Source organism: Ictidomys tridecemlineatus, chromosome 8, assembly GCF_052094955.1.
Source record: "Ictidomys tridecemlineatus isolate mIctTri1 chromosome 8, mIctTri1.hap1, whole genome shotgun sequence".
NCBI lineage: Eukaryota > Metazoa > Chordata > Mammalia > Rodentia > Sciuridae > Ictidomys > Ictidomys tridecemlineatus.
Genome location: NC_135484.1, coordinates 36686523 through 36758611, shown reverse-complemented (window position 1 = coordinate 36758611; position 72089 = coordinate 36686523). Strand labels below are relative to the sequence as shown.

The 72089-nt window shown below is 33.6% G+C and overlaps 1 protein-coding gene across 1 annotated transcript; it reads left to right on the top strand.

Moving 5' to 3' along the window:
- The first annotated feature begins 21247 nt into the window (after positions 1-21247).
- Cenpw (centromere protein W) lies at positions 21248-30210 on the top strand. Its single transcript, XM_005335373.5, has 3 exons — positions 21248-21562; positions 28008-28121; positions 30062-30210. Exons 1-3 carry the CDS (start codon positions 21437-21439, stop codon positions 30086-30088), a joined length of 267 nt encoding a protein of 88 aa, XP_005335430.1. The 5' UTR covers positions 21248-21436; the 3' UTR covers positions 30089-30210.
- The last annotated feature ends 41879 nt before the right edge of the window (positions 30211-72089 follow it).

Below are 72089 nucleotides of genomic sequence, written 5' to 3'. Positions count from 1 at the left end.
TGAGAGTGAAAGCAAAAAAAAAGAACAAATATTATTTTCTAGTCTAGTATAAGTACACTAGTGGAATATGTAGAAATATACTTAAAGATGATTACTTTAACTGAAACAATTGAATATATGGTAAAACTTTATATACATAAATATATGTATATTTATAAACAGAGACACATAAGCATATGTACAATGAATGGAGAAAAAGGTTTTGGTAGCAAGAAATTAACATGCTTAATCTCCTTATGTATGTTTTAAAATTATTCTGCTACTTGACTCTGTCTCTTTATTATACATTCCAGAAGGATAAGCAATATTTCTAGCACTACATATTCAGAAGTGCACATCTGCATGTACTTTAAGAATCCATCAGGGTGCTAGCCTCCCTGTGGTATAATACTGTGAATATAACTTAGCCTGGAAATCTTTCAGGGATAGCATCATAACACATCCCATGATTTCATGTGCTGCATGGCTGGCATTGTTCCCAGTGGGGCAGGATAGATGCACATATACTAAAATGACTGTCACAACAGGTTAAGATGAGTCATCTGAAAATATTTTAAGATTGGGATTAGTGAGGACAGCTTACCAATTTTCATTTAAGTGTTTTGTTACATCACTTGATATTAGACTGCCTGTTCAGGAACATACCACCTGCAAATTCTATTTCTTTATTAAATCCAAAAATTTAACTTCGGAGTAGATGACAGCAAGCTGAAAAGTATGCAAGGAAAGCTAGAAACTTGTAAAGAGCACATTTTAAATGAGATGACTGAAATTATCCAGAGAATAATTTTTATCATCAGTAAATATACTTTTCACCCTTTTCTCTTGATTCACATAAATTTAATAAAGAGAGTTTAAAAAATGTGTGCTGGTCTGCATTTTATTATGTAATAGCGTTTGCATGGTACCGCTTTTCTGTTTCTCACTTCATCAGAACTGTTTTTCATTTGGTTCGACCTCCTCAGCTGTGACGGTGTTGGAAAAAAAGCATCTGTAGTTGTGCAATCATCTACTGAAAACTGCTGTTTCCATGTGACTATATGTCTCTTTGAGACCAAATGGGAGATGCTTAATGTTAATAAATAAGCAGTTTCTACATAAATAAAGACCAGGCCCTGAAATCTACAGACTTGATTAATTATTTTTTTCCATGCCAAGCCAAATGGACTCATAAAACAAGCGATAAAGCTGTGAATTGTACACTTAGTTACAAATGCATTCAGAATAAATATGGTTTCTATTTGTAAACACAGATATTACAGTGCTATGGGACTCAAACTTAATCCCTTATAATAGAGGAAAATACAAATATCTGACCCTTGTGCATAAAACACATTTGTACCAAAGTACTGCAGGAACAGATAATAAGTTTGCTTTTGTTTTAGATGCCAAGAAATGTGGTGCAAAGCCCTGGAGGGTGTATTTGACTCACCTTCTTTCTGGCCTTCTGATTGGTTCCTTGCTCCAAACCTTATTAAGCCTAATCAATTGGGTCCATTGCATTGTGACTTTCATATACACAGTGTGCATTTGCATGCATTTAAGAATAGACTTTTAAAAAGTATTAATTTAAAAACAAATATGCTTTAATTTTAATTTTAAAAACAAATATGCTTTATATTTCTGTGAATGCATACACCAAAAGCTTTAATAAAGAAGCAGCTATGTTAGCTGTTATTTTCTATTGCTATGAGATCAAATTTTACTGTTTAAATAATTTGGATAATATCCTTTTACTGCAAATTTTCTTATTTCTCTAAGAGAGCCAATAATTAACCACAAAAGGAATGACTGACTACAGAAATCAATGGTTGTCCTAGAATACATTTTGATATCACAAATTCACCATTTCAATTTTAGGATCAAAATGATGGACAATTTTGCTGGACACAATAGTGCAAACCTGTTTTCCCAGTGACTAGAGAGGCTGAAGCAGGAAGATTCCAAGTTTGAGGCCAGATCCAACAACTTAGCAAGATCCTCAGAAATTTATCGAGAATCTGCCTCAAACAATCAGTAAAAGGGATAGGGATGTAATTCCGTGGTAAAGTGCCTGAGGGTTCAGTCCCTATTCCAGTAGATGGATCAATCAATCAATCAATCAGGAGAGCTGAAGCCAGGAAGAAGCAAAGCTCTGTTTAAATATAGTAACTTTGTATAATAACTTTGGCAATTGCCTGGGATAGTAAAAAGAATGATAAAAAATCTTATGAAAAGCAATATTGGCATGTTTATTTGACAAAAAAGTTCAAAGTTACTTCTGTTCTGGATATTCTACCTTATAAAGAGTATATATGAATTACAATCAAAATCACTGTATTTGATTCATGGCCTTTACCCCCACTTAACCAGATGAGCTACTTTATAATAATAAGATTATGGCACACTATTTTCTTCTTTTTAAAAAATTCTAATTTAAAATGGATGTCTAAATAGAATACTTTTCCATTTCATCTGTATATTTGGAAAAATTGCTATTTCAAGAATTCTTATTAATAATTAACATTAAAATATTATTTTAAAAATAATGAAGTAAGAAATGTGAGATCCATTTTAAGAAGCCCCATATGTTTCTTGAAGCTCTGATGAATTTAAGTGGCTCAGCTGGCATTTACCTTCCATCCAGTCTGTAATACTTATTGCATTTGACTATCTCCTTCCAACTTGAATTCAGCATCAATGTCCTTCTAACTTGTGCAAATACAGATACATGAAAAAAAGTAGAATGGTGGCCAAAGGAACTTCTCTACCAGTGTCAATTTTTTACACCTAAATTGAAAACTGGATTATGTTATATCCTTGCCTAGAAGTCTTTAAATACACCCCAAAAGTAAGCTGTAGCATAAAAATTTGAACATGTTCTTCATGGTATGGTTCTTGCTTATCCATTTACCATTTGCCTTAGGACAAATTAAATTACCTGGTTACCAACTCCATCTTGCTTTTCCTCATTGCAAGCAAGATGGAGTTGGTAACCAGGTACCTGATATTTCCCATATCTAGAATGCCTTGCACTACTATGACTACTTGGAAATTCTAGCTCATTCTCTAATTCTCAAATCAAATGTTTCCTCTTCTGTAAAGTTTTCTTCCATTTCCTAATCCCATCACAAACCAGGTGAATTTAGGTCTTCCTTTTTTAATCTTATCATAACTTGGATAAATAGACATATTTTCATTAGAGCCATGATCACATTTTAATGCATGTTCTGAGTTTGCCTGATCATCTGCTTTACTTGATAATAACATTACCTAAAGACATAGAAAACATCTTCTTCCACTTGTTATGTCAAAAGCTTAATATGTGTTGAATACATGAGTGAGTAAATGAATTAAAAGTAGTGGGTTGAAATTTATTTCAAAACCCTGGATCTCAGTTAAGTTACTCATGCATAGACTCTATTTTCAATTCTGTATGAACCTGTTTCTATGCCCCTAATCTAAAATTTTCTCTAATATGTTTGAAGATAAGGAATATAATCAAGTCAGCTTGCTATTTAAGTCTGAAACTTTATTATGTTATATATCTTTCTAAATTCTAAGGATATTAAATGGATTTTATCTTTATGCTTTCTATGAAAAAATATCATATAGCAAATAATGATGGAAAAATTATTCATGAGGTGATCCTACAAGCATAATGTATCTTTTGTATTTTGGCAACATCTTGAATACAGGATTCAAATTGTTTGATATGGAATCCAAATGCTCTCTTGTTAGTTTAAGTCAATTTTGAAAGACAAGAGAAAAATCATACACACACAAACACACACACACACACATGAATATATATATATATATATATATATATATATATATATATATATATATATATATATATACTCATACATATATATGCTTGGATGTACGTAAAAATTTTATAATGTATTGATTTTCCTCCCACTTTAAGTAATTTATTCTTTTAGAATTCATTCTTTTTATGCTTTGCTTTATTTATTTATTTTTTGGTCCTAGGAATTGAAGGGCTTAACCACTTACTCACATTGCCAGCCATTTTTATGTTTTTTTAAAAATTTGTTTTAATTAGTTACACATGACAGTACAATGATCTTGACATACATTTGAATCAGATGGGATATAATTTCTCATTTTTCTGAGTGTACAGGTTGTAGAGTCAATTGGTCGTGCAGTCATGTATATACCCACAGCAATAATAATGTCTACTTTAATCTGCTATCCTTCCATTCCCCCCTTCTCCCCTCCCCTCCCATCACTTCTCTCTACCCAATCTAATGTGACCCACTTTTTCTTCCCTCACGTTGTCATACCTGTATTCTGTATAATGAAGGGGGTCTCTCCTTCCCTCTTCCATGCAATTCCCATTCTCCTTCCCTTTCCTTCCTACCGCTCTTCCTTATCTAGAGGTAATTTTCTTTGCATGCTCTTCCCCCCTACTCCATTTTGAGTTACATTCCTTATATCAGAGAAGACATTCAACATTTGTTTTTTTTGGGATTGGCTAACTTCACTTAGCATAATCTGCTCTAATGCCATTCATTTCCCTGCAAATGCCATGATTTTGTTATTTTTTAGTGCTGAGTAATATTCCATTGTGTATAAATGCCACTTCTTTTTTTTTTATCCATTCATCCATTGAAGGGCATCTAAGTTGGCTCCACAGTCTAGCTATTGTGAATTGTGCTACAATAAACATTGATGTGGCTGTGTCCCTGTTGTATACCACTTTTAGGTCTTTTGAGTACAGTCCAAGAAGAGGAATAGCTGAGTCAAATGGTGATTCCATTCCCAGTTTCCCAAGGAATCTCCATACTGCTTTCCATATTGGCTGCACCAACTTGCAGTCCCACCAGCAATGTTTGAGTGTACCTTTTTCCCCTGCATCCTCGCCAGCACTTGTTGTTTGACTTCATAATGGCTGCCATTCTTACTGGAGTGAGATGGTATCTTAGAGTAGTTTTAATTTGCATTTCTCTGATTGCTACCGATGGTGAGCATTTTTTTCGTGTATTTGTTGGTTTATTGTATATCCTCTTCTGAGAAATGTCTGTTCAGGTCCTTAGCCCATTTGTTGATTGGATTATTTGTTTTTTGTTGTTTAACTTTTTGAGTTCTTTGTATTCTCTAGAAATTAGAGCTCTATCTGATGTGTGAGGGATAAAAAATTTGTTCCCAGGATGTAGGCTCTCTCTTCACCTCACTGATTGTATCTTTTGCTGAGAAGAAACTTTTTAGTTTGAATCTATCCATTTATTGATTCTTGCATTCTTCCTTTTAATGAAACCTTTTTGTGTCCCCTTCTGTAACATTATAGAGGACATAAAACACAGATGATTTTCTCTGGGTATATGTGTAATGCTACTTTTGTTTAAAGGTGGAAATAAAAATTTTCTCTCCACAGCATTTCAATAATTACGCTGCCCAGGTATTATTATGAAAAAGCCTCCCAACTATTAAGGCCAGGTGTCAATGTGAAAATGTAATTGAAATATGAGTATGTAATGGGTTATGAAATTCTAAAATGAAATGCCAGGCCAAGATAAAAATTTTTTTCAAAGGAAATGTAATATGAATGGGTTTCTTGACTATAAAATCTCATTTGGAGTAGAAATAGTAAAAAAGAAGAAAGCGTGAAGGAAGATTTGAAAGAAGGTGATTTTTTCCCCCAAAAAACCCACAAAGTTATTATTTCCTCAGGATTTCAAGTTAAGATCAATGATTTCTACCAGGATCAATCAGAAAGGCCGAGATATGGCCCCACAGTTAGGGAGTATATAGAAGGTGAGATAATGGCTAATTGCAATGGGCATGAAATGAAGCTCCAGTATTGGGATTGTCCCGCTGGCCTGGTTGTTGCAGGGTCAAGGATGCCTGAGTGTGTCCTGGGCACCTCATGTGGTCAAAAGTGAGATTTGACATAGTTGTTTTATTAGGTACTGTGCAGGCAGGTCTACAGGACAGCAAACAAGCCTCAACAGGAGAGGTGAGAAGTGGATTACACGAATAGTATATTATGTTATATATTTATTATATGTATCATATTATATAACATATATAACATGACACTATGTATAAATATAAATAAATATCTATATGTGTGTGTATATATGTGTGTGTGTGTGTGTGTGTGTGCATATATACGTATATATCTCTGTGGCAGAGGAAGAAATAAGTTTATCATTGAAATACAGTACATTTAAGTGGACTGTAGGCTAGAGACCATCTGAGATGACAGGTGAGTAGGGTTTGACTTCCAAAAAAATAGAAATAAAACTTCTTCAGGAGACAGTGTTAACTTTCAGCATTTGCACACTTGTGAAAGACAGAAAGCAACTTAAAACAGTTAACCAAATAAAAACTTTCCTGCCCCAGCTAATCTGTTTTCCTTGTTCTCACATTGAAGGAAGATTCACAATCATGGTTGGGAAGATGGAAGGTTCAAGAGAAGCCTAGGAGGAAGAGAGAGAAAAAGAACAAGAGTTCCCTTCTCCCCTTTATTGGCTTCCTCGCTCTGTAGACCTAAGCAGCTCTAAATTTTAATGGAGTTGGATACATTGATTTACAAATCTTGAAATTCAAAACTTTGAAAACTAGAGTGATTATAGTGCTTTTTTGTTATCTCAAAGTGAGAAGAGCCTGCTATGGTGGCATACACCAGTCATTCCAGCCACTTGGAAGGCTGAGGTGGGGAGGTTCACAGATTTGAGGCCATCCTTGGTTAGTTAGCAAGAACTTGTCTAAAAAGAAAAAAAGAAAGAAAGAAAAGGTCTGGGGGTGTAGTTGAGTAGTAGAGCACCTCTAAGTTCGATCCCCAACACCATATACACACACACGCACACACACACACAGAGTAAATAAATAATAAATAAAATAAAGTGAGAATAATAATATGCACCTACCTGTACTTTATTCCAGGATCAAAGGGAAGAGCTCATACTGCTGAATAAAAGAAACAAAGATTATGTTCTTAGGGTATATCTAACTATTGATTCTTATGACGTGGTAGACAATTTGTCCTGCTTTATCCATCTCATACATAGAAATTTTGTGTGTTCTACTCTTCTTGTCTATGTGTATCACCGTGTGTATGTATACATACACACACAATATTCTTTATTGTTTAATTGATCTGGTGTCTCAGTATAATATCAATTATAGGAACAGCTTTTTGAACTTAAAAATTATTAGAGTCAGACTCATATTATAAAAGCAATAGAGAAAAGTCAACCACTAATTGGAACTTGCAAAATATATTTTTACAGATTAAAATGAAAAAACAAAATGTCATTTAAATGTTTTAATTGGTTTCAGTTTTACAACTGCAAACCAGATGGTTTCTTTTCAAGTAGTTTACAATGTCTTTGCTGAATAACTGAATTACCAAAGCAGCTGTGGTTATTAACATTTACCTAAACAAAAAAGCATGCCTGCTATTTGTTTGCTGGGAGTACCTGCTTTGCAGAAGTTTTGCAAACAAATCCTGACTTCAGTTATTCTAGATATCATGATATTTTATAAAATAGAGAGTTGGGATAAACAATAGATACACATATTAACCTATTGTTAAACTTTTAGTTATTTACTAAGGTTAGAATCAAGGAACTCTATCGATTCTTCCAAATTTTATTTGTTTACAATAATAAAATTTATTTACATTTTTGATATAAAGAAATTGCTTTTAGACTTACAACAATTGATTTCATTCTCTTTAACCACCGACTAAAAGGTCATATTTTGGAAGCAACTCGTTCTAGAAATTTGTTTCTGATATTAGCCAAGGTTTTTCTAACTCAATACTCTCAACAAAGTTACGTTTCTACATGCTAATGGTACTGGAGTATTGGATAGAAGTTTAATTCTTGTTGGAGCCAATTAAGGAAGGAAACATTTAGGGTAAAATAATGGTAAGAAAATACTGTTTTAGATATTTTACCCCAAAAATAAATTTTTTGAAAAATTTAGATAGGAAAATCACATTGTAAATAATCTATGACAGTTTTTTTTTTTAATCAGAATTCTTTCCTTGGTAAATTGTATTGTTTCTGTAAAAGGACTGAAACAAATAATTTTTGTCCCACAAGTATATGATTGGCCAAGCATTTTTGTTGATCTGGGTTTAGCTTGACTGATCTTAGCTGGACTCTCTAATATCTACTGTCAACTGGATACTAGAAGGGGGCTGATTGTTGTAGGATGGTCAAGATAGTGACAACTCAGCTGTCCTCCAGATGTTTCTGATATTCCTTAGTGAGCTAGCCCAGGCATGTCCTCTTAGTCATGGCAAAGGAGCAAGAGCAGCAAGAGACCAAGTCCCAATGCATAGGAACTTTTCAAGGCTCTGGCTGGGCATATTTGATAATATTCTTCTGGGCAAAGCAAGTCATATAGTCCAGCCCAAAGTCAAATTGTTGGGCAAAATGCCTTGTCTTTGATTGGAGGGATGCCGAAATGGAGCCCTTAAAGAAATAAAAGGGACAAATGTTCTTATATTAATCTTTTATAGCATTCATGGGTGTGTATTCACATCCTTGCTTATGGATATTCAAGTTGCTTCTAGCTTTTTGTAACTACAATCAATGCTGCAATAAAAATCTATAAGCATACAACTTTATGCAAGCCTTAATATATTTGATTATAAAACATTTTAAGCATGCAAATATATGTCTTTACTAGTGAGATTATATAGCAGCTTTTCATATTTTGTCATACTTGTTTCAATCTCTGTGAATATCTTGTTGGTTGGTTGTAGGAAACAGGAGCAGCTAGAGCCCTAGCATCTATTTTTCTCTCCCTTTACAGAGGCACTCACTACTCTGAAGTTGGTATGTGTGGTCCCTTTCTTTCCAGAGGTACTTTTTCTGAAGTTTGTGTTGCTAATGGGTGCTATATATGATTGTTATTATGTAAAACTATATTGCTACTTTATATTTCAACATTTCATATTTGAAATCAGTGTTACCATACTGCCCATAAGTTTCAAAAATTCCATTTTTTAGACATTATGTTTTTGTGATTTATCTGTATTAATGCATTTAGACTTATTTCAATCATTTCAGCAGCTACATGGCATTATTCCGTTGCATCAAGAAGACAGTTAATGGGAGGTGGTTTTATTTTTCCAAAGTATTGCTGTTGCAAAGAATGTTCAGATGACAACTTGTCTTTAGGAATGTACATGAAAGTTTATTAAGGGCAGAAATCTATGAGAATAATTTTTGTTTTGCTAAAGCACGTACATCTTGTACTACCTTCTTACAACCTCTCAAGAATTTCCAATTTATTTGCTTTTCCTCAAATTTGACAAAATTAGTTATTGTCCAAACTAATAATTTATGACAATAAATTTTGAATTGTACCTGATTTTTACTTAATTTGATATTATCATGATTTTAAGCATTTTTTATGCTTACTTTTCCCAATCCAGTTTGTATAATCCCTTGACTATAGCACACAAATTTTTGAATGTTTGTCAGCTTCCAAAAAAACCTTGTGGATTGAAATTACATTGATTTTAAGAAATAATTCTGGAAAAATTGTTATATTTATGTTATTTTTGATTATTATTCATAAACATGTTATAACACTATATTTAATACCTTTATGCTTTTGATAATATCTTGATATAAGTTTTATATAATATTAAATTCTCATGAAATTTATGGTTTTGTTACTATCATAGACCATATTTTGAATTAATTAATTAATTAATTAATTAATTGTAATTAGTATATGTGACATCAGAATGCATTTTGATTCATTATACACAATTGCCACACAATTTTTCATTTTTCTGGTTGTACATGATGTAGCATCACACTATCTGTGCAGTCATACATGTACCTAGATTAATGATGTTCATCTCATCCCACCATCTTTCCTGCTCCATGCCCCCTCCCCCTCCCTTTTTCCAAAGTTTCTCCATTTTTACCATTCCCCACCACCACCACCCCAATTATGGATCAGCATCTACTTATCAGAGAGAACATTCGGTCTTTGGTTTTTTGCGACTGGCTTGCTTCACTTAGCATGATATTCTCCAACTTCATCCATTTACCTGTAAATGCCATAATTTTATTCTCTTTTAATGCTGAATAATATTCCACTATGTATATATACTATATACCAAAGTTTCTTTATCTATTCATCTATTGAAGAGCTTCTATGTTGCTTCCATAGTTTAGCTATTGTGAATTGAGCTGTTATAAACATTGATGTAGCTGCATTACTATAGTATGCTGATTTTAAGACCTTTGGGTATAGATCAAGGAGTGAGATAGCTGGGTCAAATGGTGGTTTCATCCCAAGTTTTCTAAGGAATCTCCATACTGCTTTCCAGATTGGCTGCACCAATTTGCAGTCCCACCAGCAATGTATGAGTGTGCATTTTCCCCCACATCCTCATCAATATTTATCATTGTCTGTATTCTTGATAACTGCCATTCTGACTGGCATGAGATAAAATTTGAGTTAAAGTTAAAGTTTTGATTTGCATTTATCTAATTGAAGAAATGTTGAACGTGCCAAAAACATACATTGTAGAAAAGATAGCCTCTTCAACAAATGGTGCTGAGAGAACTCCATATGCAGCAAAATGAAACTTAATCCCCATCTCTCATCATGCACAAAATTCAACTCAAAGTGGATCAAGGACCTAGGAATTAGACCAGAGAAACTGTGCCTAATAGAGGGAAAAGTAGGCCCAAATCTTCATCACATCAAATTACTCCCTGACTTCCTTAACACTGTGGAAGCAAACCAGATACCCTTCAGTAGATGAATGGATAGGGAAACTTTGGTATATATACACAATGGAACATTACTAAGCATTAAAAGAGAATAAAATCATGGCATTTTCAGGTAAATGGATGGAATTAGAGAATATATTGCTAAGTGATGTAAGCCAATCCCAAAAACCAAAGGCCAAAAGTTTTCTTTGTTATGAGGATGCTGACTCTTAATGCTGTTGGGGTGGAGAGCCTGGGAGAAGTGGAGGAGACTTTAGATAGGGGAAAGAGGAGGGAGGGGAAGGAAGGGGGCAAGGTAATAGGAATAATGGAGGAATGAGTTAGACATCATTACCCTAACTACATGTATGAAGACACCAATCTGTGACTTAAAAATGTGCTCTATATGTATAATATGAAATGAATTGCATTCTGCTATCATGTATAACAAATTAGAATAAATAAATAATTTAATAAACAAAGACTCCTAAATTGCAAGAAATAAAATCAAGAATTAATAAAGGGATGGACTCAAACTAAACAGCTTCTTCTCAGCAAAAGAAACAATCAATGAGAAAAGAGAAAGTCTACATTTTTGAAGCAAATTTTTGCCACATGAATGACAGATAGAGCATTAATCTCCAGGATATATAAAAAACTAAAAAACTTAACATCAAAAAAATATACAACCCAATCAATAAATAGGCTAAGGAGCTGAACAGACACTTCTCGGAAAGAGATACATATTTGATCATCAAGTGGAGCATATCTTTTTTAAAATCACATTTTTCTGTTTGTTGTAAAGTATAGGACCACTCTCAATTTTGAGGTCCTATCAAACTTGGTAATCTTTTTTACCTACTGAAATTATTTATCTGTAGGGTCTCACAATAATTTTTTTCTACAAATAATAACTTTTTTCTTCATTTCCAAAATTTTCTTTCTCTTATTCCTAATCTTTAATAACTCCCCTTTGCCTTATATCACTGGAAAGGTCTTCCAACATAATGTTGACTAGCAGCACTGAATGTTTATACTCTTACGTTCTTCTGAATTATAAGGAACTGCTTATAATATTTCAAAATTGAGTTTGATGTCTACAGTGAATTTTGAGAAATAACCTTCACTTTGGAGTTCACTCTAATCTTACTTTGCCTGTTGTTCACTTAAAATACAAGTGTCTGATGAATTTTATGCAAATATTTTATTTCTATTGAAATATTCATATGATGTTTTTCTCTTTTAGTGTGGTATTGCGCTGAATTATATTAATAGCTAGTCCAGAGTTAATCATCCTTACATTACTGGGTAAAATTTATTTCTCAATATAGTGCTTTTTTTTTTGCTAAGATTTTTATTAGGGTTTTCTGTCTAATTGATATGATCCACGTATAATTTTTCTGTTTTAATTGCACCTGTATTTTTATGCTATATAGTTTTTAATGCTATATTATCTTCATAAAAGATTTAAGTAACACCTTTCATCTGGCTTCTCTTAATATATTTCCTACTTCTTGTGTTTTTCCCTATAATTAATTTCATTTATTCTGATTGCACTTTAAAATTCTGAGATTCTATATCTTCTGTCAACTCAGGAAGATTCTAAGCCATTTAAAAAAGAATTGCCTTTCATACATCCCTTCCCTCCATTTGAAACCCACCTTCAATTTATATTGTAAATTCTCATTTATTCTCAATGCCTCAATTTCTCTTTAGTAGTTTCCAAGGTTTTTACATGTTTGTTCTACTTTTAGATAATTTCCTTATATCTATTTTCCAGTTCAATAATTCTCTTTATTATATTTAATCATTTTCAAAATGCTGATCTTTAGATTTTTGTTCTATTATCTCATATTTTGTATATATAATGTTGCTAAATCTTCTGACTGGCTAATTCTGCTTTCCTCTTGATTTTTTAAAATGTGTATGAGTTATATCTTCTGTTCCTCTTTTTAAAAATCCCTTTAATATTTTAATATATACACTCAATAAAATGTAGTTATTCAATATTCTACCTCACTTTTCACAAAAGAAAGAACTTAAAAGACTATTTTAATTATGATTATCTTTTCTACGTTCTCATATGTCATTATTTTTCATGATTTAACACCCCCCAAATTCCTCCAAGTTGATTATTATTATTTTACAGAATAAAAGTTTGTTTAGATTTACTCACTATGTACAACTGTTTGTGTCCAGTTTCTTATTTCTGGTGTTAATTTCTTTCTTCATGGAAGACATCCTTTAGACATTCTTTCTGAGAAAGATATTGATGTTAATGCTTGGTCTTTGTTTATCTGAACATGTGTTTTATGTTACAATCACTTCTGAATGATAGTTTGATTATTAAAGTTTAAGTTGAGTATTATTAGATTTTTGGCAGTTTAATTTTTTAGTTCAGTGTCTTTTGGCTTCTTTTGCTTCCATAGAGAATTATGTTCTGTTTATTTTTTCTAGCTGCTTTTATAATCTTTCCTTTGTCAATAGCATTTGGCAATTTTTATAACATGTTTTGTAGATTTTGGATTTTTGGCCTATTCTGATTTTATTCTCTCATTCTACTTTTGTCCTCCTGAAAGTCTACTATTTCTATCCATATTTTAAAAAGTCTCTTCCATCTTGTACATCACTTTATAATTTCTTTAATTTACAATTCATTACTTCTCTATTCTGTGGGTTTAATGTCTTATTTAATTACATTCAAATACCTTATTGACAGTTCATTTGGATTTTAAAATATGGCTGGCTTCATTTTTTTTACACTAACAGTTTAAAGTTTCTTCTTTTTAAAAACTTAAAAATCTTTTGCATTCTATATTCAATCATGTCTTTATCTGATGTTCTTGTAAGCCTGTCTCAAATGTCTATTATTTCTCTTGTGCTTGCTGCAGATGTTTAGTTTCTTTATATTGTTTTCTACTTTTGCACTGTAAGTTTTTGGAGAGCAGCATAAGGCAGGTGGAGATTACTAGCAGCTAGAATTGGGGAGGATATTACAAGGATATTGTCATGATAATGACAATATGGTGATTTGCTGTGAGTCAAATATAAGATTTTCTTCTTTTAAAACATGTCTTCACATTTTGGTGTCTGATTATGATTACTGAATTAACCATAAACTTTTAATTGGAAAATATATCTTAAGAGAACATAATATCAAATCACAATGGTAGTACTTGACATAAGTAGACAATCATCTGTTTCATATACATCATGGTAGTTTTATAGTACTCAATGATGATTTGCTGCCATAATAGGAAAGAGGTTTGTATTCTGGACAGCTAATATATAGGGAAATATAACCTATACTTAGAGTGTTAGGTATTTCTCCCTTTTAAGATCATATAGTTATGTTTAGAGATTAAGGAATCACAGATAGTAAGTAATCGAAGTATATTCAGACTCCAACAAAAATCTCCACTCATGCTCACATCTGGTATGACTTCTATAATGCCTCCTGTGGCAGAGATTGCAAATTAGTACATATTCCTTGTTGTTTTTCCTAGGCACATGATAAGCCTAGAATATTAACACCGTTTTCTACTTTGATTTACATGTTGGTGTCCTCATGTTTCAGAGCTATGGCTGAAGGATCAGAAATGATGTACATGTAACTTCTATTTATTGACTTTACAGAAAGGAGGCCTTTGCTTCACCTCTACCTCCTTCTTTGTGTTTGTTGGACCCCAGAAATGCTTGCAGAAGATCAAGTGTTTTTTTTTAAGTAGTTCTCAGTAAGAAATAAGACAATTTTATTATTTAGATTACTAGTCTCTCAATATTACACATTTAGATGAAGTCAATTTTTAAATATAAGCAATTTAACTAGGTTTGATCAAAACATTCACAACTGGATTACCCCCCACCCCATTTTATTATAAACTTATTTTTCAAATGAGAAATAATATTGCTAAATTAAATTGATAGGAAATTAGAAAATTTCCCTTAAAATTAGTATTTTCATTTACATTTTGTAATTTTTCTTCCAGCCTTTTCTTCTAAACTTTATTGTTAATGCATTTTTATCATTTACAATACTAAGGTGTATATTTTATAAATTTCTATCTGAGTAGTAAAATCTTTATTATAAGTGAGTATTTGGCACTCTGTGAAACTTCATTGATTTAACTGAATTTCTTACGATGTCCTGATTTTGCGCTGTGATAAATCTCATGGTCACCATATACTAAATGTATGACTTTTAGGAAGTTACTTCTGTTTTTTTCCTTTCTTCTGTGTAAAAATTCTTGGAGTAATAGTACTTAACTGCTATAGTTATATGTGAGTATATGCACATATGCATATGTGTGTGTGTGCTGTGCATGGGTGCACACTCCTGGCCATGAGTTTAGTGTTTAGAGCAGTTCCTGGTACATGGTAAACACTCATAAATTATTCAGTTATTTATTGATAATTTTTATAATAGCCTGAGATTACTGAATAAAATAAACAATGCTTTGTAAGCACAAATTAGCTTTATTTTTCTCCTTTTCTTCTAAATCAGGTAAACTTTTTTTCATCTTAAATGATTGCTGAAAAAAGTCTAAAGTTTAAGCCAATATCTTTCATCAGTGCTGGGAAACAGATTTGTATCCCTTTAGTCACCCTATATTTACTATGAAAAGTGGAATAGTCAGGGAAGGAAAGGTGATAAGAAAAGCTACACTTGGCTGAGGTAAAGGATTTGAATTATGAATATTAACTAAGAGGCTGCACAAGTAAGGTGAAATTCTCCTACACTTTTGGAGTAATTTGTCTTAGAATGGACTACTGAAAAACGAAAACAGCACATTTTCCAAAATTTTGTAAATTCTGGGTCTCACAAATGATGAATGAAGCCATAACAGAGATATCATAAACTAATAAAAAATTTTGGCAACTATATTGCATCTGGAAGATTAAAACATTTATTAAAACCATTATTATAATCAACATGATTTTCAGCTCTAATAAAATGTGAAGCAAAAACTCTGGAAAATATGAATCAATCCAAACTGTATTAATTATTATTAACCATTTTTGTGATGTTTTGCTGATAAGTTTTAAAAAAGCAATTCAGAAATAATCTTCCAAGTCATTCATTTTACTTAAAATGATTAAAAATGTTAATTCACAGAACTACATTACCTGGTAACATATAACCTAGCACACATCCATATGTGATCATTATTAATACAACTTATGAAAAGCAAAATCAAATTATTTTTCAAGATTGTATCAAATACCAAAAAGTATTAATATTTTCAGCTCTTAATGTAAATAATTTTCTTAGAGAAATAGTGTAATTAAATATATTCAGTAAAGTTTTAAACTATAAACAACATCAAGTAGTCAAAATATGAAATATTATTTTGAAAGTATATTTATAGCAGAAGATATGAATACCTATGAAGATAATTTTTAATATTATGCATATTAACATTATCTCAAAAATGATTTTCACATTTTAATATATTTTCTCTGAGTTTTGTGCAATTGCATGCATGCATATATAGGTGTTATTGTCAATATTCTTAGGATCACATTTATTTGTATACAAGTATTTTTCTCTCATTTGACATTAATGCAGATTTCTTACTAGGCTATTAAGCATCATTTTAATTAGCTCATAATAATATTTAATATATGTACAAAATTATACATTAGACATCTTTTTTCAAGTATTCATTATTTTCAAATTTGTGCACAAAATATATTTTGCCTTTAGAATAATTTTTTAGGGTAGATTCTGAAAAACAAATGCAAAACTATAAAAAATATTTTAGCAAACGTTAAATACAATAACATATCTGATAGCTTAATGTACTTAAAATAGTTTCTCATGAACACCAACTTCTTGGAGTAGTGTGACAGGACAAAAAGAAATCTTTCAATAATTTTCCTTAAACAAATTTGGTTACATTTACACAGTAAGTAGCACAATCAAAGAGGCCATTCTTTAAAAATCAGGGCAAAATTTATATTAGAGGAAGGACTGGATTGGATAAAGAAAAGGAAGTATTTATGCCTCTTGTATAATTGCTGCTTCCATCCAGATCCTTCCTTACCTATCCGGATTCCTTTTACTTTCCCTGGCTTTGGAGTTAAGGAGTGTCAGGTCCTTAAGTCACTTTCAATTTTGGCTGAAAGGGATGGAGTTCCAATAGCTTCTTTGTGATTTTTGACCTTTTGAACCATAAAAACTTAAATTAGTGAAAAATGAGAACACTTTGAAAATTTAGATTGTGATGCAATTTTACAATGTTTTACTCTAACTCTTTAATAAATGAGGGTTGGAATCTATTAAAAATGTAGATATTAAAGAAAAGCAATTCAGTAGGATTTTGATGCTTCTCTTATACTTAAGGAAAGTATAAGATATTTGCAAACCACAACACCTGGTTTAATGCATTAAATTTTTCACTCTGACTACTTCATTTTGTGTAGAATAGAAATTAGTGCATTCATCCCAGCCCTACCAATTTCCTAGCCTTTTTTTAGGATAAAACTTAATAATGTATGTTTTAATTATAGGAATAAATAAAATCATTACTTTCATGCTCAACTTAAATATTCTTTTAAGTAAATAAAAATTTAAAACCCCACAAGTTTATTTTCATTGTAAAAGGTATGAAAAATACAGATAAATTGAAAATACTCTTTGAATTCTGTTCTCTGCTTCCTATCTGCCCCAAAACTTTTGGGGGAAAATTACTTGTTAGGATCACCTATTAGTTAATACTTGACCTAACTATATGGTCAAATATGGGAGCCAATATCTCTATGTGAGTATTTAATGTACATGTGAGTAAGCTATATTAAATAAAATTAATATTGTTAGTCACTCTAATCATATTTTAACAAATTTATTGAAGAGAAACCACATATTGCAACTATACTGGGCAGATATCCATCAATAAAGAAACTTTCATACACAACACTGCTCTAGAATTAAGTCCAGGAAGAGAGCATGTGGTAGAAAGAATAATGCTACTGCCATAATATCTATGTCCTAATACTACCTTACATTACAAAATGCTACCTTACATTACAAAAATGACTTTGCAGATGTTATTAAGCTATGGAGCTTGAGATGGGAAGATTATCTTAGATTATCTAAAGAGGCCCAATGCAATAAATAACATGGACTCCCTAGAAAGGAAGGCAAGATGTTCAGAGTCAAAAAAAGAAATTTAGTGATGGAAACAGAAATTAGAGTAAGCTCTTTGAAAATGGAGGAAGAGGCCATGAGCCAAAGAATGCAGGTGGCTTCTAGAGGTTGGGGGAAAAAAGCAAGAAAATGAATTCTCCCCTAGAGCCTCCAGAAGGAATGCAGCCTCCTGTTGCCATGACTTTAGGACTCATGACTTTCAGAATTATACAATACTAAGTTTGCTTTGGTTTAAGACCTTATGTTTTTAGTAATTTGTTACATTCGCAACAGAAAACTAATACACATGACAATTGGTATTCCTATTCCTCTCTTAATGAACATTACTTATCTCCAGTTCTTTTTGTAATAAATAAAATGGCAATAAGAGTTTTTAATCTGCAGAAGCATATACTAGATTATGAAAAATGAAACACAAGAGAAAGCCAGGGATTTCAGGCCAGCAGGGATATGTGCAGTTTATGTTGATGATTTGCTTTCAGTAAAACACAATGAAAATGCCTGATTTGTTGCATTTAAAAATGCTTATATCATGATTAATTTCTAGCTCACAATAAGGTTAGAGAGCTAATTATATGTTTGTGTGTGAACTTGAGGGGGTGAGTAGGCCTCGTGTGGAAATAAAAATTAAGATGGCTGCTGTGTGATCAAGAGAAAGAGAAAAACTTCTTTGTGAACCTCAGAAATCAAATGTGACAGGGAGCAGTTTTTTTCACAGACACAAGTCCCTCAGTTTTTAATCTTCATTTGAAGAGTGCAGTTGGGAAAGAATGTGCCTTCAAGACCCCAACAATTTTCAGTCCTGGCACTTCAGTGGAATTGCTGTCTGTTTCAAGAGAATTATTGCTTACTGATCATGGCCTGGCAAACAATCACTTATAGATTAATGCCTATACAGATCCTCAGCACCAATCTAAATTTGTTCAAAACAATTTGTGTAACTGCAATAGCCAATGCAAAATTTTTCAGAACAAATTATTTCTCTTTACCCCATTATTTTAATTTTTCCCTTTAAAAATCTCCTCCTTCCCCTTGACAGAAAGAAAACTCATTAGGATTCTAATTAAATCTGTGTCTCCTGATTTGAAAATCTGAATCAAAATGGTCTCTGCTTTTATTTTCACATCATTTATGATTTCTTGGTTCACACTGGTCATTGCAGGTACTTCATTTTTTTTTGAGATGAATGGAAAGTCACTGGAGAGGTCTGAGGGAAAGAGTGACATTATCTAAGCTAAATATGGCTCTTCTGTTGAAGATAAATAGGAACAGGCTGAGACACAGTTGGGAGGGTGTTGCAATAATCCAAGCATCCAAGTGAGAAACAATGGTGGCTTGGCCAAGGGTGGTAGTAGATATAGTGTGATGTGACCAGATAGGTTAAGTAGAGCTGACATGTTTGCTGAAAGATTGAATGTAGGAGTGAGAAGTAGGAAGCCCAAGCTGATTCCAAGATTTTTCTGACTTGAGAAATTTAAAGGACAGAAGTACCATAAGTTCTGATAGGAATGATGGTGGAAGGAACAGTTTTGGGGTTCAGGGGAAGATCAAAGGCTATTTTTGGTCATGTTACATTTAAGATGATATTTAGTTTCAGTCCAGTAAAGAACTGAGTATGCATGTCTGAAATTTAGGAAAGAAAATAATCAGGAGATGTAAATTTTGATCTTATACCCATTTTGGAGGAGATTGAAGATATAGCATGTGTGTATGTATGTTGATGGAAAAATTCATCAAAGAAGCACAATTCATGAAGCAGAAGTGATGAGAGAACTGCTAGGGAAACAAAGGGAAAAAAAGGGAGAAGGCTCGAATCTAGGGCACAAGGGGAGTGGGATGCATTACATATATGGGAACAAACAGAGGTTAGGTGAGTAGATGTAGTGAAAACATGCAGAAACTCCTTACAGTTGCTTGATTTTTTTTTTTTAGTGAAGCAATGCTATCAACTGAAAACGGTGGTGGAGTAGGAAGTGTAGGGAGGTTTGAGGAGAAAATGCATGACACTATTATTTAAGAGGATAGTTGAACAAAATACTTTAGAAATATCCAAGGATTTCAGCAATACTTAGAGCTCATGCCAGTGGACATAAATTTAATTTGAAACAGGACACAGGAGTATGTATGTGGTCTTCTTAATCCATTATTAGTCAGAAAGCCTGCTTAGGCAGGGTTGAGATTTGTCGGGGGAGTATGAAAAAATGAATGAATGACTAGAGAGTTGAGGAGAAATGAAAGGGAGCATAATGACACACAATCGACTGCCAGGGGGAAGAGAAGGCACAAGGTGGGACTGGGGCATCAGAGGGACAGAGGTATGGGAGCCACAGAACAGAGAGAGGGCAGTAATCTTAGTGGTATCTAAGAATTGTTGTAGTTGGGATTCTGAAGAAACAAAGTTCAAAAGCTGGAAATGAGGTTGAAGAATAAGATGTTTGCATTGAGAATATAGAAGAGTAAAATATTTTTAACAATAAGGATTAGTGTATGACCACAGGCATGAGTGGCTTATATAGAGGGTAAGAAAAGATCACTGACAGAGAGGTGGTCTTGGAAATGAGAGACAAGATAGTGGAAGGATCATCTGTGTGGATATTTGGAGCATAATAATTATTATACCAGTACTGTTAGAGGTCATTATAATCATGTTGGTTCTCAACATGATTCATTATAATTCATTATAATCATGTTGGTTCTCATACCAGCAGTATCAGCGCCTCCTGAATATTTGGTTAGAAATACAGATAATTGAGTTACACTCACATGTCGTGAATCAGAAAATCTGGACTTGGGGGACCATGCAATGTTTTAACAAGCCCTGAGTGGTTCTGACGCAGATATAACTTTGAGAACTACTTTTACGGTAGCGCAGAAGATGTAAACTCTAGATTCTTGAAGAAATAAATTAGTATTTAAACTATACCTGAAAATTATTGCAAAGCTCAATGGGAGGGTTCCTAAAATGAAAGGGAGAAACATTTGTAAAGAAAAACTAGAAACATGAAAAGAGATAAGGCAAGATCAAACAAAATTATGGAAAGGTGAAAACTGTTAACTGTTCGTTTTAGATGACCAGGCCTTGCTAGGAAGATACTGGTTCTTAAGGAATCCTGATAAAAACACCACTTTTTTTTTTCTCCATTCATCTACTTTTTAGTCCATTGGTACTAGGTTCAGTTTTAGAGGAAAAGGTTGAAGAACAAGTGTAGCTGCCCTGGCATATCAATTAATCTCTTCCTAATTTCTCATCTTTTTTAGGGAACCTACATGAAGCCGTTTGGATGCAGAAGCAATTCCAGCAAGCTCTGCACTTTATAGTCTTTAGGGAGCAGCCGGGACCCGCCCCCGTGGGCGTTTCCCACCTAACCGCCGGCGCTTCCGGCGGCGGAGCGCGCGTGCCTGACGTCATTGTGGAGCGCCGCGGGCTCTCAGTTGGCGGCGGATTCAAAAGGCCCAACGCAGTGTCCGGGACCCAGGCAGTCGTTAGAGCGCTGGAGTTCTCTTTACTTCCTCAGTATTGGTTAGCTTGAGCAGATCTCGAGAGGACCTCGGCAGCTGAGGCGGCCGGTGCCCGAGCGGGAGAATGGCGCTTTCGACCACGGTCTCCCAGAGGAAGCAGATCAAGCGGAAGGCTCCCCGAGGCTTTCTCAAGCGCGTCTTCAAACAACGGAAGCCTCACCTTCGTCTGGAGTCGCGTGGAGATTTACTGGTGAGAGAGTTCATCCTTTCTCGGCTGGGAATGGGGCCGGGGGAAGTAAGGGAAAATGGCCTCAGCCATCGTTGCTTGCTCCAGGCCGGTGTTTCAGGCATTTCCAGCATTAACGAGGCAGCTTTGCCGCTGCCGGCACGTCCATTCTTACTCCTGACCCCTGGCTATACTGGCATTCTCCGGAATATGGATATCTGGAACTTCTTAAAGGAACGCTGTCAGGAACATCAGCTCAAGGAGAAAACTATCCTTTGTCGATGTTTAGGAGTACCATTTGGCATTGTGATTTGCTTCCTTGAGAAGACTATGAGTGATATGCCCTTGAAATCGTTTGAAATTCAAAATGGGTCATATTTTTTTGTGTAATTATTGTGATAAGCATTTTTAAGCTGCTCCTTCTTCGCTCCCTCATTTTTAAATAAATGTTAATCAAACTCATTGTCCTATTTCCTCTATAGTAGGCTGCTTACTAAAGAACTCTGATCCCAAAGGGCACCTAACTGTGAGTTCATTTTTCTAGACAATTAATATAATGCTTGTTAGTTCAATTTTTACGCCAGCCCATTAAAGCCTGTTTAACTGACCTATATTACCTGAAGCATGATGTTTTCCTAATAAGTAGCCTCAAACAAATCACTGTATGATATTTCTGTCTTGAAGTAAATTCAGTTTCTGTGTTGAATACTTGGAATACATATTCCTCTAGCAGAGTGAACACTATTCCCCCAGGCTTAAACCATAGGAAGCACTTCCTGAGGCTTGTCATAAGGACTTTTTTTGAGTAAAGGAGCCATCATAAGTGGACATTTAATTTCCAGAAGATCAAGGTACAGAATTCTGGATAACAAAGTAGTCTTCAGCATGCACTATTCCACCTGTTTTTAAATTTAATTTTTTTCCAACCTCCCCTTTTCTCTCTAGGCTCTCAAAATTCTCCACTGATTTTCCATCTGTTGCCTTCTTTAAGGGAGTCTGTTTTTTTCTAAATTATTGTAACATTGTCTCCACTTTTCTCTAGTTTGGTCTTCAAAGCCTTTGGCAACCTTTCTTCCTGTTTTAGTCAGCTTTTTTTTTTTTTTTTCTGTTGTGAGTAAAAGACTTGACCAGAACAATTTTAGGGGAGGAAAAGTTGGCTCCATTCCTTGGGGATCTAGGTGAGGCTGAACATCATAGAAGTGTGTGGAGTAGGGAAGCAGCCCACATGATGATCATCAAGCAGAGAGAGACTCTAGTTTCCAGATGGAAAATATATACCCCATAGACACTTCCCTAATGGCCTGCTGCCTCTAGCCACACCCCACCCATCTTCAATCTCCAGTCTATCAGGAGATTTGGTTCAGACTTTGGTAACACAATCATTTCTTCTCCAAACCTTCTTGCATTGGCTCACGTGATCTTTTGGGGAACACCTGACATTCAAATCATAACACCCCGCTAGAAAAGTACTACTTCTAATATCTTGTGCCCTCATTTTTGTTCCTTTTTAATATTCTATAAGAAAAGGCAGTTCATGCTGTTGTGTTCTCCCTCTCCCCTTTGGTGGTAGTACAAATGGTACAAATGGGCTGAATTAAGATGAAATTGACTTTCAGTACAATTTTAGGTGGTTTATTCTGGATTTTTTTACAGGGACTTTGGAATGTGGGGGAAAAATGTACCTCTTCAAGGATATTCAGGAATCTACCAGCTGGTGCAGATGGTTTGGAAAAATTTCTCAAGTAGTCAGCTTCTTCTCAATGTCCACTTTTTTCTGCCCCAGAGTAACTGTGGACAGATGGGCTCCATGGTGGGGTGGAATATAGTGGCATTGAAGAGAAAGGGGACTGGATATTCCAAGCCTAGGCAGTGGTGGGGAAAAGAAGTCTTGTGGCCACTAGCTATTCTCAAGTGGTATGCATGTTTTCTGTGGTGTTCATTAAACAGTTCTCCTTCTCTGTATTGTGTATGGCATGCATTAGCCTGCTTTCTTCGTTTATGTGTCTCTGTTTACCATTGACACTTCATAATCTTACCCAGCAGGTGTCCCACATTAGCTATGAAATGTTATACAATTAAAACAGTCTGTTTTGATCTCTTTTCTGAATATGAGCATCAATTAAGAGTATATATTATACTGTGGCTCCTAGTGTAATATGCAGTTCTTGAGAGGAAAAAAAACATCTATCACCCTTTATTTTTAAAAAACAAAACTGTCTATTTTTGTGTGCTTATTAACATGATATTTATTTATTTTATTTTACACATACTTCTTCTGCCTGAAGATGTCTTCACCCTTCATTTGGCAAACTAATACTTTTAAACTCTAATTCAAATGCTACTTTTTTAGTGAAACCACCTTAATCTCCTTAAATGGAATCAAATTTAGCTTCATTTTTATTATTTGCTGTCATACATTTGACTGATTTTTTTCATGGTTTTATTTACCCACTAATCTGGAAACTTGAAATGAGAACTTTTTATATTCCTCAGTGTTTACAACAATGCCTTGAAAATTCCCAGTGCATTGATAATATTGGAAATACATGGTACCTATATTTGGATTGATATAGATTTTAGCAATTTCCTCAAAGTTTCTTTTTCTTAACAGTTTTTCTGCACTGGCTTTTTGTTATTTTGTACTTGATTGTATATCCCCAGGATCTGTGTAGATTTAACATCTGTTAAATTTAAATGAATCATTCAGTTTTCTAATGGTTCACTTAATTTTTATATTTATCATAGAATGCCCTGCAAATATTTGGGGCTTATGGTTTATATAACATTGAAAAGTGCTGGCTGGGTGTGGTGGTACACACCTGTAATCCCAGTGCCTCGGGAAGCTGAGGCACAAACTCAAACCCAGCCTCAGCAAAATCGAGGTGCTAAGCAACTCAGTGAGACCCTGCCTCTAAATAAAGTACAAAATAGGGCTGAGATGTGGCTCAGTGATCATTTGCCCCTGAGTTCAATCCCTGGTAGCCCCCCACCCCACCAAAAAAAAAAAAAAATATTGAAAAGTGCTACGATAAAGGGAGAAAGAAATCAGGCTGACCCAGGCTTTTGGTCAATTGAGACAGTAAAGAAATGGAAATATTTTCGTAAGTTGTCTTTTGATTTACCATTACAGCAAGCTAATTTTTTCAAAGTAAATTAATGATGTAAAAGTTTGTCTTTTTAAAATTTGGATACCTAACTAAATTCCTTGAAACTAGTTTTTGTTCTGACTATTTAAAAAATTAAGCTGTAGTTCATTTCAGTGACTCAGTTGAATTAACTGTTTGATTTTACGGATATAGGTTGCTTCAATTTTTTTTTTCTTTTTTTTTTTTTTTTGTGTGTGTGTGTGTGAGAGAGAGAGAGAGAGAGAGAGAGAGAGAGAGAGAGAGAGATCTAAAAAGGAATGCTGTATGTTTAGCTCATGGAAGTGAAGAGGAAAAGGAAAGTACATGCCATCAAGGATACTAGCATGATCTCTGTATGGTTTAGTTGGTTTTCTTTTTTCTCCTTAAAGTTTCTTTTCTTTTTCTCCTTATTTGGGGATATATGGAGGGATCTTTTGGTCGTGTAAGAATAATTTGCTACTTACCTTGTATTGGGAAGTGGACTGAAGGTCACTTGGGGAACAACATTGATAAGGATAGGAGTAGTTCTTGCACTTATAGTACATTGGAGAAGAAAGTTAAGTGTGAAATTAATGTATAATATAGTATGTGTGGTGATAGGAAGTAAGGATGAAATCATTGATCTGTATAATCTTCTGTATTACAGAAGTTGGGCTTTCAGGGCAGTCTACCTGCCAAAAGAATTTTTGGAGGTAACGTTCATTGGATTTCTAAAAGAACTTCAGAAGATTTAGTGTAAAACTGAGAGCTGAGACAAATCAGAGGTGAAACTGGAAAGGCCAATTCAAGTAGAGTGGAGTGTTAAGGGATATAGAATTTACCCTGAGGGCATCTGGAAGCTATTTATTTTTAAAAGTGGAAAATAAGATTAACAGATGAAATTGTGCTGTATTATGGAGGTGTTTTTTTTTTTTCCCTGAATATTGAACCCAGGGCTTTATACATACTATTTAAATGCTGTACCACGGAGCTATATCCCAAGCTCTGTGGAGTATTTTTGCTATAAAAGGAGATGGAATATCATTGAAAGTTTAAAACAAATTAAGTTTCTTGGTAAAATGTAAAGAGTTAGAATTGGAGTGTTTTGCCTCAGGGTACTTTGAAAATCCACGAAGACAATGTGTCAAGTACAAGAAAAATATTATCTTCATAGGTTCTTCATCTTATTAAATTTAAATTTCTAAACTCTTTTCTTCATATACCACTGGAATACTCTTAAACACCTAATAACAACTCAGAGGTGTAACATTATCTGATTAACATTTAGTGAGCTCTGAGGATGTATTTGTGCGCTGTACACAAGATGAACATTAAGTATTAATTGTTTTAACTGCAGAGATTGTGTATTATGTAAATAACAATAGAAGTTATATGTTAAATATACTATCTAGACTACAAATTAGTACAACCACTCTGGAAAGCAGCATGGAGATTCCTCACAAAACTGGGAATGGAACCATCATTTGACCCAGCTGTCCCACTCCTGGGTTTATACAGAAAGGACTTAAAAATAGCATACTATGGTGATGTAGCCACATCATTGTTTATAGCAGCACAATAACCAACCTAGATGCACTTCAACAGATGAATGGAAAAAGAAATTGTGGCATATATATTCAATGGAATATTACTCAGCCATAAAGAATAATGACTTTATGACATTTGCTGGTAAATGGATGGATCTGGAGTTTTTCATGCTAAGTGAAATAAGCTAATCCCCCCAAACCAAGGGTTAAATGTTTTTGCTGATATGTGGAAGCTAAGCCACAAGGGTTGGGGTTCGGAGGAGAATAGAAGTTCAGTGGTTTTGACAAGAGGAATGAAGGGAAGGTAAGGGGGATAGGAATAGGAAAGACAATGGGATAAATCTGCTACAAATTTTCTATGTACATATATGAGTTCACAAGACTGGGATTCTAATAGAATATAGTCCATGTTTGTATAAATATATCAAAATAAATTGTCATGTATAACTAAAAAGAAAAACAAAAAGGATACTAACTAGATCCAAGTTGCTAATGCCCTCAGGCACCTTGCAGAAGCAAAGAATGGGAAAGATGTGAACAGTAATATAAAGGAGCATTACATATGATCCTAGAGGGAGGATTGAGATAGGACTTCAGTGCTCACTTTATTCTCTCTTGCTTGAGCTATATATATTTTACCAGTTTTCAAGGTGTGTGCATACAGATTGAGTAGCACTTTTTTGGTTTTGGATCTCTATTTTGAGTAAAATTAGTAATGTTAAAGAGCATATTCAGATAGTGAGATTTTATATATATATATATTACATATATATTTATATATATACACACACACATATATTTTATATAAACAATTTCTAATGTAAGCATTTATATATATGTGTATATATGGGACATATATAAGAACATGACATAAATCTGATGATATATGTGTTTTGCTTATATGTAAATCTTGTTTCTGTAAGAATATATAAGAAACTGGCTATCATGGTTGGTTAAGGATGATGTGAAAGAGTGACTTATTTTTGACAGTCTATGCTCTTATATTTTATATTTTGTACTGTTATTTGGAAATAATTACATTCTCACAAGAAGGTGCAAAAATGGTACAGAGTTCCCATGTATCCTTTACCCAACTTTCTACAGTTTCTTTACACAATTAGAACCCTTTAAGCTTTTGAATGTTGTACTGTTTATATTATCAAATAGTTTTTAAAAAGGAGGTTTAAAGATTATTAATTATAGGTATGATTATTTTATGGAATTCAAGATAAGTAGGTTGACTTTGGCATGAAATTTTGTACTTCAACATTCTTTAGAAATTTTAGTTGTTATTTATTTTTAAATAAATTTTTGTAATTAAATATCTGGCTAAAATATCTTCTTAGATGTCTCATAGTGAATTAAGAGTTTTGATTTGATATTTTCTGGAAATTTAAATACATTACAAGTTTAAGTTTATTTGAAATCAGAAGTAGGACTCTAAGTTTTGTTATATAGTGATGCTTTTCAACCTTGTTTCTTGTATTACAAATGACTGCCTCTATGGATGAAATCTAAGATTGAGTTATATTAAACTGAATTCTATTTAGCTTTGTAGTTACTTGACTTAACTATTAGTAGCAAATAATATAATAAATTTTGACCAGAAACTTTATATAACCTTGAAATCTCTCAGAAATTTCTTTGCAGTGATTTCAATTTTCCCTATTTATTTTCCAGCTTTGTTTTGAGATTTGAATGACTTATGAATGAAACCTCTTACAGAAAAGATTGTATTTTTAAAAGTCATTTCGTACTATTATTTCAAACACATTAGTGTTTTAGCTTAAAAATTGGTTTGGATTTTCTCTTTTAAAGGTTCATTTGAACTGTTTACTCTTTGTTCATCGATTAGCAGAAGAGTCCAGGGCAAATGCTTGTGAGGATAAATGTGGAGTCATTAACAAGGATCATGTACTGGCTGCAGCAAAGGTAAAATCGAATTTCTTATTCTTGAGTTAGAGTTAACTTAAAAAATACCACCTGAGTCATTACCTCTGCCTGATTAAGGTACCCTTTTCAGCTTTGTTGTTTGAGTTGTTATTTGACTTTTCATATTGATGGATTTTTCATACTCACACACACGTACACATGTATATAATATGTATATTATGGATTTCTGATGGCAAGTTTAATGGCCACCATTTTATCACTAAATGGGAGAAAGTGAATGTTTGTTTGATTGGTAATCTGTGGGCAAAAAAACTTTATAACCTTGAAATTTGTCGAAACTTTTTTATTTTAAGTTTCCTGAATTATTTCCTAGCTTTGTTTTGAGATTTGATTGATTTACAAATTAAATCTCTTACAATCAGAGAAGATTGCATTTTATTGGTATAACTATATAATGTTAGAATATGATGCCTAGGACAGAATTTCCCAGATATGTTCCTGAGAATCTTCTTTCCAAAAGATGTTCATAGATGCCCCACCTCATAAGCTTCTATGTTCAGAAAAGTGAATATACCATACCTCCTTTATTAGTCACAGTGTTGTTTATATGTGGAGCTTTTCTATAAGAATCTGCAAGAAACTGGTCACTGTAATTGATGGGATGGTGTAGAAGAGAGAATTAGTTTTGACAGATTACCTTTTTGTTGACTTTCAAAAGATTTTTATTTTGAAATAGTTGTAGACTAACAATGTGCAAAAACAGTTTAGTGCTCCATGTACACTTTACCCATTTCCCACAAATGCCAACATCTTATATAACTATAGTTCTATAAAGTTATGAAAGTTTATGAGAAATGTACCAATATGAAACTTGCTGAACTCTGTTCAACTTGCATTTTATAAATTTATTTGAGTACATATAAATATTTAGCATTTTGTAAATTCATTTGAGTACATGACACTCTCTTTTCTGCTATCTGTATTAGTAGAATTGCTGGTCTAGATTATAGACCTGTTTGAGGGCCTCTGTGGAAGCCTTGGAGCATCTGTCAGTTTTAGGCTTTTTATGGGGCTGGGGATGTGGCTCAAGCAGTACTGCGCTCGCCTGGCATGCGCGGGGCACTGGATTTGATTCTCAGCACCACATAAAAATAAAATAAAGATATTGTGTCCACTGAAAACTAAAAAATAAATATTAAAAAAATATCTCTCTCAAAAAAAAAAGAGGCTTTTTATGTTCTCTTGCTGTTACAAACATTCTACTATTAAGAGTCACAATAAACTTTTCCCCTCTGAAAGGAAAGCAAGAACTCAGAGCTTAATGATGTGCGTGTTTAAACTTAGATTTGTCTTTATTAATAAACTATATAAGTGTACCTAGCCAAAACAGTATCCAAGTTCTTTTTCTTTCTTTTTTTTTTTTTTTTGTTTTAAGTTGGGAGACCAGTTAAGATCTTATTTTGTCTTATTTCTGTCACAGTGAAGTGTTTTGAAAATTGTCTACTTAATAGGCTGTTCAATAGAAGATGATCGGTCTTGATCTCCAACTGATATAATTCTAGCCCAAATGTGAGAAATTTTACATGTAGAGGATTTGTGCTACTTTATAGTTGTGAAATACCTGATTTGTAATAGCTTTTTGAGCATTCTCTATATCCTTCTGTCACCAATTTCTAAAAACTTCAAGTTTGAGAACATTAATCTGTATCCTTTTACAAGACAATTGAAGATATTAACAGCTAGAGGTAATTATTAAGACCAAGTTTTGAGGATGTAAACATGTTTTACATTCCATGAGAGAAGTAGACTATTTAGAGGAATTTAAGATCATTGTAAGGCAAAAATATTCCCTAATTACCTTCTGAACTGGCTTTTAAAAATGAGATAAAGACTTATATATTGCTCACAAAGGGCTATGAGGAATTATGTTTTGTTTTCTGTAGGTATAATATAAATTTTCATTTTTTTCCCTTCCACAGGTAATTCTAAAGAAGAGCAGAGGTTAAAAGTCAAGGAACGTGTTCTTGAAAATTATATGATATGCTGTTTTAGGTGGTAACAAGTCATTAACATGTTTTTTATTTTGGATTTTTTCTGTGGGTTATTAAAATATTGGCTAGATGAGGAATGTGTCTATTTTTTTGTTGGCATTGAAATATCTCAAACACAAAGGACTATTTTACATTTTAAAAAAATCTATTTTAAGAGAACTCTAGTTCTTTTTACTTGTTTTTTTCTTATAAATGTTTTAAATATCAAACATGAAGTCTGACTGTTTTAAATGGCTTGAAGAGATGTACTTTATACAATTAAGTTTATATATTTAGATTTAACCACAGCTGTGCAACAAATTTAATTTCTACAGAAGGACAATATGGAGTCAGATCAAGGTACATTTTAAATTTGTGTGCCCCCCCAGTGCTTTCACAAAGCAATACAATCTACTTTTTTGTTATATCAATAGTAACAATATAATTATCTGAACATCACTTGGGTTTTTTCAAAACACATCTTCTTCTCCAAACCAAAAAACAGGAATTTTGGTCAAATTCAGTTATTTTCTTCAAATTGTGTGGATTTAGTAGGTGGGATATTTTCTCCCCTTAAATCATTTAGAAGTTTATTGCATATATCCAATAGTGGTTGTTGTTGTTATTATTATTATTATTATTTAACTTTTTGAGCTCATTATAGATTCCAACTTGAAGCTACAAAGGTAGTACAAAGAGGACCCATGTATTCTATACTCAGTTTTCCCAATGGTTATGTCTTACATACTTACAGTATATCACAACCAGGAATTTTTTTTACAAGTAGTGTGTTTGTAGTTCTACACCATTTTATCATTTGTAGATTCATATAACTACTACCATAATCAATATATAGAACTATGTCATTACCACAAAATCTTCCTGATGCTGTTCTTTTATAGTTACACCTGGCCCACTATGTCTTCCACCCTGGCAAACATCCCTAACGCCTGGCAAGTACTAACTGTTCTCTGTCTCTGCAATTTTGTAGTTTTGAGAGTGTCATATAAATGAAATTACATAAGAGATGATCTTTGGAGAGTTGTTTTTTTTTTTTGTTGTTATTTTTTAACTCAGTATAGTGATTCATTCAAGTTGTCATGTTTTGGTAGTTCCTCTGTGTTCCCAAGTGATTTTTTTCATGGTGTGAGTTTATCACAATTTAACTGTTTACTTATTGATCGGTATTCTGTCCCCTTCCCCAGTTTTGGGCTATTAAAAATAAAATTGTTATGAACAATTGTATAGTTTTTATACATGTATCAATTTTCATGTCTCTGGGATAAATGCCTGGCAATTTGATTGCTGGGTCAAATGGTAAATATATGTTTAACTTTTAGAAAAGAAATCACCAAACTATTTAGAATGGCTGTATCATTTTATATTTCTATTAATAGTATATAGAAGATCACTGTCTTTACGTTCTCATAAACATTTACTGTTAATTTTTTTAATTTTAGTTATTCTTACAGTTTTAATTTGCAGTTTTGTAATGGCTTACACTCGTTTTAATTGCGCTGCTGAAACAAAGTAGTATAAAGTGAGCAGCTTATAAACAACAGATTTACTTCTCAGTTCTCATTGTTGGAAGTCTGAGATCAGTGTGTCACCATGCTTAAATTAACACTTGTGTTCTGGTTTTTTTTAGAGTTTTGAAATATTTTGAAAAGTTCTCAACATAAAGTTGCTTCTTCATTAGTTTTTATTATTGTTTAGATGAGATGCCCCCCCACTGGCCAAAGCTCCTGTTAATGCAGGAATATGCTGAGGTCAAATGTTTAAATTATGAGAGCCGTAAACTGATCAGTCCATCCTAGTTTCTATGAACTGTTAACTGGGTGGAAGAAGTGTGTGTGTGGATGCTTTGAAAGGGTTGTTCTTGCTGTGGCCCCTTCTTCCTCCACCACCTCTCTCTCTCTTTCCCCGCTTCCTGATCCTGCCATGCTCTGGGTAGTTTTCTCCCACACAACTCTTCCCCCATGATGTGCTATCTCTCCTTGGGCCCAGATCAGTGTAATCAGTTCTCTGTGGACTGAGATCTCTGAAACCATGAATCCCAAATAAACTTTTCCTACAAGTTTTTCTTGTTGAGTATTTTGTTCACAGTGACAAAAAAAAAAAAAAAAAAGTTGAATAAAACAGTTTTGTTTAATGATGGTATATATTAAGCAAAAAATTTCACTTTGACATTGGAACTAAGACATCCTGTTAGGAAGTTGCTACTCTTGGGATGTACTTATAAAATAATTTCCCAGAAAGTGACATTGGGATGATGGTGGACTAGGAGGTCTCAGTGCTCATGTGTTCCCCATAAAATAAAACATAACAAGAAATATTGTTGAAATTATCTTTGGAAAAACTTCATTGTATAATGAGGAACTTTCAGCAACTCCTAGCACAAAAAAGGAAGGCAAAAATAAATATTATAGAAGATCTTATGTATGTTCTAACATCCACTAACCCAGCATAACTTGTCACCAGAAGAATCTCTTCTACATGACCTCTCTCTGCAAGGCAAAACAATAGCAGGAAGATCTGGCAGCACTTGTCATTGCAGTGAACATCTGCCAGTTTTACCACCAAGGACTTTAAAGTCTGCCAATGATGATCTCAGCTATTGCACCTGCTCACAATACACACTGCTGTGCAACTTTGCCCTCAACCCCTTTAGGAAGAGCCGTTGATGTGCCTGCCACCCAAGGGCCTGACTTGCTGTGCTTCTGTCTCCATGCAGTTGTACGTATATTCTGGAGCTGAGGTTGCAACCTGCATACTTAGAACCCTAGCTCTGAGGCCATTTTGTGGAAGGCTGTATCTCTGATACTGATGCCACTGCTATAGAAAGCACACCTGTGTCCCAGTGTCCTAGTCAATGCATACACCCTTTGCAGTTTACTTAAAATACCTGATATAACCAACATTGTGTAAATAGCTATGCTGGATTGTTTAGGGAGTAAGGTTAAGAAAAAAATTCACATGTTCAGTACATGTGCAATTTTTTAAGAAAATATTTTCAATCTTTCAGGTTGAATTCACAGATGCAGAACCTGTGGATACATTGGGCTGACTATAATCATGTCAAATGTAAATGGATTAAATCCAGTCAATCAACATAGATTGAGGATTAAAAACAAAATAAATTGGTGATATATTGGCTACAAGATACTCTCTTTAAAGACACATAAGCTGAAAGGAAATGAATGGAAAATATACTTAAGTGATAACCAAAGGAAAGCAGAAATGTCTGTACATAGGCAAAATACTGTTTTAAGTCTAAAATTCTAGGCACCACAAAAGTTGATAGAGTATTATAAAAAGGCCAGTTCAACCGGAAGATATGATAGTGATATTTGTGAGCTTAACATTGGAGAACTTAAAGCTGATATTGACAGATGTGACATAATTAACAGTAATAAAATAGTAGTTTGGGACTTCAGTATTTTCTTCAAGCAAGAGATAACATCTAGACAAAAATTATTAAATGAACAAAACTGTAGGCCAAATGGTCCTAACAGACATATATAAAAATTTCCACTTAACAGTAGAATACAAATTCTCAAATGCTAATGGAACAGTTTCCAGGATGGACCACATATCACAGAATAAGTCTTAACAAATCTAAGGAGATTTAAATCATTCCAAGAATCTTCTGACCACATTGGAATGAAATTGAAAACATCAGTAATACTGGGAAATTAACAAATATTTGGAAACTTAACCGCACTCTTGAAAACTATTTTTTAAAAAACTTTTTGAAAAAAGATCAACAAACAGGCTAAGGGAATAAAGTAATTAGAATGGAAGAGGAGACATTACAACTGATGCCTCAGAAGTAAGAAGAAGAATTGTCAAGGACTATTTTGAACAATTATGTTCCAATTACTGGATAACTAGAAAAGTGGATAAATTCCTAGAAACAACTTATCAAGAGTGAATCACAAAGTGGAAAATCTGAACACACCAATAACAAATAAGAAAAATTAGTAATCAGAAATCTAATAAGAAAAACTCAGTACCAGATAACTTCAAGGGTGAATTCTACCAGAATTTCAAAATCTTTGTTTAACTTTCAAAAAATAGAAGAGGGAACTCGTTCTATAAGACTAACGTACTTTAATACCAAAACCAGACACAAACATACTGTCCTGATGTACATAGATATAAAATGCTAGCAAACAACACAGTAACGGATCCTAAGCCAACACCAAGTTGGGTTTGAGTTTGGGATGTAAAGATGGTCAACATATGCAAATAACACATCACATTAATGAATGAAAACCACCTGATCATGTTAGATGCAGAAAAGGCATATGATAAAGTTTAACATCTATTTAATTAAAACTTCACCAAACAGGTTTGGAAGGAATGTACTTCAATACAATGAAGACCGTATATGAATGCTCCTAGCTAACATTAATGGGAAAAACTGTAGAGCATTGCTTCTAATATCTGGAGAAAGCAGTCTACACTTATCACTTCAGCGTAGCCTTAGAGATCTTCTGGAGCAATTGGATAAGAAAAAGAAAAGATACTCAAGTCTGAAAGTAAGCAATAAAAATCTTTGTTTTCAATTCACTTGATCATATTGCAGGATATTTTATATATTCAAAACCTGAATTGTTTAAGGCTTAATGATCATACGAAATTCAGTCATGTTTCTGTATACAATGAAACAACCCAAGATGAAATTAAGAAAACAATACCATTCACAATAGCAAGTAACAACAAAAACCATAAAGCAAATAAATCTGAACAAAGAAGTGAAAAACTCATACATGATTATAACATTGATGAAGGAAATTAACAAAAGGATAAATGGAAAGAAATGTTCATGCATTAGAATAGTGTTAGGATGCAATGTTACTCAAAACAATCTACAGATTTAGTGATAATCAAAACCATGGCTCAGTGGTAGAGCCCATGCATGAGGCACTGGGTTCTATCCCCAACACCACATAAAAAAAAAGAAACAAAGGTATTTTAAAAAAATTCTAATGGCATTCCTTTAAGAGGGGAGGAAAAAAAAAAACCTGAAGTTTATATGGATGCCAATAAGACTTCAAATAGTCAAATTTGAGTAAGAAGAACAAAGCTGTGGGTATCCTGTGCTGCTACCAAAATATAATGCAAAGCTACAGTAATAAAAGAAATGTTTACATAATAGTGTACATACAGACAAATAGAACAGAGTACCCAGAAATAAGAGGATGTGTTGAATGAAAATTGGTCTTCCACAAGTGTGCCAAGGCAGTAGAGAAAAGGTATTCTCTTCAATAAATTGTGCTGGGAAAATTAGCCAAATACAGAAAAATGAAGTTGGACACCTATTTCATTCTGTAATCAACTCAAAATGGATTAAAGACTTAAATGAAAGACCTGAAATTATAAAATTGCTGGAGAAAAATAGGAATAAAGCTCTTGACCTTGACCTTTGTCTGGATATGACACCAAAAGCATAAACAACAGAAGTGAAAATACACAAAATTTCATCAAAAATTTCTACACAACAAAGGAAATAGTGAAGAAGCATCCTATGAAATGGGAAAAAAATGCTTGCAAAACATATCAAGTTAGTATCTAAAAAAAATAAATTTACAAGCCCAATAGCAAAAATAAAATAACTCCATTTAAAAAATGGGTAAAGATGTTATTAGTTCTCCAAGAGGATGCATAAGTGACAAACAGGTATATGAAAATGTGTCCAACCTCACAGGGATATTCATTTCAGAAATAATGAAAATGCCATATTACATGTATTAGAATAATTATCAGAAAGTTGGAAGTATGGTCAGGGTGTGAAGAAAAGGGAACTTTTATTCATTGTTGATGGGAATGCATGTATCTCACACCTGGGTTATTTTAGTATCCTATGCAATCTCTGTTTTCTTGCCCTACCTTTACATAGCCCATAGTCCCCACAACTCTTGAGTCATCTTTCTAAAATGTAAACATAATCATCTCATAGAACTATTGAAAAACCTTCAGTGGCTTACTTATGTCTTGGCTAAAATGGAAGCTATGTATAACATTAATTATGATCTGGTACAGTGTTGTGTGGCAAGTTTTCCAGCTAGGTGAGTATGTTAATGAACAGAGAAATTTCAGCATCTCTGAATGAATTCAGCCACCTTCAAGGCAGGGGTATTGCTCCTCTGAGCACTCTGATTGATATTTCACTGATTAGAGAGAGCTCAGTTTTTTGCTGACACCTTGTGCTGAAAGAATTCTCTCTCCCACAGAATTTATTGGTTCAAACAGATGTAGGTACAAATGCAGCTGCCCAAGGGTAGAGGAGATATCAGTGTGTCCAAATAGCCTTGAGGTGCCAGCTGCCTAGAGGAGGAAGAAATACTGTGGCAAGTTGATAATCTCCCAATTAGGCTATATCCCCCCGCAGCCTTTTATTTATCTTGTAAAAGTTTACAATAAATTTATCTGATGTGTTTGCATATAAAATAAAACACACAAGCCCTCATTCTTTGTTAGAGGTCAGACCCATCTGGCTGACCAACCCACCAAGCCCCACTTTTAACCTATTTTCCTGCCCTTTGTCTTTCCTTTATAACTTTTAATTTTCTCAATCCTTCTCACAGTCTGTGTCTAGTGAACTGTTCATTCGCTGTGCAGGATGTAGCAAGGGAGAATCAGGTATTACCCCCAGGGAGCTACAGAAATCAAATTATGAAAGAATATCATGGGGTAGCCATATCCATCTTGGCAGCCTAATTTTTCTGTGTAACATAAAAAAATATTTTTGGAAGAATGCCTCCTTGCTACGCCTCTTTTTCTTTACCTTGGGCATCTATATCTATCTAATAAACATGCATAATGTAGTTATTTGTGGCTACTTCTTCCCAATGAGGGTCTTTTAAATAATCTGCACTTTGTATATTCTGTTAATAGAGTTCTGTGGGCTATTTTTCTATCACACTCCAACCCTTAATTGTGAAAGCTTCTAGAGAGTATGTTTGTAGGTGTCTATAATTGATGCGTAAAATAGGATTCTGACTGGGTGATTGGTGAGGCTTCAAGATTTTGCCTCTATAGAGACCCACACTCTTGATGCCTAAGAAGGAAGTTGTATGTATGTTCAAAAGATAGATAAGTATGTGTATGTGTGGTGAGTGCAGAATAGTTTGAGATGAGGCAAGAAAGTAGATGCAGAGTCAGTAGAGGTAAGTGATTGATATCTACCGAAAAACCCTCAAGTAATCCAATTAATAAATGGGCTAACGAACTGAACAGGCATTTCACGGAAGAAATATGAATGATCAACAAATATATGAAAAATATTCAACAACATTAACAATTAGAGAAATGAAAATCAAAACTACACTGAGATTCCATGTCACTCTAGTCAGAATGGCAAAAATTATGTAGAATATAAGTAAAACAGTAAATATTGGGGAGGTTGTGAGGGAAAAGGTGGGAGTGCAGATTGGTGCAGCCACTATGGAAAAAAAGTATGGCGATTCCTCAGAGTACTTGGAATGGAAAAATGGTAATTTGACCCAGTTATCCCAATTCTTGGTTTATACCCCAAAGACTTAAAATCAGTATACTATAGTGATGTTGCCACTTTAATGTTTATAGAAGCTCAATTCATAACAGCCAAGCTATGTACCCTTCAACAGATGAATGGATAAAGAAAATATGGTATATATACACAATGGAATATTACTTAGCCATAAAGAAGAATGAAATTACAGCATGAACTGGAAATATTGTGCTAAGTGATAATAAGTCAGTCTGCACAAACCAAAGGCAGAATGTTCTTTGATGTGGATGCTAATGCACAGCAAGGGAGGGGAAGGTTAGAAGTTCATTGGACTTGACAAAGGGGAGTGAAGGAAAGAGAGGAGGGATAGAAATAGGAAAGACAGTAGAATGAATCATACAATGGTCATATATTCATATATGTGAATATATGACCATTGTACTCCATAACATGTACAACCACAATAATGGAATCTCTTCTGCAAGAAGTTGTACTTACTCCATGTATGTACAATAGGTCAAAATACACTCTATTGTTGTCATGCATATCTAGAAAGTACAAATAAAAGACACAAAAAACAAACCATTCCTTTTATTTGGTGCATGTAGTAAATCTTATTTTCCAACTATTATTTCAAAATATTATCAATGAGATTTAAAGAACCCATTAATGTTGTTCAGCTACTTATATTGTTTCTTATTTATGCCTCATTGAACTGTGATACTTAGTAAAATTGGTATACTATAACTTTTCCTTTGTGATCTTGAGATATGTCATTTCTGACTATGTTCTCTGCAATTTTCTTTTTAAAGATGTCTACTTTAATGAGTCTTGTACTTTGCTGTGTCTAACATGCTTTAAGAGTTTTTTTGGTTTGTACTTGCATTATGTATATTTTATATTGATGTTTCAAAACATACTGTATCCTTTAAAGTACATTATTGTAATCAGCATATATTGATATTTTAATCTTTAGTCTGGTAGTTTTAGTCATTGGAGTTTTTACTCCATTTACATTTAATGTAATAGTGTTACATTTAGGTTTATAGTTATTATTTTACCATTTGTTTATTATGTGACACAGCTGTTCTAAGTATCTTTTTGCTTTTGTTTTCTTTTGGAGTAAGTTGTATATTATGATTCATTTTATTTTCTATTAGTTATACTAATTATCTGTCATGTATGTCATTGTGATATCAATCAAAGCTATTCTGTAAAAATTAAGTTTATTGGGTACAGTATGGCATTGCAGTGGGAATGCATAGCTACAGTAAACTATGGGCATAGTCAAAAGATTTTGTTAAGGAGACTTTTTAAAGTTAAATTGGGAGGGGGAGGGAGATTACCTAAAATATTTTGTGACAATAATCTTGCTACAAGAATCAGTCCAATATTAAACAATCAATTCTATCTTTTCCATGAGTTCTTTTTGTCAGTTGGCGGCAGTATGTGGATTCATATGATAAGTGATAATTCACAGAATTAGCATTATTTTACCTTCTGTCTTTATAGAGGTATATTTGGTGTTTTATGAGACGTTCTGACAAGAAAAAAATTGTTGGACAGACATTTTTGCAGAAGTATTTTTTATGTAAGATTGTGGTGGCCTTTGTTCAAAGGAGGTTGTGGTTCTGGTAGACTTTTGTGAATAGTTTTTATTATGAACCATGCATATACAGAATTTCCTTTATCAAGTCCTGAAGATGGAAAAAACTTTTTTTAGGGGGTGGTTAGGGATTGACAGAAGTTACTCCATTCAAACCACTTTCACATTTCCCACTTGTGATCCAGATCTTTCACCAAAAGCCTCATTGATTAATAGTCCTGTAATTAGCTCTCTACCACCTTCCCCCCATCCCTTATTTGGCAATTGAACCCATGGGCACTCTACCACTGAGCTATACCTTCAGAACTTTTTTATTTTTGATTCTGAGATAGGGACTTACTGAGGCTAGTCTTGAACTTGCAAATCCTCCTAACTCAGCCTCTTGAGTAGCTGGGATTACAGGTGTGTGCCACGGTGCCCTACTTGTTATTAGATTTTGATGATCTCTCTGTGCTGAGATAGATAGGCCTTTCTCAGTTGTTGGTCTAGTCTGGTGTGGTACCCTGGCAGGGGAAGTATTGGTAACTGGGAGAAATCAAGTAGGGAGAAAAGTAAATATTACCATTTCGTTTGCAAAAGGAAATTTTACCAAATTGTTGTAAACTATACATAAAGAAGTTTCATTAATTTCAGAAAACATAAATATTTAAGTAAATATCCAAAAATGTTTTTTAAAAAGGAAATTTTTTCTCTGTAGTTGTAGTGATTTTTTTTACCAAACATAATCAAAGAAAGCCCAATTTATTTGCAAAATAAGTTCAGTGGTATCACATTTGACTTGATTATTCACCTAGGTACAGCAAGAAATGCGATTTATAGTAATCACAAATTTAGAAAGCTCTGAGTTTTATTATTTTATGCAGTCTCATATAATTACTTCTCTTTTGTTCGATCTTCATTAGCAGTTTGATGACCCTATCAGTTTCTTCCTTTAAGTTTTAAAACGTTTTATTTATTCCATTGGTCTTGAAATTTTCAGAAACTGTATTAAAACAATTATTTTGAATCTGCTTTCAAATGCTTTTAGAGAAGAATCAGAGCTGTGGATGACAAAAGATTTAGCATAGCTATTATTCAGCAATTGACAAGGAAGTTCGGTTATTTTCATTAAGACTTTAAATGATTCAGGTTCATAAATGTTTGTCTCATTTACATTTATGTAATTTATTTATTTTTAGCAATTATACCTAGATTATTTATGGAAACTGAGTAGATAAGCTTCCTCATCATTTCAAGTTATTTTTCAAAGATAAGCCCTAAAATTAATTGTTTTGTTTGATACACAAGAAGCAATGGATACTGTGTTGTATTTTTATCTACATGCTTGTTCTTAGATTGAACTGGTGCTTTTTCTCATCTTAAATATCTGACAGATAAATATAACTTTGCCTGGCCTGCAATCTCAACCCAAAATGTATTCAAACAAGTGTGAAGACATTTTCATTTTTATTTTGCCAACAATTTTTTAAATCAGCTGATTTAAAAAAATATTTAAATCTTAAAGGAAGAAACTGATAGGGTCATCAAACTGCTAATGAAGATCAAACAAAGAGAATTGATTACATATTTTAAAAATATTTAAAATATAACTTAAATATTTACATGACTTAAATATTTATTTAAGTCATGTAAGCTTAAAAGGTATTTGGGTTAATTAATCTTAATTTATGTGATCACTCATTTATCTGTAAACTAGTTTCATCATAATTTCTTAAAAGGAAGATAGACACAACAGACACCATGTACACATTTGTAACATGCAAATATACATACACAAAGATCTTGTAGCTTTTATTTTAGGATTTTAGTCATAAGACAGTAAAAAATATGAAACTTAGTTTATAAAAATATGATTGATTGCAAGTTACATTTCTGATAAAAGGGGAATAAGTTAAGGTCACCTGTTTATGTAGCTAAATTTTAAGAATTTAATTTTTGCTGAGAGGTAGTCTTTTCTGAAGTTTATGGATCAGATTTCAGGTAAAGTAGTTCACATAGAAACTTGTTTTTAAAAAGCCTCCCCTCACAATAAGGGTGGGAAATACTTTCAGAAATCATTTTTAAAATGTTATTTACACTTTTCCTTTGCCATGTGACAGACAAAGCAATTTTTATGCCAGACACAGAGATCTTTTTTTTTTATTGCTCTAAGTTAAAGATTTTGACTAATGTAATTAAGAAAGATTAAGGTAGTTAACAAAAGAAAGAAAAACTATTTCATCACCCTAAGCTACTGTTTGTCAGGCACACCTAAATTTTTATTTCCAAAATGAGATCAGCTAGGAGGCTACTATAACTTGTAAGCTCTTTAATTTGAAAGCTTTTTCCTATATTGGCTGAAATATCCTAAGGAAATAATTAATTTTTGCCATTTTCATTATCTTATGTAAACAAAAAAGCAGATTCAAAATAGGTCAAGAAAAATAAGAGCTAAAAGCCTTTACATGTTAGCTTTATAATTGCAGTTTAGAATTATCCTTTTCTATTGATTAGAAAGAAAGCTTACATAACAATGGACCATATATACAGCCATGTGGAGTTCATGAAGAGAGGGATACTTTGCATGTTGATGATTTGGATATTCCATTTTGTTTCCTATTCCCTTGAGAGTAGTGAAAACCCTGTGAGAAAATTTTAAGGGCTTTGGAAAAAATGTTTTGCTTTCACAAGTGTACCTGGCACAGGATTCTTTTACATACCCTTTGCCCAGGTTTGATCTGAGCAAGGTTTCCCTAATTGCACCATAATTGTTTTGTGCCTGGAAGCTGCCCTAATGGTACTATCCATGATCAGGTAATCATCATGAGAGATTTTATCTTTGGGAATCAGAATCCCTCATAGATAGTGGGCACTGCCTGGTAACTTTTAATTGGCCTTCTCATGCTCATTACTGAATTTTTATTTTTGCCCTTAAATAAAGTTTAGAAACAAGAAATGATAAACAAAATAAATAAAAGTCAAATCATTTATAGGTGCATATAACTAAAGCAAAATGAAACCAAAATCAAGATGCTTATAACAATTTTAAGTTAGTCTTGCACACCAAATAAAATAGTAAACTAGGCTCATGAAATCATATGAAGTTCTCACAGAATGTAAATTCTGTGGAAATCTGAGTACCAAGACTAAAAGGACAGTGTTTTTATACTGTAAAGGGTTTGTCAGAAAAGACGAGACTTTTTGAGTCTCCAAAAGTTATTCAACATCCTTTATTTGGACCAGATCCAAATAAAGGCAGCAGGAATCCTCTACAAAGAAGTGAGCTTGACTTGAGAGAAGACTCACTAGAGCAGAAAAAGTTGAGCCATGGAAACAAAGTGGAGAAAGCTCAATGTTGATATACTTGGTTCTAGGTATGTTCTATTTCCTCTGAACTTCTCTTTGCTTCAGGTCTCTCTCTGGAAACTAGATATGTCACCTAAATAACAGAGAAATTTTCTAAATATTAAGTTTACTTGGGAATAGCACAGCTAGCATTGCAATGGGGAAAAAAAACATGCCATATTATTGGTTAATCAAAGAGGTAGAGATCAAGAAATATTTAAAGGTTAAATGAGACTTATATAAGATATTTGAAACATAATCTTTGTCTACAAGGATCAATAACAAGGTTGGCATCCATCCAAGATTAAATAGTGGTTGGGTAGACATTCTTTCAGAAGCATTTTTTTTTTTTGTATAAGATTGTAGTGGTCTTTTTGCAGGATTATGGTCCTGGCATGGTCTTTTATATATAGTTCTTGTCATTAGGTTATATGCTTGAGATCTCCCACATTGTCACTTCCTGGTTGTTTATCTGTTTTTGGTTAGGGTTTTAACAAAAGTGACTCCATTTTCATTCTGAAAGCTTTCACATGTGATAGCACTTGTGCTGTCTTTTATTTTATTTGAATTTTATATTCCTTATTTTACTTCTAAGGAAAGAGCCGCTAATTCTTTAATTCCTCAAAGCCCATATACATATTTTTATTTAATTTCCAAAACAACTACTAGAGTTTGAACTGACAGACCTTGATGAAGGGGAAGCATCAATTCATCCAGCTCTACATTGTCCAGATCCATCCATGGGCTGGTGTGGATTACATTGCACACTACAGACTAATGAATAAGAGAATCTGATGTCTGGGAACTTCCAGTGGATATTTCCTCTGCTTGACTGCCCAGACAAATTGTGAACCCTTATCAAAGCTCTGCCAAAGGTCCCACACAGCGCTAGAGATGGAATGACCTGCTATAGCTGCACGGCCCCTCTGAGAACCCTGTGACCTGCCAAGAAGCCAACAACCTGCAACTGCAAGACATCCTGAAGCAAGACTCCACCCCTGAAATCTTATCCCTGCCTTTGATATACCCCTTAAATAAACCATGGGAGCCATTTTCTAATTGTCTGGCTTCAGCTTCTGTGCAACTGCACCTATCAAGGCTCCATCTTTTGAAATTATCTTTCCAACTTTGTCTTTTGTTCTTCACTAAATTATTCCAGACTTTAATTTCTTAGGTGGCTTACATGCTTCTTGGCAGGAAGAAGAACCCCCTAAGGAGGCACTGGCTGCCTCCCAATAACACACGCCAGTAGTGAGAAACTGATGTGACTCCATTTTTGAGAACTAGCCTCTACTTTGGAGCAAAGCCTGTCCAAGGAAGGGGGTATGACCTTTGTCCTTGGAAAAACACACAGAGCACTCCAAGGCACATACCCACCCTGCTGAGTTATTAATCTGCAAATAACAGGAGAGATCTGCTGTCAGGTGTCCCTGACTCAGGCTAGGTGAGGACCCATAGCAACCCCCAATCAGCATGAGACAAGGAAAATATCTGGGATGCTAGATGACCCCCTATAGTTTATGGTGGTTGATGACATGTTAGGAAACCATGTAGTTTAGCACATATACCCCTCATGGCTTAAACCAATCAGTACAAATGAATCCCCCTCTTGTACTAACCAACCACCCCTATCCAACTTGTTGTGTGAAATTATTTGCCGTGTGATGTTGTGACGCATAGATTATCCCCCCAAGACCTATAAAATCTCACTGAACAAAGAACCGGGACTCACTCCTCAGGACTACTGCATTGGAAATGGTTGTGAGTCCAAGCTCAAGCTTACAATAAAGACTCTTGTGTGACTGCATCAGATTCGGTTCCTGGAAGTCTATTGGGGTCCCACAAATTTGGCATTACAGTAATAATGTACATATATGTGTATTCATGGCCTTCTAGAAATAAGAAAAATAATCCAAAGGAAAGTACGTTGCTGCAGGAAATCTGGATGAATGTTTTGATTCTGCCACAAATTACACTTAAGCAAAAAGTGGTTTCATTTACTTCCTATATAAATTAAGCATTTGAAGGAAATTGTTTCTAGCCTTCTAACTCTTAAAAAAATAAAGACAATGGATTTTGAGAAAGCTAATATAAAGCATGTTCTATTATTTGAGTTAGAACCCTAACTCATTGTTTCAAGTTCATGAACTACATTGATTATAACACTTCAGCACCCCTAATACTTTAAAATTCATTTGTATTGGAGCATTGGAGGAGAGAAGCCATTTTATGATCAACATTTTTAAAAATCTGTTACACTTAATTCTTCTTCCTATGTCCTCCTCTCTTCTAAATTTTCCCCATGATCTGTAACTTTCTATAAAAATCATTTGTACTGAAAGGAGATTTTTCAGTGAAGATTCAAATTGCTGGAAGGTAGAAGTTCTTCCAAAGATATTTCTTGTGTGGACTTTGTGAAACAGTTTTGGCTTGTATACTTAAATTCTATCTTGAAAATATATTTCTAGTTATCATAGAAAAATAGTTTGAGAGAAAGATGGCCTAGGTCTGTTAAGTCTCAGTTTGAGGATTCTTTGTGTACTCACAACCACCAAGATCTCTGTTTTAGTGAACAGCAGCACTGCCTAGAAAGAAACAGTATACTGCCAAGTGAAGAAAATCTGTGATTTTTATATTGAGTTCTGGACAGCAAGTAGATAAGCTTAGAAAGTGTTTTCTGTTTAGATTTGTGAAAGGATTTCATCAGCTGGCTATCTGTCATGGAATGGACCATAAACTGGCCTGAAGATAAATTTTACTTAGCCTACATAAAGTTTTTATTTTTTAATTAGTTTATAACATTTAAAATTAACTTTAATATGCCAATTTAATTTCTGGCTTCAATAATACATCCACAATGAGTTGAATCTAAGTAGAAGATATGTCCTCCCTTTAGATGAGGACATATTCTTTAAGTCACTCTACTTTGGCCTGCTTTACTTATGTTAAATACAGCATTTTCTAGGTACATGAGTCTATTTGAAGACTTAAAATCTGGTGTTTCTTTCTTTTTTTAAAATTTCTTGTAGTTGTAGATGGACAGAAGGCCTTTATTTTATTTGTTTATTTTTATGTAGTGCTGAGGATCGAACCTGGTGCCTCATGCATGCTAGGCAAGCACTCCACCACTGAGCCCCAGCCCCCCAAATCTGGTATTTTTCTTGAGAGTTTTGGACAATTTTAGTGACATGCCCTAGCCACGACTCAGTTATGTTCTCTTTCTCAGTATGATATTTTCCAAAATTTTCTCATATTATTGTTTGTAATTAGCATGTACCTTTGGTTCTGAACTCATCAAGTACAATTCCAGTTGCAGCACATAGGTCTTTATGAAATCTCATCTCATGTAGTAGAATAGATGAAAGTGAACTCATTCAAGGATGTCTCCCATCAACCTCTCCATCCAAAAGGAACTCAAATTTGTTAAATTTCCTGTATCTGTGCATGTTAGATTAAAACTGATGTCCAGGTAGGTATCTCCTTATCATGGGGATTTCATTTCTTTAGTATCTATACTAATTTCTGTTTCCCACAAACAGTTTTTCTTTGCGAGATCTTTGTATTCTTGCCAGCAATTATTTTTTGTCTTTTTTGGTAATAGCCATTCTAACTGGAGTGAGGAGGTACACTGTTGTGGTTGTGATATTTGTTTCTTGATGGTTATTGATGTTGAACATTTTTTTATGTTTGTAAGCTATATGTCTTCTTTTGAGATGTGTCTATTTATGTCTAGCACATTTTAAAATCAGACTATTTGTTAATACTGAGTTATTTGAATTCCTTATAGATTTTAACTATCAACCCCTTGTTAGATTTAGAGTTTGATTAGCATCTCATTTTTTAGTTTTTCTTTTGGCTCTATTGATTATTTTACTGTGAGGAAGTTTTTTAGTTTGTTATTATCCTATTTGTCAATTTTTGCTTTTGTTTTGTGTGTGTGTGTGTGTGTGTGTATGTGTGTGTGTGTGTGTGTATGTGTGTGTGTAAACTATTGGTTCAAGTCAATGTCTTGAACTATTTTACCTGTTTTCTTTGAGTAGTTTCAGATTTTCAGGCCTTATTATTACTAATATCTATAACCCATTTTGAGACATTGTAAGTATTGAGTGATGGGGTCTAGTTACATTCTCTGCATATGGATATCCAGTTTTCTTGGCATTACAAATTTTAAAAACTAGTCTTTCTGCATTGTGGGCTTTTGGTCCCTTTCTCAAAAATTAGTTGGCTGGGCAGGCATGGTGGCACAAGCCTGTTGTTCCAGTGATTTGGGAGGCTGAGTCAGGAGGATCACACTTTCAAGGCAAGTCTCAGCAACTTAGCAAGTCCCTAATACAAAGGGTTGGGGGTGTGGCTCAGTGGTTAAGTGTCCCTGGGTTTAATTCTCAATACCAGATAGATATGTAGGTAGGTAGGTAGGTAGGTAGGTAGATAGATAGATAGATAGATAGATAGATAGATAGGCTATAAACAAAACCTGATGTCCAATTTGTAACTTTCTTAGAGAGTTTCTTGGACTTTCTGATTTTAGAATACAGGTATTAATGTTACATAGAATTTGTTTTTTTTTTGTTGTTTTGTTTTGTTTTTTGTATCTCAGCACCAAAATGAACCATTTCAAATTCTGCTTAGCAATGTGTTTTTTTTTTTTTTCTTTAGGGTGCTGTTCCAGGAACAATGTAGCACACAGTTGTTTTATTCTCACTCCATTGCTTCTTAACTCCAAGAGTTTAACAATCATGTTGAAAATACACTCTAGATTTAGTGCTAGCATGGACATTTGGGGGACATTCAAGACCCAAACAAAATCCAAACTAAATCTAGGGTGATAGCACTCTATGAGGCATCTGGTACTAGACCTGAGGTCTGGAATTCTGGATGATGCCCTGTCAAATGTACTAGGTGCTTTCATTAATAAAACAGTCAGTTAAATAATAGGTGATTCTTAATTTTCAGACTCTTGTCCTCTAAGAATCAGGAAGTCAAGGTTTTTAGTACTCTCAGAATATCCACTTTCACCACATTCTCTTGGTCAAAGCAGCCACAAGATCAACCCTGATTCAAGGAGGGTGGGGTGGGCAATAAGCTCCACATCTGATGTGGAGAACAACAGATGGCAGTGGAAGCATTTTTGAAGGCTTTCTTTGGGCAATACCTACCACACTAAGCTCCTAATAAGGCCTCAGTTGCTTTGAGAGTTCTAAGAATAGAGAATTCTCTGAATTTGGGTGACAGAAGTAGTCTCCCAAAATCATCAAGGGTTATTTTCTGATTCATAATGACTGAATATAGATAGCAGGATTGGGGGGTGGGTAGAGAATTATCAGATTCTCTGTAATAAGAGTAGTATATGCAAAAATGTATAGGTGGGAGAATAATATCATTGGTGTAATAATTATAATAATGAAACTTTGACTAATAGTTATAAGAGCTTGTGCTGCTACTTTCAAATAATGTAGAAAGAAGAAAAGAAAATACATAGAAAGTAGATGTTTCTGAAGGCTGATGCAATGCTAAACCAGCAACATGATCTTTAACAATAGTGAAGTCAGTAGATTTTTAAAATTGTACCATAATGAATTTAGAAATAAGATTATAAAATTGATTTGGGAGAATTTTCTATTGGCTCTAATCAGATTTGAGATTTTTTTCTCATAGTTGAACATTGCTAGATCAATGCAGCTTATTTCTATATCAGAAAAATAAGATAGACATAGATATGATTTGACTTGCTTCCTAGATAATTAAGCTTGGTAGAATGCAGGTTCATGGCAACTGAGATCATGTACACCAGCACTGAGGTGACACCTGACAGCTTAGAGAGTTACAATAATTATTTTTTTGTGAACAAGTCTTGACCTTTTGATGGATAAGTGTAGTATAAAATAAAAAATAAAATCTAGAATCAGATCTGAATAGAGCAAACCATTACAACTTCCTCTACTTTCAAATTTAACAACTACAGATATACAATAATACATAATTTCATTTATTCTGTTTGTACCTTTCTTGATTATTTGCTATATGAATAACTTGATATAAGGAAATCCATTGAAATATAACTGCTATAGTATTGAAAGTTCTTTATTAGGCTGGAAGTTTCTGTTAAATCTAGCCTTGGCATTTTTGTGCTCTAGATAAATAAAATTTCTTTTTTAGAAGACATTCCTAGTTATCTGTAGAAGTGAGTATTCCCACTCACTTCCCAAGTTGTCTTTACTCCACAAATTCTTCAGCTATTAATTCTATTAATTTTATTCCAAAGCTTTTTATAACATTCATTCAACTAAGATTTACTGGGTTCCATCAATGAGTCAGTTTTTATTTGGCTGAGTTTAGGGTTCAGAGTAAATGAGTAAATTAATGAATGAATGAAAATACAATTGTGGTACTAGAGAGAAAGGATTTTCACAATCTGTTAGTCTTCATCCCTGGTGCATAGCTGAAAAAATATGCTTTCCTACTACCTTTCATAACTCAGATTAAAGCTTGGGACCTAGATGAAAAAAATGTGCAAGATAGCTTATTGTCTTCCTGGATTGGAATGGGCATCTTAAGATAAACATGTTTCTGGCTTGTTATTCCTGCTCTCTCTAGTGTTGTACTGTTTAAGGGGACACACCTAGTAAAAAAATTACATTGTGGCATTAGTTACAGTAGCCTTTCTTGTCATTCTAGTCATTAATATTTAGAGGTAGCAACTCAGGGATAGGGCTGACAGTGCAGGAGCTAGGGGTAGCCAGGAAAAGAGAATCAGAGCAAATGCTGCAGCTGAAGTCCTGGAACCGGAACTGGGCATTTCTTAGAAATACACATTTGTCAGAATTTCTGTGGCTAAGTTTGTCACACAAATAACTTTTTAAAGCTGTATTATTATAATACTTGAATTTTCCCTAGGGACAAACCAAAGGTCACATAATACTTTTCCTTAATCACTGGATTTGGCAACAGAATAGTGTTCTGTGTGGTAAATAACGTGCCTTTGGTTGATAAAAGAGATGAGCATGTAGAAGTGTCTTGTACTGTTGGTGGCAGTACAGTACTCCAGCATGGGGAGTGGTAGGTGCTTTGTTTCACACTTGACATCCAGCATGTAATAAATTTATCCTATGTACACAGTTCAGCCTATGTATATACATATTTAGGTAAGGATGATGTTCTGTTTTTGTAGGTGAACAACTCATAGCATATTGATTAAATCATTAATTAAATTTTAATTTATTTTTAGATTCTGGGACTTAGTAATAGAGCTAGAATAAAATAATGCAGTGTTTTTTCCCCTAGTGGTGTAGGGAGACTTGGGGGGGGATGCATATTGGGGAGAAGAGCCCTTTGACACAGCCCCCTATTTTCAAAGGGCATCAAATTTATTATACTGCTGTTTTCCAACTGCAGTTGTATAGATGGCTACAGAAATACAACTAAAGGAAAAGTGTGGATTTTTTAAATGAAAATGTGTATCCTCTAATATATTTAGCAGCTTACCTACTCCCCAACATCCCATTATAAAAGAAAAAGTTGAGTTAGTCACTATAGAATTGAGTTGGATTTGTGTTTCTGCTGTTTGAAAACTTAATGCTATATCTTGGAAACATGTAGTAGCAGGTAGGTGGTATCACTAATTAATTTTCCAGATGTGGTTCTGAAATAAGCTATACTTTTGTACTTCATATGTGTGGAAAGAGAAGAAGCTGTTTTTGCAGCATTGCTAAACGCAGATTACAAAAGGCCATAGTTAAGTACCTTGCTAGATGTTTTAGCTAGAGTGAGTCTGTTGTACCACATTGGGCTTTTAAGGGCTTTTCTCAAAAACACTCAAAACTCTTAAGAAATGTACTTTCAAACCATGTTTTGGCTTGTTTTGCATAAGTAAACCACATGCTAATACACCACTTACTTTGAGAACACTGTCCAAACATCACAAAGTCTGTTCCAAAGTCCAGACAATTTCCAGTCCCTCTTGTCAAAGAGCAAATAACAACAAAAGACTTATTCCAAATACAAGTCAACCAGAACGTTGGAGAACCTTCAGAGTAACTTGCTTTGCACAACAACTAGAGGGAAATTTTGTGAATAACTCACAGTGGGGAGCACATAACCCCATAATACTCAGAACATATTTCCCAAGTTACACATGATGACAAGGTAAACATTTGCTTAAGAACTCCTTCAAAAGGGGAACTGGTATAAAATTACCAGAGGATGTTCTCCCATCTTTAAAAATCCAAATTAGCTACAGCTTGACTCTACCCAGTGCCCTTGGGGTCTGAGTGCTACAAATTATCTTATCCTTTGGTTTTAAGAAAACAAGCTTAGCTTTTCAACCAACACATCTAATTTTTGACCTGGTACAATGAAGGTAGGAGTGAGTTTGCATAGATGATAATTGAGATTTCTGATTATTTTGTGCTTTTTGCAACTCAAGCATCTTTGAATTGGCTCCCAGTGACTCCCTGCACTGATGCAATCATGTACATTCATTTGCTAATTTTCTGCTGAAGAGTATGATGGATCACTTGTGGAGTTTTCCAGTATGGATGCAATTCCCAGATAAATATTGTATAGTACCATAAAACCATGGCACAGCACCTCCATTTTAGTAATTTTACACTTGGCTATAACCCCAAATATAATAGCTATTAAAGTTAAAATGTCCCTAGAGTTTCTTTCTAGTATTACCTTTATTTCAGCCATTGTAGATAGCAACAAATCAAAACACAACGTACTGCCCTTTAACACTTCATCCCTGAATAAGGTAAAGGTATGATGGTGAGATATTTTATCATACTGCTTCAGGACTCATTCTTGCTGTGATATATTGCCCAGAGCACATTGGGTACATAAAACAGGGAATGTAATTAATCTTGTATCGTGGGTATGAATCTAAAGTCCAGAGGAGGAGGATAAAGGCGGTGTGCATAGAATATTTATATGACAGTCTGAAAATATTCCTGATAACCATAGCAGCACTCTTTAGAAAAAGAAAATTTTACTTTATATTCTTTATGGAGAAAGGTCATGTATAAATAAGTCTGAATAAAGAAGAAGCATTTCACTGTAAATGAAAATGCATTGTATGAATATAGAAATTCAAAGAATTTAACCTTCTATTACGTGTAGAAGAAATAAACTTTTAATTTTTCTACATTATATGGTTATGTCTTAGTCAACATTTTTATTTTTCTTTATTGCTTGCTTTTTTTTGCATATAAACAATTGACACATCAGTATCTGGTGTTCTTATACCAGTTACAAAACTGTTAATTCTTATTTATTGAGATTTAAAAAGTTTTTAAAAGTTAATGTTTAAAAACAAATCAGTTATGTTAACAAATCCACTCAACAGCAGAGGTGCAACATAAATCTTGTACTACATCCTTTCTGTGAGGTACCTATACTATACAGGTAAGAGTTTCTGTTGCCAAGGAACCCAAGTGCATGAAACTTATAATGGAAATTTCCATAATCTCAGGAAATAATTTTTTCTTTTATTGAAAAATTATATGATTAAATTTTAAATTATGAGGTGGAGCTATCTTTTTCTTCTTAAAAGGTGTTCCTTCATGAAAAATGATTAAATTTCTTAGAAGAACACTAGAGGAATTCTTACTATTCTTGAGCATGAAGCTAACATTTTATATGCTTTGAGAATAAAGGAAAGATTTTGACTTCCAGTGCTGTTAGACTGGCCTGTTAGATGAATGTAATGTCTTAATTTTCATTATATTACTAACTAACCCTCTCCTTCTCCAGAAGCCTACACTGGTTTATTCTAACCAATGTATTTGAATTCCATCCAATATTTTACTAATATTTATTAGTACCAAGCTTAGTATTGTTGTATACGTCAAATTTGTTGCAAATAGTTTCCAGTTGTACAAATACAATATTTATGTATAATTGGTAAACTCAATGCTGTCATTTAATGAGATGACATGCTCATATAATTACCTAGGCTCTCAGTTCTGGAGAAAGAAAAATTTTATAAAAGTATAATTCAATGAAAATTCAATGAAAACTATAATCTTTGACAGTTATAAAGGGCATTTTTCTAAAACTGTTTCACTTTGTTGTAATAATTTATGTTCATTTCTTTTTATAAAGTCCCTATAAATTGTCCAAAATTTTTAGATATTTAAATATTTCAATCAAGGCTTAGCAGCTGATGAACTGAACCTAGTTTCATTATCAGTTCAAAATGACCCACTGTCCAGATTGAGTTCATGAATTGTGCCACCAACCCCTAAAGATTGTAATTGAAATGACTCATTGCCAGAAGAAATGCTTGGGTACAACTCTAATTTAAAACAGAGATCAGAAGGTGATTTAAGCTCAGGTTAAAGAGAGAAGGAGCAAAAGTCCAACCTGAAGCTGGAATAAGGCTGTCATAGAACTGAAGTACTTTCTTCCAGATTAACTGATCTATCCTGATATTATGAATTTAGCTGACAGTATTGAGACCTTTTATTCTGTGTTCTTAAAACAAAGCAACACTGTGAATATGAAGAATTCCGAATTGTGTTGTTGTTCTTTAGAAATGATATTGTTTCAAGGTATAGGAAACATTCCAGTGGAAGAACTATTTAGGTAGTAAAATTAATTTGTTAAATATTTCTTAGCATGAATGCAGTAAAATTCTTGTTAACAGTTTCGTTTGTCAAATTGCCTAACATTTTTAAACTTCTATTCTAATTTCTGATTCTGAAAGTAATCATAAATTAACACAGTATTTATAATATGTACATGGAGTACCTGAAGAAGATTTTGGAATATTTAGAATTTATTTCACTTCAGTTTTTACATGTGTAGGTATGAATGAACTATACCTAAAACATGATATTAGTTGATAATTAGATGGACAGTGAATGTTAGAGTTACTAATTACTTTATTTTTGTTAAATAGTTAATATATTCATCAAATTTTCAAAAAATATAAAAACTAAGCATTATTTAAATTATATTTAAAATTATATATAAATTACAATTTGTTTATTACCCTTAATTTCCAATAATAAATTTTGAATATATTATAAGAAAATGTTTTTGAAGCCTGGCATGGTGGTGCATGCCTACAATCCCAGAAACTAAGGAGCTGAGGAAGAAGGATTGCAAATTCAAGGCCAGCCTCTGCAATTTACTGAGACCCTATCTTAAAAAACAAAAGGCCTGGGGATGTAGCTTGGTGGTATAGGGCCTTGGGTATAATAACCAGTACCATATAAAAAAAGTGCTTTTAAAAATATATTCATAGTTTATATGTATTTATGATTATTTTTTATTTTAAATTCTTAAATTATTGTTTTTTTATAACAGACTGAAAATCTTAATAGCAATGTAATAAGTGATTTTGCTAAAATGATGATAAAAATGATAATGTTTAAAAATAATTTATGGATATATAGGTCTTTAATCTTTAGTCCATCAATAGAGCATTTATACCAGTATATTAACTTATTAAAGTTAGTTGTTTCTAATATTTTGCTTTCAGTCAAATATGGAAAAGCACAGCTCTACACATTTTATCTTTCTGTTGTGAAATTATATTTCTCAAACTAGGAAAAGAGAATATATTTCACTTGAAAGTTGTCTCTATTTGTAGCATTTAAATATATAGAATATGTTGACCTTCATCTGTATTCTTGCTCTAGGATTCACAAATATTAGGGTTCACCGGGATGGATGGTTAGTAGATAATAAGCTTTACAATATTTCCGACATTTATTTTACTCAAATTATTACTAAGTTGAAATGATTAAAGCAAAATTATTTCAAAAGCTGACTTGAGTTTTTTGATGGCTACCTTGCAGACTACCATCTCTGTAGGCTTCTTGTTTGGCAAAAACTGTTAGAGTTGTCAAAGGGTTATTATTGGTGCAAAAACTGCATCCATCTTTGCCCCCCCATCCCCCTACTTCTAATCTTTTCTTTTGACTGTCCTTCCAAAGCCCTATTGAGTGCTTAGCTCTAGGGTCTTTTCATTTGATTTGCCCTTTTTATTGGTGATGTCTGAGTAGTTGCCTAATTTTATATTGGGTGCTTTATCAAACTGCTGCATTTGATACAATCTAGTACATGCTCCTCCACCTTCCTGTTCCATCCTCTCTAGTCTCCAGGAATCACTGTACCCACGACCTGGCTTTCTGCTTATTTCTTGACCCCACTCAGAATATTCATGCAAGTGCCCACCCTTAAAATAGATTAGAACTTCTGTGGTTCTCTATCCTGCTCAGGGATCTTCCTTATCTAAAAAGAGAATCTGATTATTTGACATTTAGTTGTCTAAGGATTTAGATAAAGATTTAAAATTAGTAGTAGTATCAATATAATTATCATTCTATATTCATTCTAGATTTTCTACAACTAACATGATTGATTTTACAGGTTTTAAAGATTTGTTTCTGACCGAAAGCATAATACATATTAATTACAGATTATTTAGAAAATCAAAATAGCACTTAATATTTCTAGGTGCATTCCACATCCCTTCTATATATTCATTGTTTTAATTGATTTTCCCAACAGTCTTTAAAATAAATGTTATTAATACCACCATTTCACAAATAAGACACAGAGATATTGAATAACAGGTGAACTGAGACTTGATCTCAGGAGGCATGACTTCAAAGTATGTGATTTTTTTAAATGTACTTTTTTCTTTACAAATAAAATTCAACCCCTATAATATATACATTATAGGTAATTTACAATTTATAGGTAATAATGTTAGTGTGTATATTTTCAAGTATTTTTATTTTTATACAAATTTTCAAGTAGAATGTATCATTTTATATGTACTTTTGTTTATTCAGACCAATGTTTGTGGATATTTGTTATTTCTTTATGTATTTTTTTTAGTACTGGGAATTAAATGTAGGAGTCATTAACCACTGAGCTATGTCCCCAGCCCTTCTTTTAAAATATTTTGAGATGGGGTCTTGCCAAGTTGCTTAGGGTCTTGTTATGTTGCTGAGACTATCTGAACTTGCCTGTCTCCTGCCCCAGCCTGCTGAGCTGCTAGAATTAGAGATATGTGCCACTGCACCTTATTTTTTAACTATCTTTTATATAAATTCCACTGTGATTAGAAATATAGCAGGGAAAAAAGTGAAATAATGTATTGAATCTTGCATTTGGAAAATTATAGTGTGAAGTAGAGATAATAGTGTAAGTAAAGACAGTTGCAAGTACCATGAAAAATAGAAATGATGCACAAGAAAGGAAATATAAATCATATTATATTATTGCTTCTGTAGTGAATAATATTCACATATAATATAATAAAATTATTTTTTTTCAACTTTTAGAATCATGTTACAGGCAAGGCAAGATATATTTAAACTTAAAAAGAGTTTCTAACCTTGACAAGTTTATTTGACAGATTTCTGAGGTAGAGGAAGAAGAGAGGTGAGCAGTAGTTTAGGGGAGATAATTTGTTATAATGTCAGAATGTAAGACATACTATCTTTTGGTTGATGAAACAAGAAATAAATGAAGAAGTATATTACCTAAAGTTTACTTAAGAACTAAATATTGCTAATTCAGTTTGTCAAAGAGAAGAGATTAGAGTTCTGTAAGTAAGCTAAATACTTTTATAACCAGTTGATTATGCCTAAAATTCATAAATAGCAGTATAAATGCATTCTTCTGAAATATAAAATTTTGTTAAAGGTAAAAGTGACTGCTTCTGGAAGTGAGATTCAGGATTAGAAGCAATTATTTATCATTTTAAACTGGTACAATTTTTTTTAAATATGCACATGATCTACATTAAGTCCAATCATTTTTGTTTAGCCTTGTATCATTCAAGAACTCAAATTCAATTGATATGGTCAGATGGAAAACAAAGGTCATCTTCTTCTTTAATCAGTCTGTTTCATTGTCTCTTAGTTATAAAACAAACTCCCCATGATTATCAATGGAAAGAAAATCTTTGTGATGGGATTGTTGTTAATATGCTGCTATGTCCCATTCTTTCCCCAAACTAACAGTGTCTGAGCTGTCAGCAAAATGCCCTGTTAAACATGTGAGAACTATTTGATTATACCAGGATCATGAGTTCCATTAGTCAGTTTCAACTGCTCTTTGGATTCATTATTAGCATTTTTCTGTATATTGTGTCTTCTCCATTCATATGGGTTTATGTTATACGAATAGGGACATATTAGGGTTTATTTCTTTAAAGAGATGAAACTGTTAGTGTACACTAGAGAAATAATTTCCAAATTGACTCACATTTCCTTTTGATTTTGAATAGTTATTCTTCACTTAACACTCTTTTTTTCTTTTCTTTTTCTAGTCACTTTCTTCCAGGTAGGTACTAGGAGCACAAAGATGAATAAAACATGGCCTTGATACTAGGAGAATTCATAGTATGGTTATAGTAATTGTAGTCCATCTTGATAAGTACTATGGTTGGTTATAAACAAAATAGCATAGGAATGTAAAGGTGGGAAGCAACATAATTAAAATGACATATTAAATGCACTTTAATAAAGCAGGCTTTTTGGAATTTCATCTATGCAGTAATACCATTAAACCTGATCATTAATCTTACACGATTACTAATAATTTGCTACATGTAAATTACATTTTTAAATGATTTTTATTTATTTAGAGATGAGCTACGGTAAGGAACTTAGTGTTTAGTGAAAATAAATCTAGAGTATAAATCTTTCATATTGGCTACATGTTAACTAAATTAATGAGATGAATATTTTAGGTTTTTTTCTTTATAAATAGATTTCAATCCTTTCTACTTTTTACTGAAAAATTTTTATGATCTCCATTTTTTTTGGTTATATTTTCTCCCAGTTATCTTTATCATAGTCTGTTTGGCTGTTTTGTTGAATATAAAATCCTTGAATCCAGTCCAAGTCAGATTCTGGCTACTTATCCCCACCTCCCCCACCCCGCCCCCACTCCCACCCCCAAATAAATCACAGGGAAAATGGAAAAATTTAAACTCTGGAGTATGAAAAAGTAGTTTGATGATCAAATAAATATAAATTTTGTGTTTTATATCTGGAATACCTTGATTTTGAAAATTCTATGGAAATGTTACAGAGGCAGTAGCTTTTTGAAAAAAATCTTACTTTTCTAATTAAAATTTTAAAAGACTATCAGAATAACTTTGCCATAGTCACTATATAATAATATTCTTAGACTTTTCAAAGGCAATTAGTATTCTTATTCTTTTCTGAATTAGTGTCTGAAGACAGAAAGCAAACATGATCTGCATCTTAGAATTTTAAGCATAATAGGATTATTGTATGGACAGATGCAAAGAAAACATGAATTAGGTCAGAATAATTATTTATTCAACCCAGGAATTCATTGTCTAACAACCAATCTAAACTAAGAACCAAAAAGTTTCTAACTTCTGAGTATTTCTGTGTTCACATAAACTGCTCTGGAGCTGTCAATTATTAATATAAGACCTTGTAAAAATGTCTAGGTTGGTTTCCAAATCAGAGGGTAGGCTTGGTCTAGAATAATAGTATGTAATTCAGAGGGGTCCGAAAAACTGCCTGTGTCTGCTTTTGTAAGTACCAAGTGTGTGTCTCCCTTTCTACTCCAATGTAAGCCTGAATTCTGGACATAAAACATAATAGCAGGAACCCTACTGACCTAGTAAGCAGAACTGAGTGTAAATGATATTTATGACCCTGTAGACTACTTGGCTGAATTCACTTTGAAAGACAGTTGCATTCTGCTTACACTGCAGTGTTTCACAATCAACAGTAGCATGTACGCATACATGTGCAAGTGTGCACACACATGGATGCTTCACCAAGCCAAAAGGAAAATGTAACTCACTAAGGCAAGAAATGTTTAAAGGAAGGTGACTAAACTGAGACTTCATTCAACTGTTTATTTGTCATAAAACTATCCATGGGCTAACATATAAGCATAAGCATCAAGTGAATGACAGTTGTTTTATTGTGTTTTCAACGATTTTAGTTGTATCTTAAAAAATACCAGATGCTGTCCTCATGATGCCAAACATATGGTTTTGGGCCATGTTCTTGTGATCTGCAGTAGATTGCTATAATGTACAGGGAAGGGTAAAAAAGCGATTTACAGATAGCCCTGGCCTGAGTTCTTCACAGCTGGCTCTAATTTCACTGAACCCATGGTCTCTTCCCTTCAGCACCTTTTATTTTATCAAATGCCACATATTATTTTTTGAAGTGGTTCTTGTTGTCGTAGTGAATACCACAGATGGATAACATATAGGACATTTGGTTGTCTGTTTTCTGATGAAGGTCAGGACCTACTGTTGTTCCTGTTTGGGTGGAGAACATTATTTTAAGGGACTGCCCAAGAAAACTAATGAGTTTCAGCTGTCTGAGAGATAATGTATAAGACATTGCTCACTTGGTTGACCTGCTTGGAGCCCATTACAGTCATTTGGATTTTTGGGTACTAATATGGTGCCTCCTAAGTGTGCCTTTTTTTTGAAAAAAAAGATGAAAAGGGTAAGAAAGATAATGAATAATTGCTAATAATTACACAATTGCGTTGAAATTGCCTATTTGCTTTTCCGCCTCTATTACTAGATCTTTTTTTTAGAATTTTATATTTTCCCATCCAAAATAGCTATATTTGCATTATTAAAAACAACAGTATTACAATGTATGATTCATTCCATTACGTTTCCTACCCCCATACCTGCTCCTCCCTTTACCAGAGTAATTATATTTTTTTCTAGCCCCACTCCCTTATTGTGAATTAGCATCTGCATATCAGAGAAAACACCTGGCCTTTTGTTTTGGGGGGATTGGTTTATTTCACTTTGCATGATATTCTCCAGCTCCATTCATTTACCTGAAAATGCCATGATTTCATTCTTCTTTAAGGTTGAGTAATATTCCATTGTGTATATATGCCACATTCTCTTTATCCATTCATCTGTTGAAGGACATCTAAATTGGTTCCATAGTTTGGCTATTGTGAATTGAGCTGCTAGATTTTAAATTTCTTGAGAGTGGAAAATACATCTTGTTCAATATCCAAAAGTCGGTGCATAACCCATGGGCTGGCACATAATGGGGAATTAGATATCTGTTGAAAGAAGAGATGGGAAAACTAATTATCAAAGAGTTTCCATAGATTTGATAATTATTTAGGAAGTGAATGAGTAGTCTATGATAAATTTGTAGATCTCTTCTGCTTTCTAATTTTTCCTAAAGTCCTATATATTTTTAGATTGATCTTTGTTGCGCTTTGAAAAATCTATTTCTTTTATCTATACCATAGGTTTTAAGAACCAACTTTGGAACTCAAAGCTACACATTATATTTTTGACTGTGACTATATTTTAAATGTTAGAGAAATTTCATTGGGTAAGAGACCAGTAATTATGTAAAATGTAGTTAAGATGTCTAAATTCTATTTCTATAACATATATTACATAGTTAATTTACATAAATACCTACATTATAAATTTGGAAGATAAAACTTACACAGTTTAAACAATGTTTCCCCAATTAATTTTTTTCTACTGCATACAGGCTTTCAAGTAAAATGCTACTGCCACAAATTCAATTTATCACTGGACACATAACTGGCCTTTTCTCACATAGTTGATTCCTGTTTAAGAATTCATAGGGAAGGACAACATGTAATTCTTGCATAAGATAGAAAGATAGGTTTCCATCTTGATTCATCACTCTTCTTCACAATCTATATTTAATAAATCGCCAAACTCTAATTATATGTCAAATTTGTCATTTTCTCCATCTATACTGCAGCCTATTTTAAACCATGACAATAGTATCTCTTTCATGACTCCTGAAATAGCTTCCTAACTGGAGTCCCCACATCTATTCCTGCCTTTTTATGGCCCATTATCACAAAGCAGCTAGATTTTTCTTATACAAATAAATACATGGTCATGTCACACTAATGCACAAAACCCTTCAAGGTTTCCCACTGCTTGTGATCTGTTTTCCTCCTACGTGATCAAACTCAACTCACTATGTTCATTCTCACCCTTCACCTTAATAACATTGGCCTTGTTTCATTTCTTCAAACTTGCCATGCCTCTTCTCAATTCACCCTGATCCCATGCTGCTTCTTTTTACCTGGTGTGCTCTTACCCTCATTTATCTCAGTGATCCCCAGACCTGCAGAGCTGATCTCAGAAGTCATTTTCTCAAGACCTTCTTTGGTGATTCATCAAACTAGGTCTTGTCCTTTATATGCCTGTTTGCTCTTCTATACCTGTGACTGTGCATTCCTTTTTTTTTCTTCTTTTTCTGCTAGTCCTAGCTTATTGTGCAGATATAACTATTAATAGTGCTTTTTTGTGCTCAACAATTTTAATATTTGATGGAAAATTATATGCTTTTCTTGCTTTTTTCTCCCTTATTTTACATACAGAATAGCAATTTAAAAAACATGTAGTTAACTTTAAAATGTCTATCCTACTTAAATTTAAGCTTCATAAGAACTGTGTCTGTCTTGTTCATGGGTATCTTGATCTCTAGTGTAGTGCCAAGTGCTTTCTAAGTGCCAAATAAATATTTTTGAAGAACTATTAATGAATTGGGTATTACTCTGAATTAAATATCAAATGATAAATGAGAAAAATCAGTTGGTACTGATGACACAAGAGTAGAGTAGAAGACAGTACATAATGTTTTACAAGGTGTTGACAGAATAATTATAAATTTTTGTTGTTTTATGGTGCTGGGGTTGAATTCAGGAACTTATGCATTCTAGGCATGTGCTCTACCACAGAGTTACATCTTCAGTCTCCAATTATATGTTTTAGCTTTGGTTTTACATAGAAAATCTACTTTGAGATTTGTGTTTTTGTGAATATTAACACGATCATCTTAGACCTATGGTTATTTTCTAACCCTTAACAATTTTTATTTATCAATAAAGTTGTTAAAACTATTATAATAGGGCTTTCATAAGATTTTTCATGCTTGAAGTGTATGGAATTTAATTTATAAGGTATAAAATTAATAAATCCTAGTTTAATCAATTTTGAACAATTAATCATCATTCTGATCCTGATTAACATTTCAGTCATGTCAAGAAGTTTCCTGATGGTCCTTTTTGTTGTAAATATCCCCTATTCTTTTCTGATTTCTGTCAACACAGATTAATTTTATTTATTCTTAAAACTCATATAAGTAGAATGATATAGTATTAACATTTCTGGTTTTGTTGGCTCAAAATAATGCTCACTGTTTAATTCACATGGTTGTGTATATCAGTAGTTCTTTCTTGTTTATTGCTGAGTAGGAAACTACAGCTTTTCCATTTTAATGTTGAAAGACATTTGGGTTGTTTCCAGTTTGAGGCTTTTGTAAATAAAACTGTTATGAACATTCTTGAAAGAGTTTTTTGTAGAATAGATACATTCCTTTCTTTTGGCAATATGGTTAGAGAAATACTTGGTCATAGGATAGATCAATGTTTAATTTTATTTGAGAATGATAAACAGTTTTTCCAAGTAGTTCTGAAGTTGTATTATTTTACATTCCCACAAGCAATGGATGAGAATTCCAATTGTTTCAAATCCACAACAGTTGTCTTAGTTTCAATCTTTCCAGTATCTCACCCTTGTTTTAATTTTATTTCCTAGATAACTAATGATGATGAGCAGTTTTATATGCTCATTTATATTGTTTTTGAAGCTCCCAAGTCATCTGCCCATTTTATTGATAGTTTTTGTTTTAAAATTTTATTTGAATCTTTGCAAAATTATATGTATTCATTTTCCCTAAATGAAAGGGCTCTTTTGAACCTTTCTGCAAATGGAGGACTTTGCTCATTCATTGTTCCTGAGCACATCTGCTTTTTACTCCATTCAGAGGGAGGCTCTGGAAGTTCCCAAATTTGAATCCTCTGATGTGTATTTAATGGCTGGTGGGGAGTGGGAATATGAAAAGAGAAGAGGTTTGTGGAGTTTGAGTTATGAAAAGAAGTGGGGAGAGTAGAAAGAGCACTTACAGCCAGACACAGTGGTGCACTCCTGTAATCCCAGTAACTGGGGAGGCTGAGACAGGAGGATCACAAGTTCAAGGCCACATTCAACAACTTGGTGGGACCCTGTCTGAAAGTAAAAAATAAACAAGGGTTGGGGATGTGGTTCAGTAGTAAAGCACCCATGGATTCAATCAATCCCCTATAGGAGGAAAATAAAAAGGAGAGAGAGAGAAAAAAAGAGCACTGAGACGGTATTTAAAATGCAAGCACTTTATGCAGGTGAAAGCATGTGATTTTCTTGCCTGCTTCCCTGTCGAATTCTTGAAATGAACTTAGATAGGTTCAGTAATAGGAATAAATACCATGCAATGAGTATTGCCTCTGGGTGGGATCCTACTCATATGTGCACATAATCCTACCCTTTCCAGAGAGTGATTATCACTCCATCAACTTCGGGAAATTAAGGCTGATCAATAGCAAATAGCTTGCCTCAGAAAACATTAATTTCCAGGACAAAGCTATGCTGTCATACAAGAAAGCCTTTGCAAGGCAGAATGACCTATGATGCTTATTGAAAATGCAGATTCCTAGCCCCCATATTTATTGTGCTTAACTTAATAGCTCTTGATTGGGGCCCAGAAATCTGTATCTTTAACAATTGCCTGAGTAATTCTAGTAGGCAACCTGAACATGTGGCCTTACAAAGAAACAGAACCCCTCCAAGCAGGTCAGTGCCTAGGGTTGGACATTATCATTTCATAAGTGTCATCTGATGAGTATGTGAATATTTTGCTTGTGATGCTTAGAAAAATATATAGAAGGCAGTTGCAGCACATCTCCCCCCACCCCCTCCCTCTCCTGGACTGTGACTGGTGACTGGAAGTTTTCAAAGGAACCATCAAGCAGCTTAGGTCTAGGATTTTTCAAAGGAACCAGCAAGGAGCTTGGGTCTGGGAACAGAGTTTGGGGTATGAAGACTGTTGATGTGGTGGTGAATGAGGCTGCTCCTAGAGAAGGGAGCCTAGGTACTAATGTTGTCTTATTTGGAACCCAGACATGAATATGAAAGTAATTGGACAAAACAGGTACCATTTTTTTCCTTTACACTACACTGAAGAAAGACAGCTTTTCTAAGTAATTATGCCTTTTTGACCCAAAGATAACTGAGAATATACACTTCATTTTGTTTGCAAGGAGGTATGAAAATGACAGATGAAGCTGGGTGAACAGAACTGGACTCAGTCTCCAGGCTAGACCCGAAGGGCTTAGAGTCAGGGAAGGGCTGGGGCCTCCTCCTGAAGCCCTGTCCAGGGGTACCTGACAGAGGGATGAGTCAGTGCCTTGATAGGTGTGTTAGTTAATTTTCTGTTGCAGTGACAGAATGTCTCAGAAAAACAAAAAGAGGAAAGATTTCTTTTGGCTCAAGATTTCATAGGTATTTATAAGAATATGTGTGTGTGTATGTATGTGTATATACATATATATATGTTTGTATATACACCACATGATGAGTTGCTTCTCCCCATTTTCAAGTTACTTTATCTTTGCTTTCAATAGTTGAATATATATAAATTGGGGATTGAACCCATGGCACTCTGCCACTGAGCTACCTCCTCAGTCATTTTTATTTATTTCTTATTTTGAGACAGGGTCTTGCTAAGTTGCCCAGGCTGGCCTTGAATTTGTGATTCTCCTGCTTCAACCTCTCGAGTTCCTGGAATTAACAGGTATGTGCCAGCCCGCTAGCTATATATCTTAGATAAAATTTTGTAATCAGATATATGATATGAAAATGTTTTTTTCTAATACTGTGGATTGTCTTTTTCACTTTCTTGATGATCTCTGAAGCAGAAGATCTGGATTTTTCTTATCCTCAAATTATCTATTTTCTGCTGTGTCACTTGTGTTTGCTGTCATAATCTAATTTTTAAAAATAGGCTTGTATATCTATAATCCATTCTGAGGTTTTATACATAGCAGAATGATGGGATCCAACTTCATTGTTTTGTAGATTGTTATTCAATTGTCTTCATACCATTTATTTAAAAAATTATTCTTTCTCTATTGACTTTTATTAGCATCTTATTTAAAAATCAATTTAACATTAGCAAATGAATTTATTCCTAGGCTCTCCATTATATTTCATTGACTTATATGCCTATCCATGGCCAGTTCTGCACAATTTTGATTTTATAGCTTTGCGATAAATTCTGGAATGGAAGTGAACCTATCCAATTTTTTTTTCTAAAAGTTTTTTAGTTGTAGATGGACACAATACCTTTGTTTTATTTATTTATTTATTTTTATGTCATGCTGAGGATCACACCCAGTACCTCAAACATGCCTGTGAAGCACTCTACCACTGAGCTACAACCACAGCCCCTCCAATTTGTTTGTTTGTTTGTTTGTTTCCCAAGATTGGAGGGCTTCTCTCACTTTCCAGGACCTGTCAGGCCTTGGTTGGTCAATCCTAGACACTGTCTAATGTGTGGTGGAACTTTTAGACACTGTGTAGTGTGTGGTGGAGCTTTTAGGCATCCACTGGCCTTCTCGCTTCGCCATGCCCACTGTCACCCAAAGGTGCCAGATCCTGGTCCTCCATAACTTGCTGGGGACATTGCCTGGGCACTGCAGGGTTGGGCCATCTTCCCAAAGGCAGTCGCTGCCTTCAGGTCACTGACATGGGGCAGGGGAGAGACTCACAGGTCCTTCCGCAGCAGGGCCAGTGCAGTGGGCATAGGGGCTACATGGGTCTGCAAGGCAGAGGCTGCACCTGGGCCAGGGAAGCAGACCACGCCTTCTCACCATGCTCTCTGCAGAACTGACAGTTCCCTTTACCAGCGAGGGAGAGGAGTGGTCAGCCTATGGGTTTTCTTAATGCAAATTTCCTTTTGTTCATTGCTTTATTACAGAAATATAATTATGCTGTATCTTGTCCTTCTGTAATATTGCTGAGCCTGTTGGTACAAATAGTTTTTTGGTGACTTTGTTAGGCTTCTTTACACTTTATAAAATGCTATCATCTATAAACAGAAGTCATTTCAATTCCTCCTTTGTAATCTGTGTTCTTTTAATCTCATGTTCTCATCCTCTGTCCTTTTATTTAAGTCTTACATAACTCCGTTAGTTTTTATTTATCTGCAAATTCCTTTGTCTCTCATTTTTGAAGAACCATCTTTCTGGATGCAGACATCACGGTTGACAGGTTTTTCTTCCAGCACTTTGTGTCAATCCACAGGAGACAGCTTAACTCACCCCCTACCCCCGCTCACACACCCACGCCTGGACCTGCTTGCCTCCAGAATTTCTGGTGAGAAACTGGCTTATAATCTTATTAAAAATCATTGGTATTTGATGAGTTGCTTCTCTCCATTTTCAAGTTATTTTGTAAATTGTTGCTTTTAACAGTTGAATGAAAACGTTAATGTCGGCATCATTATGTTTATTTTACTTGAAGGTTGTTGAGCTTTTTGCATTTGTAGATTCATGTATTTAATCAACTTGAGTTTTTCAGCCACTATTTATTTAAATATTATTTTTTTCATCTTTCTCCATCTCTTTTTCCTCTAGAATTCTCACAATGTTTATATTGTCCTCTTGATAATATCCCACAGATCCCTTAGACTTTACTTTTCCACATTCTTTTGTCCTTTTGTTCCTCACACTTGATAATTTTAATTGTTTTGTCTTAGAATTTAATTATGTCCCGTTTCTTTAAACCTGCTTTTGAACCTCTGATATATATTAGCCTAGATTTTTTTTTTGGTTCTTTTTTATAGTCTTCTCTCCTTATTGATATTATTATTTTTTCTCTCTCTCTTTTGGTGATACTGGGGATTGAACCCTCTACTGCTGACCCAACTGAGTTCCTCTTTCCCTTTTTAATCTTGAGACAGAGTTTGCCAAGTTGTTGAGCTATCATCCAAGTTGTGATCCTCCTGCCTCAGCCTCCAAATTTCTGGGATTATAGACATGGCCATCCAGCTACTTTATTGGCATTCTTATTTAATTAATACATAATTTTCTTATGTTTGTATCTTGTGTTAGTTCTTGGATACATTTTAAATAGTTATTTTAAAGTTTAGTAAGTCTATTATATAAACTTCTTCAGATATGTTTTCTATCAATTTATTTTCTTCCTCTGAACATGTTGCAGGATTCTTGTACAGAGAGCCGCAATATGGAAGCTTTAAGTCAGGAAGCAGTGATTATTACTTCCAGCACTGGCTGAGTGGATTCACATCCAAAGGCTAAGCCTAGAGCCCAGGAGAAAGTTGCCTTATCTATCTTCTGTTAGTTTCCCCTTTACACATTAGCCCCTTGCCTCCCTTATGTGCGAACATAAATTCTGACTGGATATTCTATACTACAGTGTTTCTGCAAGTGTAATTTTTGTCTCTGTGGAGACATGGATTATTCCTAATACTTCCTATTCTATCTTCTTCCCTGATATCACTTCCCTGATATCTCTTCTTGTGATGGCTTTGTTGTAGTTTGGCATCAGGAAAAACTGGACTTGAAAATGAGTTAGAAAGTATTCCTTTCTCTTCTATATTTGCAGAGTTTGTGAGGAATTGGTACCCACTTTAATCTAAATATTTGAAATAATTTATCAGTGATGACATCTGGACCTGGAATTTTTCTTTTGAGTAGTTTCTGACTTCTAATCCAATCTTATTATTATACATTTATTCAGATTTTTCAAATTCTTCTAGAATCAGTTTTTGTAAATTGTGTCTTTCCAGGAATATTCCAATTTCATCTGTGTCTAATTTATTGGCATATACTTCTCAATAGTATTCCCTTATGTTTTGTTTCTTTAGGGTTGACAATAATATCCCTTTGTTTATTTCTGATTTTGGTAGTTTCACTATTTATTTGTCAGTCTAACTGAACTTTTTGTCAAACTTGATATTTTCAAAGAGCCCAATTTGTTTTTAACTTTTTCTTTTTGTTTTATTCTTTTTTTCCACATTATTTGAGGTATAATGGACAGATGAAAGTTGTATATATTTGAGGTGTGTGATGTTTTGTGGTATTTTGATATATGTATACATTGTGAAATTATCACCACAAATTAACTATCTGTTGCCATAAGGACTAAATTTAAAATATAGTCTCTTAGTAAAATTCAAGTACATAATGTAGTAGTATTAACTATGATACTATATATATTACAAATATATGTAATATGTATATTACATATGTATATATTACATATTCTTATATGTAAGAATATATATTACATATTCTTAACTTATTCATCTTAAATAACTGGAACGTTGTAGCTTTTTTTTTTATCAATATCTTCCCACTTTCTCCACCCACTAAACCTTGGCAAACCATCATTATACTTTTTTCTATTTTGCATTTGACTTTTTTACATTCCAAATATAAGCGAGATCATGTAGTATTTGTCTTTCTGTGTCTGGATTATTTCCTTTTTAATAATGTCCTCTAGGTCCATCCATGTTGTTGCAAATAAGAGGTTTTTCTTCATTTTTAAGGTTAAATTATATTCCTATGTGAATGTGTGTGTTTGTGTGTGTGTGTGTGTGTGTGTGTGTGTCTGTCTGTCTTTCTGTCTTTATGTGTGAGATGGGATATACTCACTCAGGATATTTTGTAGTTTAATATGAATTTTCTCTTTGTTTTTGTTCTTTTTACTTATACATGTCAGAAGAGTGTATTTTGACATATTATACTTACATGGAATATAGCTTATTCTAATTAGGATCACATTCTTGAGGTTGTGTGTGATTTGGAGTTTCACTGGTCATGTATTCATATATGAACAGAGGAAAGTTATGTCTGACTTGTTCCACTATATTTCCTATTCCCATTCCCCCTCCCTTTCCTTCATTCCCCATTGTCAAATCCAATGAACTTCTATTCCATGCTTATTGTGTGTTAGTATTCATATATTAGAGAGAACATTTGGCTTTTGGTTTTTTGAGACTGGCTTCTTTCACTTAGCATGATAGTCTCCAGTTCTATCCATTTACTGGCAAGCCATAATTTTATTCTTCTTTTTGGCTGAGTAATACTTCATTGTGTATACATACCACATTTTCTTTATCCATTCATCTGTTGAAGGGTATCTAGTTTGGTTCCATAATTTAGCTATTGTGACTTGAGCTGTTATAAACATTGATGTGGCTATGTCACTATAGTATGCTGATTTTAAGTCCTGTGGGTATAAACCAAGGAAGGGGAGAACTGGATCAAAGGGTGGATCCATTCCTAGTTTTCTGAGGAATCTCCATATTGGTTTTCAGAGTTGTTGCACCAATTTGCAGTCCCACCAGTAATGTATGAGCATATATTTTTCCCCACGTGCTCATCAACATTTATTTTTGCTTGTATTCTTGATAATTGCCATTCTGACTGGAGTGAGATGTAGTTTTACATAGTGTAGTTTTGATTTGCATTTTTTCTAGTTACTTGAGATGCTGAACATTTTTTCGTGTTTTTGTTGACCGTTCATATTTTTTTCTTCTGTGAAGTGCCTATTCAATTCCTTTGCCCATTTGTTCATTGGGTTATTTGGAAGTGGGTTTTTTTTTTTTGGTGTTAAGTTTTTTGCATTATTTATATATCTTGGAGATTAATGCTCTATCTGAGGTGCAGGTGGCAAAGATTTTCTCCCATTCTGTAGGTTATCTGTACTTCCTTTGCTGTGAAGAAGCTTTTTAATTTGATGCTATTTGATTTGTTGATTCTTAATTTTACTTCTTGTGCTTTAGGAATCTTGTTGAAGAAGCCAGTTCCTAAGCCAACGTGATGGAGATTTGGGCCTACTTTTTCTTCTAGTAAGTGCAGGGTCTCTGGTCTAATGCCAAAGTCCTTGATTCACTTTGAGTTTTGTGCTGGCTGAGAAATAGGAGTTTAATTTTATTTGCTACATATGGATTTCCAGTTTTCCCAGAACCATTTGTTGAAGAAGCCTTTCTCTTTCTGAATGAAGCATCATTAAAATTTTGCTAGGGTTTACATTGAATCACTTTAGGCAATATGGATACTGTAACAATATAATTCAGGTAACAATATAATTCAACCTGATCCACAAATAAAGAATATATTTCTATTCATTTGTATTTCATTTACATCAGTGTCTTATAGTTTTTAGTGTACAGATATCTCACCTCCTTGGTTAGATTTATTTCAAAAGTCTTTTTTTGGAGGGGGGTAGCTATTGCAAATAAGATGGTTTTCTTGATTTCCTTTTAAATATTTCATTGTTAATATATAGAAAAGTAACTTATTTATATAACAAATATTTAAAAAATGTAACAAATTTAAATAACATGACAGTAGGATTTATTTTAACATATCATACATACATGGAGAGTAACTTCCCATTTTTGTGGTTATATATGATGTGGAGTTACACTGGTCATGAACTCATATATGAACATAGGGAAGTTATGTTTGATTCATTCATTCATATATTTCTCATTCCCATCCTCCCTCCTTTCTTCTTCCAACTCTCTTTTGTCCAATCTGGTGAAACCCCCCTCCCACCTATTGTGAGTCAGCATTCACATATCAGAGAGAATATGAGATATTGGGCCTGTGGCTTTGGGGGATTGGCTTGTTTCACTTAACATGATATTATCTAAGAACTGATTTTTGTATATTGATTTTGTGTTCTGCATCTTTACTGAATTTGTTTAATAGCTCTAGCACTTTTTTTTTGCAACTACAAATAGAGACTGTTTAACATCATCCTTTATGATTTGGATGCTTTTTGTTTGTTTCTTCTTCCTAGTTTCTGGGCAGGACTTCTATCCTATATTGAAAACAGGTAGCAAGAGTGGGCATCCTTGTCTTGTTCCTGATCGTAAAGGAAAACTTTCCAGCTTCTCACCATTGAGTATGATGTTAGCTCTTGTCTTATATGGCTTTTTTTTTTTAAGGTTAGATACATTTCCTTCTATACTTGTGTCTTGAGAGTTTTACAAAGCCTTAAAGGATGTCAAATGAAGATCATGAAAGGCTGCATTTTATTAGATGTTTTTTTCTTCTATACAAATCATTATATGATTTTTAAAATCTTATTTTGATTTACTATATCAAATTTATTGATTTGTGTATGTTGAACCATATTTTTATCTCAGGGTAAATATTACTTGATCCTTTTAGTGTGGTATTGAATTCAGTTGCTAGCATTTTGTTGAGGATTTTTGTATCTATTGTAATGGGAATATTGGCCTGTAATTTTCTATTTTTGAAAAAGTTTTCTAGTTTTGTTATCAGGGCATTAATAGCCTCAGAAACATGTTTAGAAGTTTTTTTTCTCCTTAATTTTGGGAACATATAATTCCTCTTTAAATGTTTGGTAGCATTTACCAGTGAGTTCAGCAGGTTCTGTGATTATCTTTGTTGCATGGGTTTTGTTTACTGAATCAATCTCCATACCAGTTGTAGTTCTGTTCAGATTTTTCTATGCCTTCATGGTTTAATCTTTGTAGATTGTATGCTACTAGGAACTTATTCATTTATTTTAGGTTAAATTGGATTATTGGAGCACATTTGTTTACCGTAATATCTTATGATTTTTTTCTCTTTTTGTTTGTGGTGGGGGGGTACCAGGGATTGAACACAGGGGCACTCAACCACTGAGCCACAATTGCCAGCCCTATTTTGTATTTTGTTTAGAGAAAGGGTCTCACTGAGTTGCATAGCTGAGTTGCTCACTGATAGTGCTTTGCTTTTGCTGAGAGTAACTTTGAACATGTGATCCTCCTGCCTCAGCCTCCTGAGCCCCTGGGATTATAGTAGTGTGCCACCACACCTGGTAATTCTTATTATTTCTGTGATATCATTTTAAATGTCTCCTTTCCCCCTTCTGATTTGATTTATTTGTGTCTTATTTCTGTTCTTTATTATTCTAGTTAAAGACTTGTTAACTTTATTGATCTTTTCAAAAACTAACCTTGATCTATTGCTCTTTTCATTATTTTTCTAGTCTATTCCATTTATTTGTTCATGATTTTTATTATTTTATTCAGTTTATGAATTTTGGACTTGTTCTTCTAATTACTTGAAGTATAAAGTGAATTTATTCATATGAAATCTTTCTTTTCACATAGACATTTATCATGATAAATTTCTCTATTAGATCTGCTATTGCTGTGTTCTAAAATTTGGTGTGTTTTGTTTCAATTTCATTTATTTAATAGTATTTTTTAATGCTCCTTTGATTTCAACTTGGATCAATTGATTACTCAAGAGTGTTCACTTAAAGATGTTTCATAAGTCCTGTAAACTTCACTTTTTAACTTATTTTTTCTTTTTGTGCCTCTGACTAGGTTTTTTATTTTGAGACAGGGTTTCTCTAAGTTTCTCAGGGCCTCACTAAGTTGCTGAAGGTAGCATTGAATATTCATTATGTTCTAGGAACTGGATTATTTGTTTTATATAATTATCTCTTTGGAACTTCATTTTCCACGTGTGTGTCACTACAAATAATATAATAATTATAAATAATAAAAACTATTAATAATAATATAGTCATATTATTTCTTCTTATTATTATTTCTTGCCTGTATTCACTTACTAGATTATAACCCAATAAAGGCAGGTATTTTTTAGCTAACTTA

Excerpts from the sequence above, each read along its gene's own strand:
- Cenpw (XM_005335373.5), top strand. The coding sequence starts at position 21,437 with ATGGCGCTTTCGACCACGGTCTCCCAGAGGAAGCAGATCAAGCGGAAG. Across the intron at positions 21,563-28,007 it reads AGTCGCGTGGAGATTTACTG|GTTCATTTGAACTGTTTACT; the intron begins GTGAGAGAGTTC and ends TCTCTTTTAAAG. Across the intron at positions 28,122-30,061 it reads ATGTACTGGCTGCAGCAAAG|GTAATTCTAAAGAAGAGCAG; the intron begins GTAAAATCGAAT and ends TCCCTTCCACAG.